The sequence below is a fragment of the Xiphophorus hellerii genome, chromosome 11, assembly GCF_003331165.1.
Source record: "Xiphophorus hellerii strain 12219 chromosome 11, Xiphophorus_hellerii-4.1, whole genome shotgun sequence".
Taxonomy (NCBI): domain Eukaryota; kingdom Metazoa; phylum Chordata; class Actinopteri; order Cyprinodontiformes; family Poeciliidae; genus Xiphophorus; species Xiphophorus hellerii.
The window spans coordinates 24,246,346-24,316,353 of record NC_045682.1 but is presented as its reverse complement, the minus strand read 5'-3'; the positions used below and the strand labels follow the sequence as shown (position 1 = coordinate 24,316,353).

At 36.8% G+C, this 70,008-nt stretch overlaps 6 protein-coding genes, 1 long non-coding RNA gene and 2 other non-coding genes across 10 annotated transcripts; 7 read left to right on the top strand and 2 right to left on the bottom strand.

Moving 5' to 3' along the window:
• Positions 1–20,321: 20,321 nt before the first annotated feature.
• LOC116729012 (uncharacterized) lies at positions 20,322–21,355 on the bottom strand. Its single transcript, XR_004341053.1, has 3 exons — positions 21,165–21,355; positions 20,594–20,786; positions 20,322–20,463 (listed from the first exon to the last, which is right to left on the bottom strand). It is a non-coding gene; the product is annotated as an uncharacterized LOC116729012 (long non-coding RNA).
• A 754-nt stretch (positions 21,356–22,109) lies between these two features.
• mrps17 (mitochondrial ribosomal protein S17) lies at positions 22,110–23,543 on the top strand. Its single transcript, XM_032577395.1, has 3 exons — positions 22,110–22,287; positions 22,411–22,546; positions 23,147–23,543. Exons 2-3 carry the CDS (start codon positions 22,424–22,426, stop codon positions 23,462–23,464), a joined length of 441 nt encoding a protein of 146 aa, XP_032433286.1. The 5' UTR covers positions 22,110–22,287; positions 22,411–22,423; the 3' UTR covers positions 23,465–23,543.
• Positions 23,544–24,616: 1,073 nt separating this feature from the next.
• On the top strand, positions 24,617–31,987 carry LOC116729010 (protein NipSnap homolog 2). Its single transcript, XM_032577394.1, has 10 exons — positions 24,617–24,906; positions 26,055–26,164; positions 26,275–26,320; positions 26,403–26,497; positions 27,620–27,690; positions 28,903–29,043; positions 29,142–29,173; positions 29,747–29,841; positions 30,065–30,148; positions 31,039–31,987. Exons 1-10 carry the CDS (start codon positions 24,815–24,817, stop codon positions 31,101–31,103), a joined length of 831 nt encoding a protein of 276 aa, XP_032433285.1. The 5' UTR covers positions 24,617–24,814; the 3' UTR covers positions 31,104–31,987.
• A 540-nt stretch (positions 31,988–32,527) lies between these two features.
• Positions 32,528–40,150, top strand: cct6a (chaperonin containing TCP1, subunit 6A (zeta 1)). The gene is made up of 13 exons (XM_032577389.1): positions 32,528–32,765; positions 33,348–33,411; positions 34,229–34,363; positions 35,352–35,525; positions 35,881–35,984; positions 36,061–36,331; positions 37,082–37,164; positions 37,777–37,873; positions 37,949–38,096; positions 39,169–39,302; positions 39,481–39,583; positions 39,666–39,738; positions 39,814–40,150. The coding sequence occupies exons 1-13, from the start codon at positions 32,629–32,631 to the stop codon at positions 39,884–39,886; spliced, it is 1,596 nt and encodes a 531-aa protein (XP_032433280.1). The 5' UTR covers positions 32,528–32,628; the 3' UTR covers positions 39,887–40,150.
• Positions 33,945–34,081, top strand: LOC116729037 (small nucleolar RNA SNORA22). Its single transcript, XR_004341058.1, has one exon. It is a non-coding gene; the product is annotated as a small nucleolar RNA SNORA22 (small nucleolar RNA).
• On the top strand, positions 38,957–39,092 carry LOC116729038 (small nucleolar RNA SNORA22). The gene has a single exon (XR_004341059.1). It is a non-coding gene; the product is annotated as a small nucleolar RNA SNORA22 (small nucleolar RNA).
• A 1,581-nt stretch (positions 40,151–41,731) lies between the features above and the next one.
• sumf2 (sulfatase modifying factor 2) lies at positions 41,732–46,462 on the top strand. Its single transcript, XM_032576093.1, has 9 exons — positions 41,732–41,979; positions 42,059–42,206; positions 42,303–42,417; positions 43,081–43,125; positions 43,195–43,345; positions 43,691–43,746; positions 44,263–44,347; positions 44,459–44,600; positions 44,946–46,462. The coding sequence occupies exons 1-9, from the start codon at positions 41,880–41,882 to the stop codon at positions 45,031–45,033; spliced, it is 930 nt and encodes a 309-aa protein (XP_032431984.1). The 5' UTR covers positions 41,732–41,879; the 3' UTR covers positions 45,034–46,462.
• Positions 46,463–48,639: 2,177 nt separating this feature from the next.
• bicdl2l (bicaudal-D-related protein 2-like) lies at positions 48,640–57,618 on the top strand. Its single transcript, XM_032576092.1, has 7 exons — positions 48,640–48,922; positions 49,003–49,533; positions 50,776–50,886; positions 50,965–51,123; positions 53,942–54,024; positions 54,159–54,279; positions 56,522–57,618. Exons 1-7 carry the CDS (start codon positions 48,731–48,733, stop codon positions 56,900–56,902), a joined length of 1,578 nt encoding a protein of 525 aa, XP_032431983.1. The 5' UTR covers positions 48,640–48,730; the 3' UTR covers positions 56,903–57,618.
• Positions 57,619–57,728: 110 nt separating this feature from the next.
• Positions 57,729–67,648, bottom strand: abhd11 (abhydrolase domain containing 11). Of its 2 annotated transcripts, none has more exons than XM_032576095.1 (6): positions 67,385–67,648; positions 66,009–66,144; positions 65,539–65,716; positions 63,935–64,105; positions 61,842–62,023; positions 57,729–61,086 (listed from the first exon to the last, which is right to left on the bottom strand). In XM_032576095.1, the coding sequence occupies exons 2-6, from the start codon at positions 66,125–66,127 to the stop codon at positions 60,951–60,953; spliced, it is 786 nt and encodes a 261-aa protein (XP_032431986.1). In that variant the 5' UTR covers positions 66,128–66,144; positions 67,385–67,648; the 3' UTR covers positions 57,729–60,950. The 2 variants fall into 2 exon arrangements, with proteins under 2 accessions (XP_032431986.1, XP_032431985.1); XM_032576094.1 differs by having other exon boundaries at positions 65,539–65,712.
• Positions 67,649–70,008: the final 2,360 nt, after the last annotated feature.

The window sequence follows — 70,008 nt, the reverse complement described above, 5'->3', positions numbered from 1 at the left end:
TTTTGTTCTTAAAATACCAACATTGTCACTTAGCTTTATAATTTGGTCCGTCTGATTATGTATGTTTTAAATATTAAATGATTGATAATTTGATCAGTTACTTAGTACTTGAGTGGACTTGTTATAAAATATGTTTTTACTCTTATTTGAGTAATTTCTTGGATGGCTACTTTTACTTTTATTTGAGTAAAAATATGCTGAAGCAGTGCTACTCTTACTTGAGTACAGTTTTTGGATACTCTACTCACATCCGCAGTCGCAAGCAAACTTTTTTATCTCTAGATAAAATATTTGTTGCACTTAAGCTTAAAAAATTACATATATTTTACTTATTAAACAAAACATCAACAATAAATGTGTTTCTAGTAGAAAATAAAAGTTATTTTATTACGACCTACTTGAGGGGTTTCTAATACATAGAGTTAGTTACAAATCAACCCAAAGCGTCTTAATAAGATGAAATAGGTTTACACCCCGTCCAGATTTTCCATTTCTTAAACCTCAACCACTCCTTGGTTAATTTATTGGTTTGTTTTGAGTCCTTGTCATGTTGGAGGTCCAATTCTGCTTAAGGTCAGGTTTTGCTGCAGCAAACCACCAAACCACGTCACTTCCATCACTATGCTTCACAGTTGGTTTGAGGTTTTCACTTCCTGCTTTATGCCAAACGTGTTGTTTTGTTGTTGCCTCCAAATCGTTCTAATTTAGACTCATTTGTCCAAAAGAACATTATTCCAGAAGTTCTAGTCACCGAATGTTTTTCTAAGAGAGCAAAGTTTTCCTTCTTGCATGTTTTCCATGAATGTTAAACTTGTGCAGCTTCTTTCTGATTGTATGGACATCCAAGCTCCTATCAACAGTAGGAATCTGTTGTGGTTGATGACATTTTCAAGGTTTTCCATCTCAATGAGACACACCTGCATTAAGGACAGGTTACAAACATTTTAGGGTTTTAGAGACATATTTTAGCTTCTTCTGGTCTCATTTCAGGTCATGGACGGTCACATGTTGGCAGTTGTCTTCCGCATAATGATTCAAATGCATGGCTCCTGACCAAAAACAACCAATCAAAGCCAGGAGGAGGGTCTTAGCGCTGTCAATCAAACTCATGAACACGCTTCTAAATGTGCTAATGGCGGAGAAACAATTCGCCGTTACAGGAAACCCATTTATCCGCCATTATGGGTGGTCATGCTAACTGGCTTGAGGTTTTACAACATGCTATGCTAGCTGCAGTGTACTGTGATTGACAGCGCTAAGACCCGCCTCCTGGCTCTTATTGGTTGTTTCTGGGAGAAGGCAGAGGCGCTCAATCTTTTCCACAGATTATCTGTCATCACATACTGTCACGACATAGTGACAGTTTCAACAAATATGTAAAAAAATATATTTTTTATAAAAGAATTTACATACTGCAGCTTTAAATCAGACTCATACGGTACTATAGTGAATAATAAGGCCTCAAAAAGCTCTTTTCATGTCGCCATGGTGTTCACACCAAACTTTAAACAGCATAAAACATCTATGACTCACTAGAATTTTTTATTTTTATTACATTTTACAAAGGCTTTTAAAAATATTCTTGTTTTTCTTTCATTAATTTAAATTAAAAACATACAATTTCACAACTAAATATTCCACAGTTCACCAAAATCATTAAGCGAATTGCCAATAAAAATCTCAACACACACAATCAGTTATATAAACTTTGGTTTGTTCCAACAATAGGCCCCATAACACAATCTGAGATCATTCATCTTCTTGTTTAGGTTAGAATAACCAACCTGAGCAGAATTAGATGAGTACATCTGTCCACATGAGAACCAGATGGAGACAATTATGAGACGGAAATCATCTCGTTTTCCAGCTCAAGTCATGAGAGGAATCAGATTAGACAGCCTCATCTGTCATCTCGCTTATTCATACAACACCAAATTAGAGCACGGATTATTATCCTTCCCTCTTCTGTTTAGATGCTAATCAGATTTTGTCGATTATCCTCAAAAAGTGACATATTAAAAGTAGAACGAGGTGGACACTGACATGATAGCTGGCCATCAGTTGCACTGCGGGTGTCAAAATGATCCATGGTGTCTTGTAATTTGTTAAAGGTTAAAGGCAGGAATGTCAAACTCATTTTTATTTTGGGCCATATCGAGATTATGAATGTCCTTAAAGGGCTGGTTGTGGTAAAATGTGTCGATGAAACTCGTTAATAAACTTCTAAAATATAAATAAATAGTCGCCTCTGCACTCGATGAATCCTTCTTAAAGTTAAACAATACCAAACGTTATTTTACATTGATGTAATTTGGCAGAATACATAAAATCATGGAAGAAGAATATGGCCACCGGAAAAATAAAAGATTTCTGTCTTCAGTCTCGTGAGGTCAAACGTCGGATTTCTGAGAAAAATGTCTGAATTCTTTTTTCTCAGAATTGTGACTTTTTTGTCTCAAATTTTGATTTTTTTTCTATAATTCAGAATTTATTCTCAGAATAAATTTTTTCCCCAGAATTCTTACTTTTTTCTGAGTTTTAACTTCTCAGAATTTTGACTTTTGATTCAAGTCAGGATAATTCTGGTGAGTTCTGAAGGGAAAAAGTTAAAATTCTGAGAAAAATTACAGAATTTTAACTTTTTTCCCCCAGAATTCAAAATTACTTTTCAGAATTATTAATGTTTTTCTCGAAATAGATTTTTTTTTCCCCCTGACTTTTGATTTTAGAAGATTAAAGTCAAAATACTTCTGGTAAACTCTGAGAAAAAACAGCTTTTTTATCATTCATTGCTAAAATATTATTTAAGCATACAACGGTTATAGTCAAGGTTCTATTTACATGTCCCTCTGGGCCACATAAAACTTTGTGGTGGGCCGGATTTGGCCCCTGGGCCTTGAGTTTGACACATGTAGTAAAAGGTATGAACCAGAGTCATAATGGTTTTGAGTAAAGAATGTGTTTTCTAGCTTTTGTTATTTATTATTAGTTAAATATTAATTTTTGTTAGTAGTAGTTTTAGTTTGGTGCAGAATTCAAAAAGGTCAAAGTATTATACTGTGATTGGGTAATGAATACTCAGCAGAAGATACTAATTTCAAAAAATATATTCAGTTGTTGTTGGCATTTTCTCCCAACCTTTGTTGCCGCCATTTTGTGAACTAGAGTAAGCGCCAGTAGTGGGATTATGGCGTACCGTAATTTGCCGAAAGCTGACGTAAGCAGCTTGTGTTATCAATTTCACGTCTGTTAGAAAGACTAATAAATACAGCCATGAACACAAAAACAAAGGCTATTACATCTATGATTTCAGTATGTTATTGTTTTATAAACAGTTAAATACCATTTTTATTTATTTCAACTAATGCAAATGTTTTCTCAGTTTCAGTTTTCTTTGATAAACTTAGACCTGTTGAGAAAGAAAGGCAGAAGTAACCTCTGTATTTAAGAAAGCATCCTAAAAACCGTCACTAATGACTGAGACAATATTAGGTGACATGTCATTTGTTGTTATTTATTTATCTCTTTTTATGATCTAGCTTGGAAAATTATACCTTAAACTCTTTATACTCTTAGAAAAACCTCTCACATCTCACCATACACACACACACACACGCACACACACACACACCCACACCCACACACAGATTTATTCTGCAGTTAGTTTTGTGTCTTAATTGCTCAGCCGCAGTCCAGAGGTGAAATACGTCAGTAATGTTATACGAAACTATTAAACGTTTGTACGTCTTTGATCAGCGTTTTAAGGCTTTACACTGAATATATGTTTCAGCAGAAAAGTGCCAGTCCTCACATCATAAATAATGCATTTTCTAATTCATTACTGAGTTTATAATTTATGTTCCCATTCTTAAACGGTCTGGTAACAACATTGAACTCATTGATTTGGTATGTGCTGTAAAAATACGTTGAAGTTTGTGCTACTGCTTTAAAGTGGATGTAAATGTTGGCCCTCTGCTTGTTCTCAGGACAGAAACAGTTAATTTGTTACAAAAGGATTTTTGTCTTTATTTAAAAGGTTTTTCCAACTTTCTGTATCTTGCTGCAGTATTACAGTTTAGTTTTAGAGAACTGCAATTTTTAAAAGATCAGCAAGCAAAGTGAAATCAAAAGCAAATATTCTAAACATCAGTTGGTTTACTGAAAGAGATTCAGGTTTTACTTATACATCCCTTGGTTTGTTAGATCTGAACATGTGTTACATGTCAACATGTTCACAGAACCACAGAAAGAAAATCTGACTTTTTAATTTGAATTTTGACTTTTTTCTCAGAATGAACCAGAACTGTTCTGGTTTTAACCTTTTAAGATCAAATTCTGAGAAAAAAGTCCGAATTCTGGGGAAAAAATCACTTATGACAAAAAGAATGTAGAATTATTGGGGAAAAAAGTCAGAATTTGATTTTTTTTAAAAGTCAAAAGTTTGACATTTTTCTCACAATTTTGACTTTTGACCTCAGAAAACTGAAGCCAGAATTCCTTTATTTTTCCATGACCATATTCTTCTTTCATATGTATTCTGCCAAATTACATCAATGTGAAATGATGTACGTTATTATTCAACTTTAAGAAGGACTCATCGAGTGCAATAGCAGCTATTTATTCATATTTTAGAGGTTTATTAATGAGATTCATCAATATATTTTAGCACAACCGCCATAATGTTTTTATGGCCCAAAATAAAAATGAGTTTGTCATCCCTGCTGTAGAAACAAGTCAATGATTCCCCAACTGTAGAAACACCTAATGGATGATTGAGCAAAGCTCCATGACATGCTGCTGACCTTTGTTGTTGTTTATAAAAGATACAAGACAACAAACATTTCAATTTGTCTTTAATGTGTGACAAATTATGAGGCAAAAACGGATCAATTGGAATCAGAAAATATTGTTATTGATAGGTTTGGACAGGTTAATGACATCACTGGGCATCAATATTAAGCGTTTCAGCGTTTCAGTATAACTGCTGGCTGCACAAACTCACGCTAACCGCCCTCCATCAGTCAGCTTCTTATCGGTGTGATTAATGTCGGCTACATTCCTCCGCTGTAGAGGACAGGTGGGTCCAAATCCCCAGATGTTAACCAGCAGCGGTCTCTCTCACAGCATATCACACCCAGACAGCTTCATTTTTATTTTGCACATTAAATATGCGCAGCATGTTTTGGTTGGCACATGTTTAGCCATTTCTAACTTCTGTGATGGAGACAAAATCAGAGCTAACTTTGGAAACTGCTGAGACTGCACTGAAAGACTTATGAGACGGACGGAGACATTCTTCGTCCAGGTTGACTGAGCTTGAACTTTTCTGTGAAGAAGAAAAAACACCTTTGCACAACTGGGGGCTGAATGCAAATGGCTGCTTTTATTTTAAAAAATGTAATAAAAGCAACCATTTTGTTCACTTTGTAATTATGCAGTACTTAAAAAATGTGAAAAATGTCCAAGTGGTGTGTAGACTTTATAACACAAATGTCAAACAAATTTTTATTTTGGGCCGTTTTAAGATTATAGATGTCTGGTTGTGGCCAAATGTATTGATGAAACTCATTAATAAACCTCTAAAAAATGAAAAAATAGCCGCTTCTGCACTCGATGAGTCCATCTTAAAGTTAAATATGTTTTTCTCCGAATTTTGACTTTTTTCTCAAAATTCTGACATTTTTCCCCCAGAATTGAGTGTTTTTCCCTCTGAGTTGAATTTTTTTCACAGAATTTTGACTATTTTTTCTTTTAGCATTCTGATTTTTGACCCCCAAGAAGACTGACTTTAGAAAAGTCAGAATAATTCTGGTTAACTCTGAGGGGGGGAATCTAAATTATGAGAAGAAAGTCAGAATTCTGAAAAAAAACTGATTTCTGGGGGAAAAAATGCCAAAATTCTAAGAAAAATTTGAGAATTAGTTTTTTCTGAGGCTCTAATTTTCTTTTGTTGAAAGCTGCTTTCATAGGATTGATAAAATCCTATTTAAGTATACAGTGGTTGAATCTAAAGTCCTTTTCACATGTCCCTTTGGGCCACATAAAACTTCAAGGCGGGCTGGATTTGGCCCCCGGGCCTTGAGTTTGACACAAGCAACAGTGAACACCATTTTGTAATATTTGAGTTCCCAGAACTCTATAATACAATTTTAAGAAACATTAAGATTTTAGATGGAAAACTTGATTTGAAGAAAGATGCTAACATCTGGGCTTGTTGATGTGCATGAACCGTATCGTACCTTTAGAGGAAGGGACTGCAGTTAAAATGAAATTGACTGTCATTAGCTGTAGTGAAAACTACTTGTGAGCATGCAACAATGAAGTGCAGCTCTCTGTGAGGCAGAGCTGTAGATGGAAAACTAATAAAAAATACAGATAGAAAATTTGGACTATTTTTCAACAAGTTGATCAAATGTGTTTTTACTCATGAGACATAAAAACTTATTCCAACGAATAAAACCGATACCTTAATGCCGTAATTACTCTTATCTAATCTCAAAACATTTAAGATCACAGCAAAATTCACTTTTCCTCCATTCACTTCAATCCTGAACTGTGTGCTGCCAGTGCATGCCAGAGCCATGAATGCTAAGAGCTTGAATCGCGTCCAAAACGCAACGGGAGAATTTTATCAGTTTACGAAGGACAGGGAAAACAAAAAAAGAGTCCAGAGGAGATCAGCGGAGGGAAAGGCAATTAGGGCGAGCTGCCACTCAGACTCTGGCAGCTGAGTTTGAGAGCTCTGCTTTCTGTGAATGCTGTTCCTGTGACCATACATAGAATCAGACACAATCCAGCAGCTCTGATATAAACTGTGAGACATCTTGGCAGCTGAAACTGTGACCTAAATGCTAAAACTATGAATAATGCCGTTTCTTAGACATTACACTGTAAAACATGAGAAGGTGGTTTAACTTGACAGTGAAAGTCCACCTGCTGCCTTCAAAATGCTATTTAAAAAGTTATTTTTTATCTTGAATTGTTTTAATTTAACTAAATTAAAAAATGCTGCCTTAATCTAGTGAGTTTATCAGTTAAAATATCTACTTATTTTAACTTGATAATGCAGTTTGAAACGAGATCATTTAAAATTTAAAATTCAAACTGCATTCCTTAATATTTGTTGAAAAAATATTTGTTCCACTGACAGATTGTTTTACTTATAACATGGGAAAATGTCTTGCTATAAGTGAATTTATCTGCCAGAGGAACTAGAACATTTTCATCAATATTAAGGAATTATTTGCTTAAAACAAGCTCCGATATTTTGCTGAAACATTAATTGTAAGTTAGTTTTTTCTTATTTCAAGTGAACCAAGATATCTACACATGAAACTTGACCAAAAAACTCATGGGAAGATTTAGTGTTTTTGCACATTTAGGTTAAAAATTGAAAAACTCACTAAATGTATTTGACTTAAAGAATAGAAGATAGTTGACACAACTAAATGCGACTCAAGTGTTTTACAGTGCAGGAGAGAATCAGGAAAAACATCTGTAATCTTATTACAGATTATCTGCTGAACTGGACCATCATGATTACAGAATCCCTTCAGATGGAGGAAAGCATTACATCTTTATCCAATTAACTGGTTGGAATTCATATTACATTGGTTAACAAATAAATAATAGAAGTTCATACTTTATGGCAAATTTGTAAACTTTACTGCAACTATAACCCACTGGTTTATATATATTTAACCCCCACTGAGCTGAGTTATGCATAATAAACAGTTTAATCAAACCCAGCTGCTGGGCGATGATTAAAACACGTGGGCCTCTGCAGGCCTGACAGGCTTCCTGACTTGTTTTTGTAGGACAGGCACGTCAGTGGAGGTTTGACATTTTCTTTGTGGTTACAGTGATTCGTTACGAGTTTACTGGGGTTCCCATTGAGTCTTAAAGGGACACTGACTTTAAAGACATATGGAGCAGAAATCTGGGATAATGACTCAGATATAATACTGAAATGAAAGGAAACCGCTGTGTTGAGAAGTTCATGTAATCATCAGCTTGTTTGGCCTTTTTGCTAGATCATCATATCCCTAAAACTCTCAACGTCACAATCTCTGATTAGATCTTAATTGCAGACAAATGTAATTAAATTTAACTTTCATAAAGAATATGGTTTTTTTTTTTACATATTTGTTAAATCTGTCAGGAGAGAGATAATCTGTGAAAAGATCGATTTCCTTCACTTCCTACCTCAACTACTATTAGCATCTGAAGAAATGCACGGTTCTTGACCAAAAACAACCAATCAGAGCCAGGAGGAGGGTCTTAACGCTGTCAATCAAACTTGTGAACGCACTTCTAAATATGCTAATAGTGGAGAAGAAACTAATTGTTACAGGAAACACACTAATCCTCCGTTATCGGTGGTCATGCTAACTGGTCTGAGCATTTAAAACATGCTATGCTAGCTGCAGCATACCAGAGAGCAAGGTGGGGAGGGAGACTTTGATTGACAGCGCCAAGACCCGCCTCCTGGCTCTGATTGGTTGTTTCTAGTTAGCACTGGGAGAAAGCAGAGGAGCTTTTTATCTGTTTCACAAACATAGTGACAGTTTGCCACACAATACGATGATCATCCCATAATGTGATCTGTGTTGGACGACCAGAACCTTAAAGACGTACTCATTGGTTCGAACACTGGGTCGCTTTATCCACCACACCATCATGTGACTCCTGTCAAGCCTCCCAGTGTGGCGAATGCTACCTATTGTCCACATCGAGACAATTTTAGGTGTATCTGCAGAAGTTTCCTGTCGTTTAGGCTGTGAATACTCAGGGATCTGGGGAGATCAGAAATGATCATTTTTGAAACTGATAATGATGAGGTTGTAGCTCCTAAGGAGGAATTTTTCTCCCATAATTTGAGAGCATACATTTTCAGTTTGAAAGCAGGACTTCACGTCTTTCTTCTCAAACTTGTAATGCTTGTCCTCAAAACTTCTGCTCTCTTTCAAATATTCACTGTGTTTTCTCCAACCTTTCTCCTCAAAACTGGTCTCTGCTCGGATCAAATCTTCACTCGCAAACCTTTCTGCTCGCTTGGAATCATTATCTGCTCAGGCTTGGAACAGAAAGGTGACAGGCAACCTGTCAGCCAATAGAATGAAAGTGTTATACTGGATGGTGTGTTTCCTTCTAGTAGGTGTGCCTGTGTGGCTACTATTGATTGTAACAACCTGCACTGGATGCAGGGCGAAGCAACGACCTCAAACAAACATACCGCCATTCAATGTTCGTTGCGTTGTTTTCTGGCGGTGCTACAGCGCCACCAACAGCATATATACTACATCATTTTCTGCAACATTGCAACCTGTCAGTATGGATGTATTTTTTCTTAATTGTTTACAAAAATATGTAGTGATCATCTCCGTGTCATTTTCACATCCATCGTTGATCTGCAGGCACCTAATTATGTCCAGATAGGATCGTTTCTTCCAGGCTTTAACTTTTTTGGTGATTCAGTTTGTTTATTAGTTCATATTTTACTGTCTTTATCTTCTTAGTTACTTAACTAAAGTATAGTCACCCTTTCCGGCCAGGGTGACTATACTGTATGCATTGCCAAAAAACAAGATCTTACCAACTAGTTTTGTCTTGTTTCTAGCACAAATATCTTAGTTCACTTGAAATAAGACAAAACTTAACTCAGAAGTAACTTTTCTTAAAGATATAGGAGCTTGTTCTAAGTCAATAACTCCTTAATATTGATGAAAAATCGATAGCTCCATTGGCAGATTATTTAACTTATAACATGGGAAAAGTGTCTTGCTGTAAGTGAATTAATCTGCTTGTGGAACTGTTACTTTTTCATCAATATTAAAGAATTATTTACTTAAAGAAGCTCCTATATCTTATTGACAATTTCTTTGTAAGTTTCTTTTTCTTATTTCAAGTGAACTAAGATATTTGCGCTAGAAGCCTAGAAACTAGACAAATATACTTGGTAATATTTTGTGTTTTTGCAGTGTAGCTGGTAGTTTTGCACAGTTTCTTTTGTTGTTTTTTTTTGGTAAATCATGAAGCTGATGCAAATGGGAGCTTCTGTTCTGTAAATGTTGTCCTGGGTGTTTTATGACTTCCTGGATCAGACTTTGATGCACTCTTGGAGTAAATTTGGTAGTAGGATTGTTGTTGGTAAACTTTACTGCAACCACAACCCATTTGAATTATGCATGAAAAACAGTTTAATCAAACCCAGCTGTTGGGTGTTGATTAAAACATGAGTGTCCAGCCACACCTCTTTACAGTTTTGCTCCATATTAGTCAATTTTCTGACGTGTTTTTGCAGAGCAGACACGTCAGTGGAGAGTTGACATTTCTTTTATGTGTTCAGAGGAAAAGATCCTTTATTTCCAGAGCTCTGAGCTGAGCACAGGACAAAAACCATGATCTCACCGCTGTGTGGGGAGATGTTCATGTGTACCACCTCCAGCACTGCTTGATTTAATCTTGTTATTGTTATCTTGCTGGTGTGGTTACAGTGATTTATGAGGAGCTCCCATTGAGTTTTGAAAGGACACTAACTTTAAAACTGAGACATGTTAAGCACAAACCTGTGATAATCACCCAGGTGGATTATGGGGATGAAAGGAAACTGTAGGTTTTGAGCGTTCATGTAATCATCAGCTTGTTTCTCCAGAAATCTGGATGTCATCACGTCCACTCCACTCCAAATGTTGCCATATCCGATTAGATCTTAATGGGAGACAAGAAGCAGCTGATGCCAACTATTGAGACACTCAGTAAAGAGTCACTAGCTGCGTTTCCATTAGCCACAGAATTACGCAAATTTAAACTAAGAAATTAAATTTGCTTAATGGAAAGCTTTTGCTCTACGATGATTTTTAGTTGTATCGAAATAGATGTATTTCACAAAACTGTAATAGAACAAATTTTTTGCATCAACAGCCGAATGTTACAACTGATGAAAACCATGAAGAAGACAACAGGAAGGAAGTAAAATTTTATATATTCTTTAGCGCCTTTTGCAGATAAAATCGCAAACTGTGTCACAAAACGCATAAGAAAATTTAAGACCATGGTTCTAGGTGCATAACCTTCAGTTTGTTGATTAGCTATTCAGCGTCTGCATTTCTATAAATTATCAAATTTAAAAATAAATAAACTTCCTATTGAAAATGAGAAATTTTTGTGCAACGTTTACAAACTAAAGGGCAAAAAGTCCATTTTCACTGCAAAAACACAAAATCTTACCAAGTATTTTTTGTCTAGTTTCTAGCACAAACGTCTTAGTAAACTTGAAATAAGACTAGAATTTGGCTTTTCTGTGAGATATAGCAGCTTATTTTAAATCAATAATTTCTTAATATTGATGAAAAAGTTCTAGTTCCATTGGCAGATTATTTTACCTATAACCTTAGAAACTGTCATTTTATAAGTGAATTTATCTACCAAAAAAAATAGAACATTTTTATTCAAGGAATCAAGAAATTATTGACTTAAAACAAGCTCCTATGTCTTGCAGAAAAGTTATTTTTCAGTTAGTTTTTCTTATTTCAAGTGAACTAAGACATTTGCGCTGGAAACTAGACAAAAAACAATTGTCAAGATTTAAAGTTTTTGCAGTGTGAAAATTTGTGACGTGTAACATGAAAGCAAAAACGAAGGAAACCCAAACTTTTTCACAGAACTAAATGACTAAATCTGTAGCAGTGTCTTTATTATTTATTAGAAAATACTCTAATTTAAATTTTATTAAAAAATTACATGCTCTGGGGACAAACTGCTCTAAAATTATCTATCCTGCTTTGACTGTGAATCAAAGAAGTTGAAAAGATGAAAGAACAAACAACTGGCTCAGATTTCTGTGATAAAATCTTTATGAACCCAATCAAACTGTTCAGCCACGAGTTTCTACATGTAAATATGAACCACATTGTGGGCTGACATCCTATAGCCGAGGTGTTTACGATAAAATCCCCTCTGCACACGTGAAACACATCTTACGCCTGCGCTAATCCGAAGTTACTGACTAGGATATCACCAACGTCAAACCACAGAGTCCCGTTTCAAAGGCTGCTGCAGTCGGCCAACAGTTTGACCATCTGCTGTCAGCACTGAGCGCTACGGGGTCAGGGGTCGCCATAAGATGGGATGAGATGATGTCATGGACAAGGGAACTTCTTCCCTCGACTGCAGACGTTTAATTTGCAGCGCATTAACCAAAGTGGGTCCAGGTTTTTACCTATGACCTGCTTCGTTGTTTAAACGTTAAAGTTGGAAAGTACATAACCCTGATGACATAATCAGCTGCCTTCTTCCACCGTGTTTCAGGTTTTTTCAAAGTTTTTCCCCTCAAATGTATGAAACCTGCTGCATCTGTGAGTCTTTACTTGTAGCTGAATGTCTGTTGTTTTAAGGGATGTGGAGGGTTTAAACCAGGGGAGTCCAAACTTTTCGCCATGTGGGCCAAAATTGTAAACTCAAAAGTAGCAACAGGACAAAAAATCCCAATGAAAAAATTAATCAAATGAATTATTGTAGATCCAAAACTTGAAAGGGATTTTTACGACTGTTTATTAGGGCCATTGTAGATGGAAAGAAGAGTAAATCTCCACCAAATACTCTGAAATTTTGTGATTAATCTTAGTTTGTTTTTTTAGAAAATTTGAACATGTTCTAGAAATTTTTTTTCAGAAATTTCCAAGTTTTTTTCTATTAATCTAAAATATTTTTGATTTTTAGTAAATGTCTTTGTTTTTTCTAGACAGTTTTTTGCGATTACTCTCAAAATTTCTGTTTTTAGACAGAAATGAATTACTTCTTCTTTCTTTTTTAAACAATGGCAGTGATTCGCTGTAGTAGATTTTGTGCTTTTGTTGTATTAAAATAAAAACATCTAGTTTCAGTTTCTTTTGGACTTGATTTAATAAATGTATCTAGAACTGGATTTGAATCTCTTCCTTTCAAAACACTTGCTACATTTAGTCAATTTAAGGAAGAATAAAAGCTGATTTGGGTGCAGCAAAGTTAGCTTTTCAGTAAAAGTCTCTGGATAAACTTGGTTTTACCTTTTGTTAAAACTTGGTTATAAAACATAAATAATTAATGTTGTAACTTTACATTTTCCTGTGTAATAAAATCATTATGGTAACAATTTTCACCCTGATTACAAATTAAAAGTCTCCATTTGCATCAACCGGCCAAATTTGTGTAATTTTTGAATCACAATCGGGGGCCGCACAAATTTAGTCGATGGGCTCAAATGGCCCCCGGGCCGCACTTTGGATACCCCTGGTTTAAACTCAAACGTCTTTATGACATGCTTTGCAAAATTATTTGCAAAATTATTTTCAAAACAAAATATGAAGAATGTGAAATCTGTAATAACAGTTAAAAAGTCAAACATTTCAGCAAAAGAGATTAAAAAAACCAATAAAGCTGCCAGCAGTGACACCGATCTTACGTGGTTTGCTGAATTTACCTGAAAGCTGAACGATTTTACTAAAAAAGAGGGATCAAACCAGACCCACAAGCTTGGAAAACTCATTACTTTGGCTAAATATCTTTGAGATCTCTGCCGAAAAGGCAAGTTAACCTGCCAGGAAGCACTGTTAAACATCTACACCGCAAATCTCCAGCCGCAGGTATTAAGCCAAGGATTTAAATGTGACAACAGAGAGTAAAACAAAGGAATAAAGAGATCAAACGGATAGAGAGAAAGACGGACCCTAAAGAGCAACCATTTGCCTTTTCGTCACCAGCTTTCTGGATGAAACTGGAACTATTTTAATAACAAAACTGCAAATATCTTTGTCCACTTGAAATAAGACAAAACTAACTAAAAATTCAGACTTAGAAATAAAACTCTGACAAGTTTAGATTATAATTGTTTACAATGTTTTAAGACTTTGAAGTTCAGAAATTAATATTAAAACCTACTTTTGTTAAAATTTAGACGAATAGAAGAGAAATATCCTTTATTGTTCCACCTCTGTAAAATTCAGGTGCACTTGCAGCAAGTTACAGGTAAACAAAAAAAACAGCAGCAAGGATCAATTTACAACATAGAGAAATAATACTGAACATTTTTAAAAGAAAATAGCATATTCAGGTATAAATAAATGTCCAACTGTGTGTATTTGTGTATCAAAAGCAGCAACAAACTATTTACAACAAAGAATACTGTGCAAAAATGAGCAGGAATGCTATTTGAAATGAAACTACAATCAGCAGCAGGGACGTAAACACTAATCGATACGCCATCGTCTGTCAGTGAAGGAGGAATTTAACTATTTAATCAATTTTCTAGCTGCAAAACGATCCCAAATTAAGTTACATCTGAAATAAATACTGATTAAATCATATTTAACCTCCATGAGACGCATAATGTATCTTTATGTGTTAAATCCAGCATGGCTTTAGTCAAACGCTCCGACTAACTGATCTTATCTGTTTCAAAATATATTAAATCTGAAGCCTAATAAGTTAGACTAGAGACAGGAGGCCAACATCATTCCTGCATGTCATTCTGCAAACAGAGAACCTGCTGATTAAGAGGTCAGTGTGTTATCACAGAAAACATTCATGTAAGCCTCTGCGTTGCTTCACAGCAGCAGCGGTTTCACAAAATTCAGAGCTGATAATGAAATCTGCCCATCTGCTCTTATATGCATTTAAATTAAGATATAAATATTATACCATAATGCTGCAGTTTGGTATGGGACTTTAGAAGCACAAAGGATATTTTTCAACACGACAACACGTTTTTCTGGACGATAAATTGTCCCAGAAATTATTGCGATAAACGATAATATTGTTTTGAGACCATTTTTAACTGCAAAATATAAAATCTTGCTAATTGTTTTTCGTCTAGTTTTCAGTGCAAATATCTTAGTTAACTTAAACATACAAGTAACGTTTCAGTAAGATATGTAAAATGTTTTAAGTAAATAAATCGATATTTATGTAAAAGTTCCAGTCACATTGGCAGATAAATCCACTTATAACAAGATTTTTTTTTCCTTTTATAAATGAGATAAGCTAGCACATTTTCACCAATATTAAGGATTTACTGACTTAAAACGAGCTCCAATATCTTGCTGAAAGTTTCTTCTAAGTCTTATTTCAAGTGTACTAAGATATTTGCACTGAAAACTAGACAAAAATACTTGGTAAAATGTTATGTTTTTGCAGTGAAATGCGATATTTTCTAAAGAACACTCCACACAATGGAAGACATTTTAATTATTGTTACGACTGGCTCAAAGTCATAACAAAAACGGGAGATCATGCCGTTTTACTAAAATGAATATTTATTAATAAAAACAACAATGGATTGTGGATGTCGGTATCAGTGGTGTAATGCAAATGCTTGGATGTGGTGCATGAGTGCATATGGAAGTGTTGAAGTGCAAAAACAAAGACAAATGTGCAAAAGGCCTTGAGCTGAGGCGTGGCAACAAAACGCATCAAGCGGCAGAGTGGATGCCAAAGGCGACCCAGAAGGTGGAGACGGCCGGGTTTAAATGCTCTGTGCTCCAAATTAACAAATCAGCAGCACCTGTAAAGGGGAGGGGCACAAAGACAGAGAACAAGACACCTGCAACCCAGCCCATAAGGCTCAGGGCCGAAACAATTATCCAAAATAAAACAAAACAACCCAAAACAACAAATAAAACGGAAGTAAGAACCACACCAAAATGTGCTATGAAGATGCCGTAAAACAGATTTGCCCTTCTAAAAATATTAGTCATCAACTCATTTTAGTTTATCATGCGATTAATTGCTTAATTGCTTGTTTGTTGCTACAGGCTTAGTCACTCATCGCATCGTCTCACACAAACCTCAGCATCAGTTCATCTTCTTGTTTTTCAGAAGAAGCTGAAAACAGTTCGTACACAGAAAGCGCTGTGTGAATTGTCTCAGTGTTCTTGTATGAAGGAAAATAAAGTTGAGCAATGCTGTAATTCTGGCAGAAGTAACCCAAAGCTGCACTGCCTTAAATGGGAAACAGAGCTGGGAGACCTGTGCTTTACTACAGCCTGGTTCTGATTAAGACCAGACTGATCTGCTTGTTCTTGGTGCAGAGCCACAGCCAGTTCCTGTACGGGGACAAGGCTGTTAACATCATGGTGCGAGCGCCTACATTGGATGTTTATATCAGCTCTCAGTTGTATCGGCTCCCCAGGGGCTGATGACCATGCTAACCATAACGTCACAAAAATACCAGGTCACTCATATTGTTGACAGTTTATAAAACTCACAATGGGTATCCATTTGCAGAAATGCACCACTCCCAGTCAAAAACAACCTTGTGTACGCGCTGCTCAGTGTGCTAATGGTGGAGAAAAAACTCACCGTTCAAGGAAAACTGATTATTCACCATCATCCATGCTAACTGACCTAGCATTCAAAGCAGGCTCTGTTATCAGGAAAACACTGAGGTTCTGAGCAGCGCCTATACAAGGGTGATTGACAACATACCGCAGCTTTAAACATTTTTGTATTTTTTAACATTACATTGTATGAACTTTAGTGTATTTTCTGTATTGCAAAGCGGAAGAACAATTACAAATTGTTTAATAATTCTCTACAAATAAAATCTAAAATCCAATCAGCCACATCTTTGAAACGCCTCAGTAAAATGTAGCAATGGATCCATGGTAACTCTGGAGGAGCAACGGAGATCAGGCAGGAGAATCTGTAAGCTTAAAGCTGCAGTATGTAACTTTTATGAAAAATATGTTTTTATATATTTGTTAAAACTGTTGTGACAGTTTGATATGAGACAAATAATCTGTGAAAAGATTAATCTCCCCCACCCTTCTTCTGCGCTACTACTGCTGTCTGAGGAAATGAACCAGTCAGAGCCAGGAGGCGGGGCTTAGCGCTGACAATCAATGCCTATCAATGTGCTAATAGTGGAGAAACAACCAACTGCTACAGGAAAATAGTTATCAGTGGTCATGCTAACTAGCCTAGCATTCACGACAGGCTTTGCGGACTGCTGCATAGCAGATAGCAAAGAGAGGAGGTTGATTGTGATTGACAGCGCTAAGACCCGCCTCTTGGCTCTGATTGGTTGTTTGTAGCTAACACTGGGAAATGCAGACGAGCTAATCTTATTCACAGATTCTTATTCAAACCATCGTGTCACAACATTTATTTATTTTAATTTAAGTTTATTTGATAGGGACAGACACATCGACATAGACAAACTGAACAAAACAGCAGTCCCATGTTTGTGTCATAGTGCAATAGCAACAGCTAATTCGCAGCACTTGTCCCTAGATGGGCTTTTAAAAAATACCTCTAAAAAATTGAAGTGATAATCATTTAAAATAGCACAAAGTAATGTTGACATCTACAAACCAACAGTGGTGACAGTCTCAACAAATATGTAAAAAAATATATATTTTAATGAAAGTTACATGCAGCTTTAGCCAAAACACACAACCCATGGTGGTGGCAGCATCATGCTGCGGGGAGGATTTCCTCCAGAAGGTAAGTGGATTCCTTACTGATGTTATAACATGATCCCAGTCTGTCTGAATCATTGGTTCACTCTGACATTTTTACTACTACAGGAAGAACTTCATGTTTTCACAGCCTGAAATCCGTGATCTTCCTGGCGTTTATTTATTTACCACCATTATCAGCTCAAATTCCCACTTTGTTCACCTCTTTTCTGCTTCACTCCAGCTGGACTGAGTGATGAGTCGCTGAGGTTAGACAAATGTTTTGCTTCTTAAATCATGACCAGGTTTGTGTTGTAATTGTAAAAATGTTTGCTTGGTGGCATTTAACTCAAACAGCAACTTCACTGAAATGAAATGTCGGAGCTGAAATGTTTCCTCCATTGTGATTTATCCTTGTTTGGTTCATCTAACGGGATACGTTGCACTTGTGAGGGATTAGGAAGTAGATTTATCAGATTTAAACACTGCTAGCTCGCCATAGCAAGATTAATGAAAGCCACTCATCTGTGAAGTTGGGTAAAACAGATGTGTCCTGTTTTCAAAAGCATGAAGGAAATCAGCAACAACTGGGCTAAAGCAGTCAGCAATTCCCTCAGATTTAATGTCACCACATTTTATTAGATAACTGAATAGCAGGTTTGCTCTGTGGGACTTTAGGATTACATATAGTAGATGTTTTTTTCTGTATCCATAAAACTTATAAACATTTTAATAATTGTATGTATATTTCCTACTTTTCAGTTTAATTTTTAAGGTTAGTTATTGACACCAGTAACTAGTAGATAACTATTAAAAATGCAATTTTGAGAAAAATTACATTTGTTCCTATAAGAAAGGCTTTGAAATTTGCAATCAAGTTTAGAGAAGCGATGTTTCTCTGCTGCCATCTTCTGGAAAGGCAGCAGATTTTCTAACCAGAAAGCAAACAAAACAGTTTTGTTTTGTTTTGTTTTTGACATTGCACTTTTTAATTATCTGGGTTTTGTGAGGAGTCGTTTAATTAACTTTTGGAATTTGTTAATTAGCAAGGGAAGGTATGAGATTTAATTTAAATTCCTTGGAAAAGAAACAGACTTGTACATATATATTCATACTTCCAAACTTAACACACTTTATACAATAACTCAGATATCTGACAAATTGGAGTCTAGAAAAGTAAAAGTTTTGACATAAAAATTGTTTTGACTCGAGACTATTTAAAAATTCAAAGTAGATATTTCAAGAAGCTCATGGAGAACCAGTAATACCGACTAATAATTAATTATTACATTACGATGTTAATATTTTAAAAGCAGGAAAGTGCAATAAAGTTTAAATATACACAGTTGTTTCGTAAAAGATGTACTTCAGGGTTCTTACAGATTAAATTAATCGCAGAAGAACGTCAATAGGCTGTTTTACTGCTGCACGTCGCCCTTCTTTCCAGCAGGTGGCGGTAGTGCATAAAACCGTCATTTATTAAACCAAGAAGTAAATCGACATTAGAACCGGATAGGGGTGGTATTAACATAGACATAATATATGGATAGACGCCTCATGGGCCGCTCTCGCCTATTGGAGCTGACGAGATTTAGGGCGGCCATCTTGGAGCGGTATACCACTCCACTCAGCCTTATATATTTGGCAGGCACAATAAAGGATCAGCGCATTTAATAGATCATAACACGCTGAATAGTAATCACATTGTCACATAATTAAATTTTAGGCATACAGCTATTAAAATTGCATGTATAGGAACGTATAGTTTAGCATATTTAAATAATTTTGGTGGAATACAATGTTTTAAAGTATGACATGTTTTGCAAGATACAACCAAAGATGCAATTTATTCACACACATTATGTATATATTCCGATAATCTCATATATACACACATACACACATGCATACTTATCTGTTGTGACAGTATTTACATATTCATTACATTTTTACACAATCTAATAGCCTTATACATACACACATATATATATATATATATATATATATATATATATATATATATATATATATATATACACACAAACACATACTTATCTGTTGTGACAACAATATTTACATATTCATTACATTTTTACACAATCTAATAGCCTTGAAATAGGACAGTTTTGCAGAGCTTTTTTCTGGTGTTGCCTTTCTGCAAACCAAGACATGTGACTTTTGCAATGTGGTGCATCCTTATCTTCAGAAACACAGACACAACCAATGACAGCAAGTCAGAATGGTGATTGTCAATGCCAAATTGTGTCTCCTGAGTGTGTTCCCCAAGCTGGAAAACATCTTCTGTTCCAATGTCTTCACGGACTATGTATGTGACGGCGGACAGCTTAGGAGGATGGTTTGGTGAAGCACCACGAATCACCCTCTCTGCAGCTCTCACCACCTTCACTACGCCTTGTGAGGGAATCACTAACCCGCCATTATTTTTCAAAGTGAGAAGATGGTAGTTCTCATCAAATGAAGACGGTGTGGCATCTTGAATCAAACTGACTCGACATGGGTCACAGGTTAGTTTACGCAGAATCTGCCTCACAACAAATCCAGATATGTAAACCAAGGCATTTTCTACCAGACCACCAAACTTGGTCGGAAGATAGCTGTGGTCGTCCAGAATGGCTGAAATCCTAGCAAAATGACAGGGATGCTCTTCATTAGATTCAGGAGAGGACATTTCAACAGCAGACAGGGACACGGTGTTGTCTTGTGCTGCCACATTGCCAGTCTCACTGGGTGTAACCCCACACCGAACCATCAGCCGGCGGAAGATGGCCTGGAACTGGCATGCTGATGGGTTGTTATTCCAGCCACCTTGAATGGAATACAGGGATACAATACATGTGTTAATCATATATACGGACATATATGATATGATATTTACAATAGAAAAAATACTCACATCATTAGACTGAGGTTGCAGGTCTGAACTACAAGTTTCTGGGTCATCTTGAGAGGCCACATACTCACTACTTTGGGCTTTTGTGGAGGTTATTGTAGTTCTGTAGTTTTCAACCTTAAATGTAAAAACCTTATGAATATGGACTTCACAGTATATACTACCTGTACATAAACACACATATATCCCTTAAGGCTAACATTATGCACATTTATGAATGCTAATGAACTTTTAATAATGCACCTACTCTTTGAAGGTGAACTGGGAAGCTGAAAATTGATGGTATCACATCAGCTCTCAGTCTGACAATCTGACCTGTTTTGTCAAAATCCTCCGTTTTGAAATGTTCACTGCATAGTACAGATGAATCACTTGCAGTGAATCCATCCCTCCTCAAAGCTATTTCCCACCTCTTCCTCCTCTCTTTATCTTTTGGAAACCTTTAAAACAAAAACGTGATATCTGGGAGTGTGTACACAAAAACATTGTCCGAATGAGGTCCATGTTATTTGCAACGGTTGAAACTAAGGAGCCTTGTTGCCTGCTTAAGCTGAGCATTCAGAAAAACGTTACACTCACTATTTTTGATCTTCATATTTTAAAGAACATAAAACTCCAAATTTGATTAAAATTTGTTGATAATGATAATTAAACAAAGCTACTGAAATTGTGAGTAGGCCTGTTTGAAACATATTCCTGTCATCAAATCTCCGGCTGAAGACCGATAGCTAACATTTGCTGTCATTTCGCTGGTGGGCATAAATACAGTACAGTAATATTACATTCACAACATACTAACAATAATATGTCATTCTTACTTGTGAAAAGTTATCCCCCGGTCCCTGACATCAACAGTTCGTAGATTTAAACACGAATAAGCCGAGCAGAACTGAGGCATCTTCTGTTGTTTTGGTTCAGCAAAGTACGAGGGTATACCGCTCTAAGATGGCCGCCGTATTTCCTGCGCCGGAGCGGCCAATGCGGCGTCTACCCTTATATTATGTCTATGGGTATTAATATTTGGTTCTGTTGGGTACCAGCACATGAAGGTGTAAAAGGCAATGAAAAGGCAGATAAATTAGCAGAAAGGGCTTTAGAGGGGGCAATAACGATTACAATTCATTTTGGGAAAGGGGAAGGGAAATCACTTATTAAGGGTAAATAAATGGAAAAATGGCAACAACAAAAAAAAAGTGGAATGAAGATAAGAAAGGACGAAGATTATATGAAGTACAAAAGTCAGTATTAATTAGAAATATGAAAGAGACAGAAGGGAAGAAATAATAATGATCAGATTAAGAGTAGGTCATACCTATTTAAATGACCTTTTATATTTAATAGGGAGGAAAATAATGATAAACGTGAAGGATGTGGAGAGAAAGAAAATGAAGAACACATATTGATGAACTGTAAAACATGAACCTGAAGGGGAGAAATTGAGAAGAATGTTTGAAAGGTCCGGTCAAGAATGGAGTCTTAAAGGAATATTTGGAAATGAAGGAAACACGATGGATATTTACAGATTAAGGAAAGCATTATTTATTTATCTTCAGAATACAAAATTAAAAAATAGAATTTGATAGATGTAAAGTTGCTACACACTCGTGTACAGTAGGTGGCGGTATGCACCTTAAAGTTGCTTGCGATCCGCCATAATAGAAAAGAAGAAGAAGACATTAGCAGCATGGAGACTCGCTGCAACTGAGGGATTCTTGACCTTTCCAACTTAATACTTTAATCTGGTTTCAGTGAGTTCATTTTTGTACATTTTAGCCTTTTCGGTCAAACTTAATCATATCAAAGTTTGTTTTTTCCCCATTGACTCTTGATGAATGAACGTATCTGGGATGCTAAAGCTAATATTAAGCCAAGACGGATCCTCTTTTAGGTTATTATTGATTATGTGACAGATTTATGTAAGCCTCCACAGTAGGACGACGGTAAATATTTAATATTTAGAGGTTGCCTTCACATACTCAATGTGTCACTGAATCTGTTTTCACGTCCCTAATGTCTTTTATTTATTTTATACAATTTTCATTTGTTTTTCTTTCCGGGGTCCGGAAAGCTGAGCAGGATGTCAGGGAAAAAGGTTGTAGTCCATGCCAGATGGGTCATCGGTAAAGTAATCGGAACCAAGATGCAGAAAACTGCTAAAGTGAGAGTGACAAGACTGGTGCTGGACCCCTACCTGCTGAAGGTGAATCCGCAGCTAATGTCTGTAGATGATTCCTGTGTGAGAAAAACAAACACTTGTTTGTGTAAACACAAGAACTTTAAATCTAAAACATATTAATTAAATCAGCATACAAATAATGTTAGATCTTGAGTTTTGGATGTATAATTTGTGTTCTCTACTGCATTTCACTTCTGTTTGGAGGAAGTAAACTGAACATGAATCTGTATTGTAGTTATATTGGCCAGAAACATGGCCAAGTCTAAAGAAGCGGTTACATGTTTTACAGTCATCTGAAATTTCTTTACACCTGGATTGATCAGGTTTTCTTACCTGCCAATTTCAGTTTTCACCTAAAAGCTTTTTTTAATTGAAGTACATAAATTGATTTCCTGTATTTTGAATTTTCTTTTTCAAAGTATTTCAACCTGTAGCCAGTATTTGATGGTTAATTATAACTTCCTTCTAAGTTTAATATCAAAATAATACTATTTCATTGAACTCCTTTGCAACTGAAATCTGCATATTGAATATACAGTACTTCATAAATCTTTCTAAACAGAATATGTGTGTATCATTATGCATTTAAAGTTAACTAAGTGCATTTTTTCGCTTCCTTTATAGTACTACAACAAGAGGAAAACCTACTTTGCCCATGATGCTTTGGAGCAGTGCACTGTGGGAGATATCGTCCTCATCAAGGCTCTGCCTGTGGCAAGATCCAAACATGTGAAGCATGAACTTTCTGAGATCGTTTACAAAGTGGGCCGGGTGGTGGATCCGCTGACGGGAAAAAGTGTCGCAGGGACAGAGTTTGTGGAGCCTCTGTCTGACCTGCTTCTAGAAGAGAAGATTTCTCTGTCGGATAAACTCAAAGAGCTGAACATCTCAGCTGCTTCCGCTGCAGCTGATTCTCCGTCTGTACAAACTCCTACTTCATGATAGAAAACTGTTTTCTTACATGCCACTCTGTAATGTTTTTGCTTCAAGAGTTAATAAAAATATAAGTATGTAAACATTATGGGTTCAACAGAAGCATAACTCTAATATTACTTTCAAGAATAGAAATTGGATTATTTTGCCATGAAATGAAAATGGGAACACATACATGCTTTGTGATGTCCTCTGGGTTTCTGGGAGAGATTAAAAATCTAAATTTTAGGACTTAAAAAGCCTTAAATGTGCCAAGATTATAAATAAAACAACAATTGAACTAAAGGCAAAAATGCCTCTTTGGATTGTAAAGGTTGCAGATCTTTGATGTTTTCTAATGCACTGGTTCTCAAAACTTCCAGTTTTCAAAAGAAAATGTCAGTGACTCTTTGTTGAGGAGTTATGAAGTGGTACTGTGGCAACGCAATCAGCAGCAAATATATTGACCAATATGTGGCTTTTATTTATTTAAATCCCTCTTTTAAAAAAAATCTTTTACACTATAAAATGGATGTGCTTTTTAATTTAATTAAGGTTATCTTCTCAAGAGGAACTCAAGACCTTTCACATGTTTGAGATGCCAATTTTTGAACTACTGTAAGGTACTGAAAACTTTTGTGTGGCTGATTCATATAAAATATGCACTATAATATGAATGCATATATTACTGCACTGCAAAAACACAAAATATTATCAAATAATTTTGCTGTAATTTCTCGTGCAAATAATGCACTTGAAATAAGACAAAACTAACTTAACTTACAAGTAACTTTTCAGCAAGAAACGAACATAGTTTGAGTCAATTATTTCTTAATATTGATGAAAAAGTACATATTCAAATGAATTAACCTATAACACATTTTTCCCATGTAATGGTGAAATAATCTGAAAATTGAACAAGTACTTTTTCCATCAATAATAGGGAATTATTTACTTAAAACAAGCTATATCTTGCTGAAAAGTTACTGAAATACGACAAACTAACATATTTGCACAAGAAGCTAGACCAAAATTACTTGGCACGTTTTTGCAGTGTTTTTATAAGTAAGATTTTCAGGTGAATGTTTTGGAAATGAAATAAAAATCAAATAAAAAAATTGTTCAAAGCATAAAAGTCGATAGAAAAGCGCATATGAGGAAATAGAACGTTCACTTTGTCAACCATGAACAGAATGATTGTGCTGTTTAGCAGCTGTAAACCTGGGATTCCTGTGTTTGTGTTTGTAAAGCTCGTTTATCATCCTCCACATTGTTCTCCTGCGTTACGTCGCCCGGTCAGCTGCCCAGTAAACAGCCCGGACTGTGGCTCTGCTGCAGCCGCCTCCATCAGCCTCCGACTCTAACTGCCTTCAGGGCAACATGGCGAGCAGAGTCCTTCAAAGAGTGGCCACCGGCCTTCACTGGAGGAGAGCCGGACTTCAAGCGAACGTCCCGGCAGCCATCACAACCAGGTCAGAGTTAGGCAGATGCTACCTGCTGATTCAGAGAGGTTTCTTCAAAAGTTAGCTCGGTTTTAGGAAAACTTTACACTAATGACAAACTCTGGGATGCTAGGTGGCTAAGCTAACGTAGGGACGTTGGTCCCTACGCAACGTAGCTAGCATTAGCCGCTTAGCATTAGCGCTAAACTTGCTAACTTTCTGCTAACTATGACCCCGTTGAAAAGTTAAAAGTTCGGAACATGGTGCCGTTTGTAATTACATCTGCGAACATGGAGCTGCATTTTATAGCTGATAACACAAAAGAAAGTTAGAAGTGAGGCTGTCACTCCCGAAGTGATTTAACTTCAAGGTCAAAGCAGCGAGAGTGCAGAGCTTTACATTGCTTTCCTCTCTTAAAAAATACATTTCCAGTTGATTTGTTCATGAATATTTACAATAATCTAAATGTTGATTGTCTTTGAAGGAATAACATTATCGAAGACTATCAGTACAATGGTGGTTGTTGGTGGTATTTATATTTAATTTAGGACTTAAAATCCACGTACATTAGTTTTCTAATTAAACTCATTGCAGTGACTATAACGATTGCTGCGGGAGCAAAGTTTTAAACTGTCAGCGGAGTGGTTTAAAATGTGCAGACAAATTAGTTGTTTTTTTTTACCTTGCCAGTTTGTCATGTCACTTTATTTTGTTTTAAATATTGACATGTCAGATCATGTTGAGTTGTCATCCTGAAGCCATTATCAGCAAATATTAAAACCTTGCATTCTTTTCCATAACATAGTGGTTTATCTGACATTTAAAAGTAAACAAAATTCTAAATGTTTGTGATTGCTACATGACAAAAATGTTTTTTAAAAAGTCCAAAGGGTGTAAATACTTTTTTAAGGTGGTACATTTCACCAATTCTTAGCTTATAATAGTGAAACTTGCACAGAATATAATCTTAACTCATTGAAAGACATACTCTTAATTTATATTATTAAAATTAGTTGGATGCTTAGGTTGAAGTAATTAGAGGATAAAAACAGCAAGTCTATTTATGACTTTCAAGGGTCTGATAGGATTCAGTATAAGAGCTTTTTGGTTGTTAAGCTGATTTTTAATACTGTGCAGGAGAAAAATGCTTAATTTTATTTATTTATTTTTCTGTGCAGGGGTTTCTCAGGACTTAAATCTCTTTTTGTGAGAAAAGTTGACCCCAGAAAAGATGCCCACTCTCATCTACTATCCAAGAAAGAAGACAATAATCTCTATAAAATACAATGTACGTATTATGGCATTATTTCCTCTATAGTAATTTCATGAAATGTAAAGTTTTCATGTTGTCATTTTCACTATTTGTCCACTTATCGTTTTATTTTTTTCCCTCAACAGTTCATAATGTTAAACCAGAGTGCCTTGATGCTTACAATGAACTTTGGTAAGAAAAACTAATTTAATCTCTCTCTGTTAATCTCAGGTTTAGTACATTCTTGCACATTTCTGTGTGTTTTTGTCCCCAGTGAAGAAGTATTACCCTCCATCCATGCTGACCCTGAATACCCCTGTGAGCTGGTGGGCACCTGGAACACCTGGTACGGAGAGCAGGATCAGGCAGGTAAGAGGCTGCAGCGTCTCACACAGTTAATCAAGCCTCTACTTTCATTTACTTAGCTGTCTAGATGAACTGTTTTTTAATTAGAAAGCCCAGTGAAAGTAAAACAATGAAGGTAACGTTGATAAATAATGAATCTACACTAATTTCTTACAAAAATTAATGTTTAACTATTAAGCTGTCTGGGTATTGTTAAACATTTGAGGTCTTGAAGTGCTGAGTTAGCTGCATAATCAATCAACCTTGTTGACATCATGTCAAACATTTTTGTAAATATGAGTTTTGTGCATCGACTGCTTTCATAACAAGCCGTTGATAAAATTATGAGTTAGTGTTTACATTTCAGTTAATAGTTGGGTTATGATTATCAATAATTCAGCCAACAGGATCAAAACTGTACAGGAGATGTGAGGGATTGTCATCACAAATCCTCAGTCTGTTGCTGAGTCGTAGATTATAGGACGAGAACAAACAGCAACAATTATTTTATCCTCCATTATTTTAGTTTTTCTGAGATTACGTCAGAAAATGTGCCACTACATGCTTGTTTTACGTTCCGTGAAAGTCCAGATTTTCCAACTCCAGCTTTGGACGCATCAAACGCTCGGGGGAAAAAGAGTGGGAAAATGTTGTTTGTAATGTGACAAACAGAATAAGTTCAACGAGTGTAAATACTTTTGATAGTCAAGGAGTTTCTCTCCTCTGACACAAACCAGCAGAGTCACAGCTCCTATTTTAGTCAACAACCAGCTATGTCTGTCCTGCTGTTTTCCTGGCTGTTGTCCATTTTGTCCTGTGATTATATTTTGTTCCTCCTGAACTTCAATCTGACTCTGCGATGCGAACAGAAGTGGAAAGGATACAGAAGTTAAACATGAACCACATGTGAACATTAAAGTCCCTTAAAGGGGAAAAATAAAGAGAAATAGCAATGACCTTTGGGTTTTTTATGCTTAATATTTATCTGCGTTGTGGTTGTTTTAAATCTGAAGCTGGTGATTTTACAGCTTTATTTTTAAAGATCTGTGTTAATGAGGTGCAACTACAACTGACTGCGGTTTGGCCCAGAGGAAAACATTTTCCAGAGCTGCATTATTTCTGGCTCTTCTGCTCCTTCTATTCTAGTTCACCTTTGGAGATATCGGGGAGGATACCCGGCTCTCACCGAAGTCATGAACAAACTCAGGCAGAATAAGGTAACAGGGATTAGTTCAGCTCTCTGCACACTGCTGACCTGAAGGCCATAAAAACAGCCGCAGACCAGGTTTTAGTGTCTCTGTGGCTCTCCAGCTGTTTCCTGTTTAGCTAAATAAAAAGAATATTTACAGAGTTAGAGAATCAGCTGTATGCTGAATGTTTGGTAAGTATAGTAGAGAGTCAGTTTCTGTGTTATTCATGTTGTTTGTGGTTGCTCTCCAAAAATAGAAACATAGGTATGCACTGATGAAGACCTTTAATATCAGAACTAGGGGTGCACCAATAAGTCAGCTTTGATGTCCTTCATTTTGGGAGTTTGGTGATCAAGTCTAAAAATGAATCACTGTCTTCTTCTGCTCTGCTTTGTTAGAGGTTTATCTAACAGGTCATGTCGGCACGTTTGCAATTAACAATAATCACTGTTGCCAACTTCGCAACCTTCTTGCTATATTTAGCATCATTTCAGACCAAAAGAATCAGAATCGGCCAAAATCGGAATCAGCAGATCCGGCTTTTTAAAGATTGGTAATCGGCAATCGGACAGAAAACTGCAATCGGTGCACCACTACTTATTACTGTTAATAAGTTTATTAAATTGAACCCAAAAGAAACTGAAAACGAGATGCTTTTCTTTTAATACAGCAAACGTGGAAAATCTACTAGAGCGTATTAGGGCCACTGTAGAAAAACAAAAATGTAGTAAATTTCAATTTCTGCCAAAAAACTCAGACATTTTGAGAGTAATCAACATTTCAACCAAAAGTCAGCCAAAATCGGAATTGACCCATGAAGCTTTTTAAAGATCGGTAATCGACCAGAAAACTGCGATAGGTGCACCTCTAATAGGAATATATTAGAATATATATTAGGAATATAATTTATTTGTGATTTTTGTTGAATTGTAATATAATTACTGTTGCTGTTTTTTAATTAAAACATTAGAATTTTTTTTATTTCTGAAATGATTTTAAATAAATTATCCACACATTTTCTAAAATAGATTAATAATGATTTTAAATAATGAATGCAACCCAATTATTATCCAGTTTTCCTCATATTACACCTGCCTTGCTGCTCTTGCCTAAAAATCTCCATTCGCTTAACCTTTAAGCAGTCAGAAATCAGCTCAGTTGACTCTGTTTTGATCATTTCAGATGCTGAGCTGGGGGTTTACTGAGTGACGGTTTTGTCTTTATTTGTCCTGGCTGTAGGGGTTTATGAACTACAGGGATGAGAGGGGAAAGATGCTGCTGTCTCGTAGGAATCAGCTGCTGCTGGAGTTCAGCTTCTGGAACGAACCCGTCCCTCGTCCAGGACCAAACATCTACGAACTCCGGTCATATCAGCTCAGAGTAAGACTCCGTTTTCACCTACGTTCAGCTTTAAAGATCGTTTTCAACCAGAGTGAAAACCTAAATAAATGCTGTCCATTTTCATGCTGTAATTCCAGCCAGGGACAATGATCGAGTGGGGAAATTACTGGTAAGAAAACCTTTTTGTTAATTTTTACTGCACAAATAGTGAGTAACAAACATAATGCATCAGAAAAAGTAGGAGAGACGGGTATTAATTTTAAATATATTTTTTACCTTGATCCTTTTTTTGAGAATTTTTGAGTTATTTTGATTATTTGCTAAACATTTGATTAGGGATGCACGATATATCGGCACCAACATCGATATCGGCCGATGTTAGTAATTTTTTTTAACATATTGGTATCGGTCCTATTAATAATCAATAGTTATTTGTATCTATTTCTGGTTGTTTTTTTCCAAAGGTGTTGAAACGGTAGTGGAATATATATATAATATCGGTAAATATCAATTATGTATCAGAAATATTAACATTGGATATTGATATCGACCCATCTCTATATTAGATATGATAAATCTTGCCTTTTTTAGTGAATGGTTATAATTTAATCATTGAGAGGCATTTGTTTTGCAGTGAATATCAAGTAAAAATATTGCAATGACCTAATCCTCAAACTGCAAATATTTAGTTGACAGTACAGAGTTGCACGGCGCTGTGTTTACGTTTTTTGATGCTCTGCAGGGCTCGGGCGATTGAGATTCGCCAGCAGAACCAGGAGGCCGTGGGAGGCTTTTTCTCACAGATCGGAAGTCTTTACCAAGTTCATCACTTATGGGGTGAGGAGATTTTCCTGCTATTATAAATATGGTTACAAATCTGTTTCTTTTCACCAAGAGCCTGTGATTTTAAGGAATGAACACAATTGTGTTATATAATTGAGAACTTCAGTTTTAAACTTCATGAATGTTTTCTCAGAATAACTTAAGCTTGAAGCTGTGAGTTGATTTAAATACTCACCAAATGAATAAATATGTTTTTGTTTTGTTTTTTATCGACCAGCTTACAAAGATCTTCAGACTAGAGATAAAATTAGAAATGCAGCTTGGCACCGGGAGGGTTGGGATGAGGTCGTTTATTACACAGGTAAGCTTGAATTGGTGTCCAAACATTATTCTAAGTATTGTTAATGTTGTGATTAAATTGAAATTACATTATTTCTGTAGTTATATGTCTTTTAAGACAGATTAAACAAAGCCAGCAACCTTATAGATCAGTGTTTCTAAACTTTTTTAGTCCGAGGGCCACTTACCCCTTTTTAACAGTCACAGACCACCTAACTACAAATTGCCACCAGAATAACAAAACATTGTAATATATACAACTTGAAATTAAAATAGTAGTCTCTTAACTCGTCGTCTTTGTTCGAAATAAAATAAATAAATAAATAGTCTGAATGTGAAAGATGGCACTGTTTTGTAAAAGTAACTGGTCACTTTCTAATTTAGACGCTAAGAAAAGGAAAAACAGACTTGAGTAGTGTTGGCAAAAACAAACATTTTCTTTCAGTCAATAGATTCCCCAACATAGTGTTATTTTAGGTGTTAATATGTAGTTTGACCACCATATCGCATTCAGAACAGCCGCAGACCGAGATCTGTATGCCGGTGGCATGCTATTATGTATCGCAATAATATAAAAAAAGAAAAAAAAAGTTAAAGTCCAACTGCAACTCACCCTGTGAAATTTTCCACCGTTATCTTCAGGTTTTCTTTTTAGTGACCGGTTTTAAGCCATGTGTCCATTATTATTTTATAAACACAATCCTTTGGTAAGCTAACTGTAGCGTCGCACTTTGAGCTACTAACGTAACGGCAAATAAACGGTTGTTTACATGCAGTACCTCACGGACCGCTAGAGGGCGCCCACGGACCACAGTTTGAGAAAGAGTCATATATCTGCATATTGTTGATCAAGAATGCATAGGTTATTGATTTATTAGCCAAATGAAATCTAAACCTTTTTTCTCCTTACAGTCCCTCTTATTCAGCACATGGAGTCCAGAATAATGATTCCCATGAAGACTTCGCCCCTGAAGTAACCGCAGACTGAAGCAGTCAGCACTACAACCACTCAGACCCATGAAGTGCAACCAACCACCAGAATGTACACTGCCAGGAAATTCAACACAACCTAGTTATGATTTTCCTTGTTTTTTTCTGTTTCTTAAATCTCTCTACTTTTCCTTTTTTTGTTGTTTTTAAGAATGTTGGGTCAAAACGATTATCTCCAGAACGTTACTAGTTAATTAATGGGTTGTTAGAGTGTTACAGATCTGGAGTTTATCATGAAAGACAAGATGAATTATAATGGGATTCATTAGCTTTGTGGAAAACTCAAAATATTAAGCCTAAAATTGTACATGTGGTAATTATTTCATTAAGAGAAATGGGGTTCTTCAGATTGTTCTCCCTTTTCTTAGCAAAAGTCTTATGTTTACAAAGCTTCTGACAGGTTGTGAAAAGATTTGGGTCAGAATTATTAAAGTATTCATGATGCTAAAACTATATGAAGATTGTTCACAATGGCGCCAAAAAAACTACTTTTCTTTTCTCCTTTGCCTAACTGATCGCACTTCCAGGTTCTTCAGCATCAACACTCCTGGCTACAGTGAATGGTAATTTAAATGTGTTGTAGTTAAGCAGAGCCAATGACTTTTTGCAGAAGAAGCTACTGTACACTGACTGGTTTGGGTTTATACCAATACAACAGATTAATATCATTAGGGTGACTGTGTGCTCTAACTGAGATTAATTTTTAAGCAATGCCACCATGTTGTTGTTTGGGGGTCTATTAAATAAGCTGCGTCTGTAAACAACTTTGGTCTTTAAAATCACTGTGGCGCCTCAGAGTGGAAAATATAAAATGCAGTGATTTAAGAAGATTAGTTGTACATATTGAATTAAATTTCTGATTAATAGAAGACTTTTTTCCTCTCCTGTTTATTTTTTTAACACATCAGTACATAAAATCTGACTTGCATATTTTTAATGTTCTTGATGCGGATTGCTCCTAAAGGTCAAATGTGCCACTGTTTAACCAATCAGCAAACTCCTTGGGTGTGACTTGAGGTGAGTTTAAAGAAGGTTGGAAATCTCAATATGTAGTGAAATTGGAAATTATTATTCAGTTAATTAAGCTAAAGTTCCGTTAACAATACACACTACGAATTGAATTTTGATCAAGTTAAATTTGATCAAAATAACCTTTCTTTCTACTAAAAAAAGTTAAAAGCTACTTCTTTGTTCAGCAAAGACGTAGCCTTTACGTTGGTCTGTAACATACATATATATATATAAAAAAATTGTTTTAAGATTTTAGCAGAAATGTCAAAGTTGATTGAGTGTAAATTATTTTTCACGAATCACTATGAATACTTAGCCATATGAAACTTAACCGGAATTCGAATGTCATATCCTGCCGTCGGAACGTGAAGGCAACACAGCAACACGTGTTGGAGCTTTCTGGAAGCAGACCCTCCTTTCTGTAGCTATCCGAGCCCGAGCAGTGCTAACTCCCTGCCGGCGAGACTTTTTAACTTTACTCGCTAGCTGTACTGCCTCACCATGGCTGCCGTTAAAGCGCTGAACCCTAAAGCCGAGGTGGCCAGAGCGCAGGCCGCCCTGGCGGTTAACATCAGTGCCGCCCGGGGGCTTCAGGACGTGCTGAGGAGCAATCTGGGACCGAAGGGAACCATGAAAATGTGAGTGCCTTCGGGGCTCTTTGTGCGGTAGCTAACTAGCTAATATTTGCTAGCTACCGGTAAACTGCTTAGACATCAGTTTGTTTCCTTACGACTCTAATTAATGGGTCTACTGAAAGCCTCTACTCGCTTGCATAAAAAGTAACAAACCACATTTACGTTATTTTAACCAAGGCCTCACTTATGTATCCGGGTAACGGGTTTGCTACTGCACGTTGCCATGCCCAGTCATTATCCGCGCTGACACCGCTAAGCTAATGTTAGCATGTTAGCATCAGCCGGCTAGCTCTCCAAGCTGAGGCTAGCAGCTTAAATCGGTTGTTATAAAGTTTACCGGTGTTCATACGAGGGTCATTAGATTAGATTTAGCGCGTTGTTCTTTAATTACACATTTTTAAAAATCCACCATATAATTGTGATTTCCGTTATTGACCCGACTGCACGTTTTTTTTTCTTTAGAATTTATTTTAGACACGACTGCATAAAACAAAGTCTGTTTTTAAAAATAGTATCCAAACCCGGTGCTGGAGGTTGTAGTTATTCACCGTCTGTCATATTAAATGTTTGTTTTGCTACTTGCAGGCTGGTATCTGGTGCAGGAGACATAAAGCTGACCAAAGATGGAAATGTCCTGCTACACGAGATGGTAAGGAAGGAAATGCTTTTTATTCTGCATGTCTAAACCTTCATCCACTTGGTGTCGATCAATCGAGTTTATTTGTATCGCACATTTCAGCAACGATGCAGTTCAAACTGCTTTACATCATAAAAATACAAAGTTAACAATTGAGAAAACCAGTAAACATTAAGTGTCAAAATTACATTTTCATGTGTATTAATATGGCTACTCTTAGTATAAACTGTTTTGTACAAGTAGGGGACCACTCCCGTTCTGCTCCTGCGTCCTACTCAAATCGATGCAATACTTTAAACAATTCATAGTACATGTAGTTTACAGGATCAAATTAATGTTGTAAAACTACTCATTAAAATGCAACGGTATAAAGTTTAACATCTTTAAAAAACAAATTTCATCAAGTTATTGACTTTTAGCTCTCATTAGGGATGATCAAGCTATGCTGCAGTTGTCGTTTTGGGTTAACTTCTTAATACAAGTTGTATTTCTAAATGAATATGAAGCACTTTGAGAAAAACCTGAAGGTTAATTAGATGAATAATGCGCACAGCGAACACCCAGGGATGCTACCGTGGCTCTCCCTGGTCTCCTGTGTCTGTGCTACAGTAACTCTGATTTGTACCTCTGCATCAGGAGAGCCTCCTTCTCTCCTGCATGTATTCAGCGAATCAGAATACCCTTTATCTCTGTAACTATTTATAACTGTAAAGTCTAATTTGCAAGACTTTTAGTAGATATTATGTTAATGTCAACTGGAGTCAAAATAATTCAGATTTATTTTGGTGTTTATAAACTGAATAACTTTCACTTTTTTGTTCGTTTCAAGCAAATTCAACATCCAACAGCGTCACTAATTGCTAAAGTAGCCACGGCGCAGGATGACATCACAGGGGACGGCACCACCTCCAACGTCCTCATCATCGGTGAGCTGCTGAAGCAGGCTGACCTCTACGTCTCAGAGGTAAGAGTTCGATGGACGAGGAGACGATGTCCAGGTTCAACATATGGACCCCCTGCATGTTACTGTTTACATACGGAAATTTTGCGCATGCGCACAACGCGGGAGGGGAAAAAGATTATTGTTTTACATGCCATCCATAGCCGCTCTGCTACGGTAGAACAATTCAGTTAGCGAAATAAAACCTGCAGATGTTGGTATTATTAATTTAGTGCAGTACACCACAGCAAAGGTAAAAATAACAGAAAAACTGTTGAACAACTCAAAACCACTCTTTTTCTCGCTCTCTGTCTCAGCTATGCTACACACACTCATTGCTAGTGAGTGACAACACCACTTTATATTTCAGGATTTACCAAAAACACACTAAAACATTTCCTACACAAAAAACAGAACATTGTGCATCTTTTTTTAGACTTCATGTTTATTTTGCGATTATTAACAAGTAGCTACTGTAGTAAATTAGCTACTGATGCTATTGGCTAAGCTAACACAGCGGTGGTTGATTAGCTAATATAAACATCTGCTGTACAATCTGTTAGAATCGGTGTTTAGGTCGCCTTTTTTAAAAATCTTGTAACTGAACTGAAACACACCAAATTCCACATCACATCTACACTTTAAGGTTTTCAAAGTCAAGCTAGCATAACTGAACTACTTTCCTCTCCTCCACTTTTTTCTTAAAAGTTTTTCCCGGCCTTGTTATCTAGTTGTCATAGTGTTGACAATTAGTATCAAAGACTGCGTTCCTTTTTGTTTCATATGTCAGGCGTGTTTTATATATTAGTGCGTTTATATTGATGACTTAACAGCTAAAACCAATGCTAGTCATTGTTGGCTAGCAGCTTTTTGCCCTCCAGCAGGGAGATGGGGGCAGGATATTTCGTACATGAGTCACGCAGCACAGAATCTACGTTCTCTAAACCTTCCTAACTGTTGTCAGGTTTTAAATTAACACATTTCTTAACTCATTTCCGGTTTGGTTCTGCAGGGCCTTCATCCAAGAATAATCGCAGAAGGCTTCGAGGCAGCCAAAGAGAAAGCCCTGACTGTTCTGGAGGAAGTGAAAGTGACTCGGGAAATGGACAGAGAAACGCTCGTCAATGTCGCCCGGACTTCTCTGAGGACCAAGGTCCACACAGAGCTGGCAGACCTGCTTACTGAGGTGAGGCATTTAGATTGACCTCTGTGTGCTTCACTGAACCAGTTTAATCTAAAACACCTGGTGATTTTCTTTCTGTCTATGTTGGAAACTATTAAAATGTGAATCTTTCTGGTGTTGAGCAGGTTAAACAGTAACTATCAAATGTTAATTTTCTCCTGCTTCAGATGTGAATCTGCTGCTTAACTAGTGCAGGAAGAAGGAATGAGGATTTTCACACATTCAAGTCTTAATGCAGCTTTGGTCCTCCTCATTTTATTTTTTTATATTTCACTGATTGTGTAAATGGCAAAATTTGAGTCTTGAATATTGAAGTTAAATATTTAAAGAAATGCTGATCCAGTTTTTCTCTCCTCAGGCCGTGGTGGACGCCGTGCTCGCCATCTCCAAACCCAACGAACCCATCGACCTGTACATGGTGGAAATCATGGAGATGAAGCACAAGACTGAGAGCGACACACAGTCAGTTTTAACAGAACAGAGACTTTTTGTTATTATTATCTCTGAGAAACCTAAAACCGACCCTGTTTTACTCCAGACTGATCAAAGGTTTGGTTCTGGACCACGGCGCCAGACATCCAGACATGAAGAAGAGGGTGGAGGACGCCTACGTTCTGACCTGCAACGTCTCTCTGGAGTACGAAAAGACGGAGGTCAACTCCGGCTTCTTCTACAAGAGCGCCGGGGAGCGGGAGAAGCTGGTGGCCGCAGAGAGGAAGTTCATCGAGGAGCGCGTGCAGAAGATCATCGCCCTGAAGAAGAAAGTCTGTACCAGCGACGACAAAGGCTTCATCGTCATCAACCAGAAGGTAGACGAGTTTTAACGCCGTTAAATCGCTACATCATAGTGACGATGTTAGGCTGCAGTCTGTTGGTGTTTATCCACTTAGTGTCCAAACTTTTTGCAACATTGACCAAAAAGCCCAAAATCAATTAAATAAATTGGAGCAATGTTGATTGTAGATAGAAAAAAATGAGTAAATTTCTGCCAAAAACTCAGAAATTTTGTGATTAATGTCAAACATTTTCCAGAAAACTTGGAAATTTTCAGCAACAAAAAAAAATCTACATTTTAAATTCAGAAATTTTCATATTTTTGTAAAGAATGTCTGATATCTAAGAACTCTTTGTTGTTTTTCTAGCAAAAGTCCTTGCTAGTTTTTGTAGAAATGTACTACTTTTCTTTATAATAGCCAAAAACCCCAAAATTTTGTGAGAAAAAAATTTCATAGCAAATAAATGCTCTTGTTTTTTCTAGAATTTTTCTGAGATTACTCCCAAAATGTCTGAGTTTTTAGACAGAAATTTACTTTAATTTGTATCATCCTTGAATTGCAGTTGGGGCCACAAATGGCCCCCGAGCCGCACTTTGTCCCCCCTGACTCAGTAGGATTAAATGCGAACAGCTGCCTGGTTTGTTTCTGTGTAACTCTGAGCTGAACCTCTGCGTCAGGAGAGTCGCTCCTCTCCTGCTTGTATTCAGCGGTTCAGAGCAGAACTAATTCATTAATTGGTTTAATTAACGATGGTAAACGGGGCTCGTCTCTCTGCTTGCTCAGGGTATCGATCCGTTCTCCCTGGACGCTCTCGCCAAGGAGGGAATCGTCGCTCTGCGCAGAGCAAAGAGGAGGAACATGGAGAGGTAAGAGAGGAGCAGAAGTAGTAGCCAAAATCATTTGCATTTCTGAAAAAACAACTGTTGGCACTTTTACATGTTAAATTTATAAAGAAAAGCTTTTTTTTCCTGAAATAATTAGTGGTGATCACCTTCAGTCTGTGCAGGTTTGGGGTGTTTGAAGATCCCCCAAATATTTTCCTGTTCTAATCACAAAACATCAAACCTTACATGTTACAGAGTTTCTGAAAAACATGGAACTTGATTTTCCAATTATGAACAGCTGTGTGAAAAATAGAAAATTATCTTTCATCATTTAGATCATGAAAATTACAAGTTTTACTGAGCGAGAATTTTTTCACATGTCCACCATCTTAGATTTAAACTCAGTCCTGGAGCTGGTTTTAGGGAGAAAAATGCACCAATCTGATTTCTGATTTTCCACGAACTCTTAAGTTTTATAAATTTACAAATAAAGCTGAAGCAAGTTGATTTTTTTAATCATTTGTTGAATTTACAGATAATAAAAACCCAAACCAGGTCACTGTTTTACACTCAAAAGTTGAGAATATTAATACAGAGAAAAATTTAAAATATACAAAGTAAAGTTTAAACCTTGATCGTGTTTTTATTTTTCAGGCTCTCTCTCGCCTGCGGCGGCATCGCCATGAACTCAGTGGATGACCTCACACCTGAGTGTTTGGGTCACGCTGGGCTGGTTTATGAACACACACTAGTGAGTACAACAGATTTATTTCTCATTCAATCTTTTTAGACAGGTGTTTTACTATTTTTGATCTGTTTTTTATAGGGGGAGGAGAAGTACACGTTCATTGAGAAGTGTGGGAACCCTCGCTCCGTCACGCTGCTGGTGAAGGGTCCGAACAAACACACCCTGACGCAGATCAAAGACGCCGTGAGGGACGGCCTGCGGGCCGTCAAGAACGCCATCGAAGACGGTAACAAACCAATAAACATAAAATTAAATAAAGTACCCCACTACTTATTGTAGAGCCAAAGCTTGAAAGGGATTTTTACGACGCCGTTTTAAGGCTTTTGTAGACAGAACAAAAGGAGTAAAGGTCTGACAAAAACTCTGAAATTTTGTGGTTAATTTTAGGGAGTTTCTTTTAGAAAAACATTTTCCAAAGAAAAATTTCAACCTTTTTTTTTTCTTTTTCTTTTTTGTAGAAAACTTTTGATATTCATCTGAAAATGTCTTTTTTTTTCCCCCCAGGCAAATAATTGTCCTTGATTTTCTTTTTTTTCTAGAAAAGTTTGAGATTACTCTCAAAATTTGGATTTTTTGGACAGAAATGTACTTCTTTTTTTCTTTTCTTTTTTTTCTGCAACAGCCATAATACGCCGGAACAGATTTTGCAAGTTTGCCGTCTTAATAAAACACACCCAGTTTTCAGTTTCTTTCGGTCTCAATTGAGTAAATTTATTTTCAGTAATGAGAGCAGGATTTTGGTCACTTTGTTTTAAAGCGTTTGCTTTATTTATTTGAGTTTAAGAAAGAATAAAAGCTCATTTGGGTGCGTTAATCTCTGGAAGTCTTTGGGTGAACCTGGTTTTACCGTTTGTTAAAACTGGGTCATAAGAACACGAGTACTTTGTGTTGTACTTTTGGTAATAATTTTTACTCTGATTATAAATTAAGAGTCTCATCTGCATCTACGGCTCAAATTTTTTATCATTTTTGAATTGCAGTTTGTCGCCCCTGACTTACATTTTGTCAAGAGTAGCTTTGGAGGCTCTTCAGTTTGCTGATATTATTTGTAAAATTAATGTTTTAAAATACAAAATTAACTGCCTTTTGCACAGCGAACACCCAGGAACGTTATGGTGGCGCTTCCTGGTCTCCTCTGTCTGTGCCACAGTAACTCTGATCTTTTCCTCTGCATTAGGAGAGTTTTATCTCTCCTACATGTATTCAGCTGATCAGAACAGATTCAATGACTTTATTATTATTATTATTAAGCTGTATAAGATGGAGGATTAATTTTAAATATCGTTTCGTGTGTTCAGGTTGTGTTGTATCCGGCGCCGGCGCGTTTGAAGTCGCTGTGGCGGACGCTCTGGTGAAACACAAGCCCAACGTGAAAGGCCGAGCCCAGCTGGGGGTCCAGGCCTTTGCAGATGCTCTTCTCGTCATCCCCAAGGTGACCCCCGTTGACCTTTTCTCTTACGATAAGATCATTTATTTGCCTGTGTGAATACTGGTACACAATGTTAATGTTTTAAGTGTTTACATTTAGCTGAGCTGCTTGTAGTTTGTTTTTATTTTTTAAGTTCATGATGCTATATAAAGATTTGTTTTTTATTCTTCTTTGTTTGCAGGTTTTGGCCCAGAACTCGGGCTACGACCCTCAGGAGACTCTGCTGAAGCTGCAGACGGAGTACAAAGAGTCCGGTCAGCTGGTCGGAGTCGACCTCAGCACCGGTAATCATCACATTGATTTATGTGCAGCTGTGCTCAGGGTGAAGCTCGTTCTGACCTGAAATCTTGTTTGTTTTATTCTCAGGGGAGCCGATGGTGGCCGGGGAGGCTGGAGTTTGGGACAACTACAGTGTGAAAAAGCAGCTTCTCCATTCCTGGTGAGGATTCACTTCTAAGGTGTCTCAATCCTGAACGAGTTTCCTCCGTCTCTAACGCATCTTTGTGTTTTACAGCACGGTGATCGCCAGCAACATCCTGCTGGTCGATGAGATCATGCGAGCCGGACTCTCTTCTCTGAAAGGTTAAGGAAGAGCGGCGGCGTTTGTCCTCCAGTGATAGCTGTTTACCTGACGGTTCAGTCAACGCCACCCAGCTCTCGGCACTCTGAAGCTCCCCGGTCGATGGCAAACCTGCGGCGGCCATCTTAGCATCAGAAATCGTCGTTCACCTGCTCATGTTTTCATGATTTGTGCCCCTCTCTTCAACGATTGGTTTATTTATGCGATTTTTGTTAAAAGCACTGACCTGCAGTTCTGTTTCTACCCATTAAAAAGTTCTTGGCTTGCAAGATTTGGTTGTTTCTTATTTCAAGACAAAATTGATTTAAAAATGAACCTTATGAATATAAATAAAACGCAGGTCAAAATCGGAGGTTTCTATCTGAACCAGGTCTTTATTTGTTGTGGATAATTGGGGGATCCTGATTCCAAAGGTATCCAAACTTTTTGTGAAGTTAGCCAAAATTGTCACGTTAAAATGGTCGGGCTCCTAAAAGCATAAGATTTTTTTAAAACTGAAGAAATTATGAAACAATCTTTTTTTTCTTTTAACTTGCTGAAAACTTGAACTTGCTGTGCAATATTTTAATGAAAAGGATGAGATAGTTGGAGGGTTGTATGAAATACATGTGCAAGTTATTGTGGATCGAAACACAAGGTTTTGTATGTTTGCCTTGTTAAAAAAATTTTAAAAGATTTTGAAGGTCGACTTTTATTGAATTATTTTTTTTATTTTCTTTTTTCTGTCCATTTCTATAAATTAACAGGATTCGGGTCACTCTCTTTGGAAATGCTTTGAAGACTTAGCAGAATCACAAAAACAATCCAGGGGCTGCAAATGGCCCACAGGCCACACTTTGCACATCCTTGTCATATTTCAAAATTTTAACAACCTGCTAATACCAGATTTATCATAATTTCATGTCATGAGTTAGACTTTCACAAAAATTATCTATGCAATTATTTCTATTATTCCTACAAATCTGTTGGCAAAGTAATGTAAAATATTTACAATCCCATTTTAATTCAATTTAAGAATCCCCCTTAGTTCACACTTTCCATCACTTCCTTTACAAATGAGCAAAATTACATAATTGTACAATATCAGCCAGTAGAAAGATATATTTTACCAGTTTTCTATAAATAAACTCCATGGGCAGCATGAAGAAAATATGTAGCGGCAAGATTGTTTTGTAAACTGTTTCTCCAAAATTGATGAAAAGACGAGACAAAATGTGTAAAGTGATAATGTTTGGGACCGAATCCACATTAAAAGAGAACCTGACTTAGTGAAACATGGCGCTGACTGTTTCATACTGCGAGATTTAAAGTAAAGTTTACAAATGTCCATTTTGACACAAATCTAAAGAAGAAAATGAAAGAACGTCTACAAAAACAGAGTTCAGAGCTATCTGTCAGAAAATCTGTGATCAGAGAGACATAAATGGGAATATCTTGTGATTTATGGTTTTTAAGGCAGAGACATGGCATGTTGAGACTGTTGAATATAAATTAAAGGGATCATCAAATAAATACTGGTTTAAGGGTGTGGGACACTTATGCAAGGTAGAGCAAGATTTTAAGTTGCTTCACATGATTCACCTTTTTTGTATGTCACCATAAACTGGTTATTTAATATTGGTGTGTCTGTAGACTGTCATACAGGGTATCAGTGTTAAATACGTGTTTATGGTCCATATATCAGATTTGGAACAAGGTTTTTAAAAGTATTTATAAAAATTATATATTTTTTGTCATATTAGCCCTTTATAGACATTTATGCATCATTACACCACTAATATCTTATTCTCCTAGGCCTTTACTATAATTAGTGAGATTCCAACAATCTGAAATGGCTTTTTCGTTTTGCTTATCTTAAGCGGAACCTTTGAACACGGAACGTTTCTCACGTCGCACAGAATTTTGTGAGTCGCCAAAAAGAAAAAGGAACAATGCAACAAATTAAAATTTAAAAGCTTTTGAAAATGAAGCCGTGTTTATTAGTTAAATCTTAAACTTTAATGTTAGTTTTTAACTTTAGCCTCAGCTCGCGGACAGAAACTGTAAAAATGGACGTTAGAACCGTTTTCTGGGTATTTGCTGTTTTACTACCAGAGTTCGGTAAGATCTCATTTTACAAAATACGTAAATGTTAAATGAATAAACCTTTATCAGAATGGCACTGATTTCCTTCTGACAGCCGCTGGGGAGATGGTGAACATCTCCGGAGGAAGGCTGGAGATGGGAACCAGAGCCGCGGACAGCAGGGACGGAGAGTCCCCGGTCAGGGAGGTGAAGGTGCTGCCGTTCAGATTAGACAAATATCCGGTCACAAATTCAATTTTCAGGTGATATACCAACAAACCAGACATTCAGCTATTTATAATATATCTATTTAATGCAGTGCTAAGTTAGTTTTTTTTGTTTTTCTTCCCTCTCAACAGAGACTTTGTGCGAGCAGAGAAGTATAAAACCGAGGCTGAGACATTTGGATGGAGTTTTGTGTTTCAGGACTTTGTTTCAGATGAACTGAAGAGCAAAGTGACTCAGAGGATAGAGGTGAGAATGAAAACGTGACCAGAATAATCCAACCAGCGACTCAAAAGCTGAGGTTTGCAAACTTTGCAGCTTCAGTTGTTGTCTTTGGGGTGTCCAACGTGAGGCCCGCGGGCCGTTTGGAGCTCTCTGAATGATTTTTTTGTGAACCCTGCTGAAAAAAAAAGTGGTTCAAATTGTGCCTCAATCAAAGAGCAGCACAGAGACGCAAAGGATCCTATGGGCAAATTCCTAGGTAAAGTAATCATTTAAAATAAAACTGTACAAATAAACTTCTTGTTACATTTTTAAATGTTTTATCTGCTCAGTAATAAACAAGATGGGTCAGATGTTTTTAAAGTTAAGATAATTTTTTTAGTCCAAGCTCAGCAACAAGAACAGAATGGGAGTAACTACTGCTTTTGTTGGTGCATTTATCAAACAAAATAAAATAAAAAAGGGAAACTTAATGAGAAATATGTTATGCAGTAGTTATCATTGTTTTATTTTAAGATTTTTCCTTTGAAAATGTTTCCCTAGAGGATAAAAAAGTCATGTCCATTTGCATTTGGCTTCCAGAGTTGTGGTCTGGGGGCCACACAGAATCATTCAGTGGGCTACAAATGGCCCCAGAACTGCACTTTGGACACCCCAGTTTTAAGATATTTTCATTTCTCTGCTATCTAGTCTGCCCCCTGGTGGCTGCCCGTAGAACGAGCCTTTTGGAGACAGGTAAGTTTTACGTTTTTCTTTCCCGCTGAGGGTATTCCTCAAGCCTCACTCCTCCTTGCCTCTGCTCAGCCCGCAGGGCCCGGTTCAAGTATTCTAGAGCGTTTGGACTTCCCGGTGGTTCATGTGAGCTGGAATGATGCGCAGGAGTTCTGCAAGTGGAAAGGCCACAGACTGCCCACAGAGGAGGAGTGGGAGTGGGCGGCTCGAGGAGGACTGCAGGGTAAACGGCACCGAACATCGACCCTCACAGAATAACAGACCCACATTTGATTGGTTAATCTGCACAGCAAGTCAATAAATAAAACATTATCAGGAGTTTTATCACTATCAAAATTAAAAGTAACATCAACATATAAAGAGTTCATGTTTAGTAAATTAATCAGACATTTAAATCTATATTTATTAACAGTTTTTCTTAGATGGTGACATAAATAAATAATTTCTGTCAAGGAAGACATGCATCACACATAATAAATGTATTTTTTAACAGAAGAAGACAATATTTTTTAATTTGAATTATTTTCTCGTTTTTTAATTTTGTTTCCTTCAATGATTTCTGATCCAGGTCGGACGTATCCGTGGGGAAACAAGTTCCAGCCTAACAGGACCAACCTGTGGCAGGTCAGATTGTTTTCATGGAGTTGATTTCATTTATTTTTTAAATATAATCATTCATGCTAACTTCTCTGCAGTTTTATGTTAACAAGTAAGCCTGTCACAATAAACAATAAATAAATTAATTGCATAATAAATTAAAATGAATGTAAATCTTGTCAGAGATGCTCCCCCTCACTATCGTAGGTATGAAGTAGTGATTCTGCACTACCTGCCTCTTTTGCCTGTTTTCCTTGTCTAAGCTGAATGACTATCATATTTTTGTGATCTGATTTTGTTTACAGAGATTTCATAATTAATTATTGTTATTTTGTGTGTTGTATGTGAATATTTAAAATGTTTCCCGGTACCACTGTTGAATGTTTTTTATTTTTACTTTTGAAAATGGTCTCAAAATGACAATTTTGTCATTTATCGCAATAATTTCTGGGACGATTTATTATTCAGGAAAATGTGTTATAATTGACAGTATTGTCTCTTTAAGACAGAAAACGAAACTGTTTCCTCCTGTGTGTGTTTCAGGGACAGTTTCCAGACGGAGACACTGCAGAGGACGGATATCACGGCATCTCGTCTGTCGCTGCATTTCCTCCTCAGAACAGTTTTGGTAATGGCGCCTTAGCTAACTTAAAATACAAAAACCAAAAGTATTTTTTCTAATTACTGTCAAAAAAGTAAGTTTAATAAGAATTTAGTTTTGCGTTGGCTGCTCCTGCAGGGCTGTACGACATGATGGGAAACACGTGGGAGTGGACGTCCACACGCTTCCCGGCAGCTCAGCCCACCTACGTTTTACGCGGCGCCTCTTGGATCGACACAGTGGACGGCTCGGCCAATCACAAGGCTCGGATCACAACCAGGTGAGTTGCTTTTATTTTTATTCAATAACATTTTATTTAAAGAGGTGTGCATAAGACTGATATAACACCTGTCATAAACATGATGGAGGTTTTGTAAATGTTGTGCAGTTCGGTAAATAACGTCACTTTTAATGAACTTTTAATGTAACTTTGCATTAAAATTGTCATTATTTACCAAATGACACTTCCTGACAACAGTTGTAAACATTTATGAACACTCCATGTTTATGGCTGTTGTCATGAAATGTCATTTGGTAAATAATGACACTTTCAATGCAAAGCTTTAACTGTGATGCTTTAGGGCAGCTGTGAAGACAGACTGATGGTTCTGGTTGTGTGTTTCAGGATGGGCAACACCCCAGACTCCGCCTCCGATAACCTGAGCTTCAGGTGTGCAGCCAGTTTGGGACAGAAAGAGAAAGCTGAACTATAGCAACAAGCTGTTTATTTTTCATTATTTTGATTCAAAGTAAATGGAAGGAAATGATTTAAATTCAGGGCTCTGATAGGGAGGAATTGGATTTCTTTTCACTGTTTCTGGAAGAAGTCCAGTTGTTTTGTGTCGAAGCACCGAGGGCCGCCATGACGGGGCCCCAGGAAGTCTGAACACTTGTGAAGCAACTATGATTTCTCCTATGGAGAAACTTTTTTCTACACTCAAATTCAACAAATAAACACTTAAGAAATAAAACTCACTGCTTCTAATTAAGTTTGTTTGCAACATAGAAACATCTTGTCTCTTGAGTCAAAAACATGAACTTAATTAATTCACTGAACAACAGAAAGCGGACTCTTCCCTCTTCACTCTGAGATTTCTCTTTGTTGAGTTATTTACGTGACAAGAGACCAAATCAGGGCTTTAGCCAAATCCCTCCGTTTGGCTCTTTCCTCACTTTCTCATGTTAATTGATTCATTTTGAGAACTTTGGTCTTGGTTTAAGTATCAAGTCGCTGTTTAAAGTCACTGTGGAGGGAAGTGAGATTTAATTTTCATTATACAAGACAAGCAGAATAAAAGATGATTATGTAAATCAGCTTTTATTTACATAATTTTTTCTGGGATTTCTTGTTAATCCCAGAAAAGCAATCGTGGACATTTGCCAATCACGCCGCCGGTAAACGAAGCAGCCAGGATGTTGCATGTAAGCAGGGTGAGTCTGCACCTCCACAGTTCCTGTCTGAAACTTGTCTGCAGAGTTTCTGCTGAAAGGAGCCACACGCATTTATCTGCATGTGAAACCACCAACCTTATATTCAAGTTTTTATGTACATTAGTGGGAACGCATATGAAAGTTAAACCCTGGTTTTAATGCAGAAACCAAACATGCGTGATTTGATCTTTGTCTTATAACATCTGTGGCTTCTCCGAAACAAAATCCACTGACCCAATAACCCAAATAACTTGAGCCATCTCATTAGTTTCCAAACACCAGTTGAACGTCAAGACAATTTGTGGTTTTATGTCCTAATCAGTTGCTAGGCAACCAGCCGTTTCACCTCCACCCAGCTTCTCGTTAAACTGATGAAAACCTGTTGAATCCTCGTTTCACTGGAGCGGTGGTTGAACCAGATATTTCATCTTTAATGTGTCGGTGAAGTGGTTTTACATGTTGTGGTTGGGTTTCACTCACACAGGGCAGAAACGTGTTTGTTGTCTGTTTCGACACGGAGCAAATAAATACCTGAAGGAGAGGAGAACGCAATGTCCTTGATCCATATGGGTCACTACTCCCAAAGTTTGGTTGAGCTCATGAAAAGTATGCAGTGTTTGTTTTCTTTTATTGATGATTGCAGCTGATCAATTTCTTTCAAAGTTTGATTATTATGGAGGATTTTAATACAGAGGTGTTTGTGTATGTTCAGTAGTCTGCATCAGAGTCTGAGGTTTATGGTATTACTGCATTGGTGCACAGTGGCATGGAGACGGTCCTCTGCATTGTTGGGTCTGACGGGTCTCATCTACTACTAGAAAAAAAGAGTCTGGATTTAGGTCAGGGGAAATTGATAAATTGGTTTTATCAAATTTTTGATTCAATTTGTAGAAAATCTGGATTTGTTTTTTCAGTCTAGAGTGATGTCATCACGCTCCGCCATCTTGTTTGGCAAGCTGCTTTACAGCTTCTACTTATTTGCAGTTTGGAGTCAGGTAAACTCTACGATGAAATGTGTCGTGGAAAAAAACTATTGTAACCCAAATAGCTTTAGCTTGGTGGGAATATACAGGAACTTAGAATAAACATATATCAATACAACTATCTTAACTAACTACAACAATCTTCATAAAGCTTAAAGGAACAACAAGCATGAAATAATCCAAAGTTTCCTAATAAAATAAACAACTCTGACTTGACAAAATACAGCGAATCAATACAGGAAGGTGATATAACGATGAGTAATGATCCCGAATCATTACTCATCGTGGAAACTTCACAACAGACCTCAAGTAACGTGGGCTCAGTTCCTTCCTACTTTGATTTTAATTTCCAAATAAAATTAAACTTCCATATTCAAAAATAAGACTGGACCACTGAGAACAAATCCAGTTTGAGCTGTGAGGTGATTATTGTTAATATTATTATTACTATACCTCCAAAAAATATACCATTTTCCTTCCACTCAACTTTCCAATATTCTGCCTGTGGGCCGCCGTCATCATTAGCAATAAGCTTGCAGGGCTTACCCATATTTTTTATTATTGGTCTTATATACTGAATTTTGGATTTTCATTAGCTATAAGCGATTATTATCAAAATGACCACATATAAACATGTGGTGAGATTTTAAATAAATTACAAAAATAAATTAGATTTTAATGTCTTCAGATGTAGATTTAAACTAGTTTGGCTATCAGAGGAGAAAACAATGGCAATCAAAAAATCTGGTGATCAGAAGGAAATGCTTTCGTTTCACAGTTAAGTGTCCTACTTTACCGCAATTAAAAACAGGCTTAAACACTCAATTACCTGAATAGTGTGTTTAGTAAAAAGAAAGAAAACTTATGTTTTAAGATGAGAATAAAACGGCATCAAAGTTCTCCGTTGGTTGTTGACTCATCTCTGCTGGAGCGTTGTCACCACCATCCTCTATAAGTAATCTGGTGTTTTCCCCAAGAACTTTTCAGACTAAAAATAAACCAGTGACTAATCATGTGTGTAGGTTTATAAAAATAACTCGTTTCCTATGAGCAAATTATTCCAGTCAGAGTCTCTTTTATCAGCATTTTTATCTGCATCGCTGCAAAAACACACAATCTTATCAACTATTTTTAGTCTAGTTTGAAGCACAAATATCTTAGTTCACTCAAAATAAGACAAAACTAACTTAGGAATAAATTTTCACCAAGATGTAGGAGCTTGTTTTAAGTTAGTAATTTCTTAATATTGATTAAAAAGTACTTGTTTCACTTATTACATGAGGAAAGTGTCTTGTTAAAGTGAATTTATCTGCCAATGTAACTAGTAATTTTTCATCAATAATAAATTGTTTACTCAAAACAAGCTCCTATATGTTGCTGAAAAGTTACTTGTAAGTTTGCTTTACTTATTTCCAGTGAAGATCTTTTGCATTAGAAACTAAACCAAAACACACTTGGCAACATTTTGTATTTTAGCAGTGATGTTTGATTCCAGCAGCACTAGTTTCCTTTGAGTAAATTATTCCAGTCAGCGTCTCTTTCTATCAGCCATTTTTATCAGCATCACTGCAAAAACACAAAATCTTACCAAGTATTTTTGTCTAGTTTCTAAAGCAAATATCTTAGCATACATGAAATAAGACAAAACTAACTTAAAAGTAACTTTTTAGTAAGATATGGGAACTATTTTAAGTCAGAAACATCTTAATATTTCTGAAAAAGTACTTGTTTTTTTGGTAAATTGTTTCACTTATAACATGGGGAAAATTTATTTTTATAAGAGAATTTATCCTCCAATGTAACTAGCACTTTTCATCAATATTAAGAAATTATTAACCTAAAATAAACTCCTATATCTTGCTGAAAGTTACTTGTATGTTTACGTGAACTAAGATATTTGCTCTAGAAACCGGACCAAACACCACTTGGCAGGATTTTGTGGTTTTGCAGTGACGTTTGGCTCCAGCAGCAGTCAGGTGTCCTGCGTCAGGATTAGATGATTTCATTGTGTTTAAGCATCAGAAGCCCCGCCCTCTCTGCTTCCCTGCTGCTTTGGTATGTCTCCGCGTCACGAGTTTGTGTAGCAATCGAAAAGAGGAAGAAAGCCCAGACAGGCTGCGTGAAGCCACAGCCTCCTGTGACGTCACATCATGTCATGTTAGATCCTGTAACGACGCGCGGAGATCAGGTAGGACTGGTTCAGTCGCATTCTGACCGCCTTCCTCCCTCCTCCTGGCTTTAAAGTCTTTGTTTTCCACCTGTTTGCAGCTCTTCCTCAGATGGTCTTCCTCTCTCGGAGTCGTCATGGATTACTCCAAACCGTTCTCGGAGCTCAACGAGCGACTGAGGCCTCGGCTGGCCTCCAGCGACCTGCTTCACTCCTCCCTGTGCAGACTGGAGGAGAGGAAAGCCACATCATACACACCGAACGTCCTCCCGGCAGAACCAGAACCACAGATGGACCCAGAGGAACCAGAAGAAGATCTGATCTGCAGCAGGACCGATGAGGGGCTTTGCTCTGATCTGATGCCTTTCATCAACTCCTACTTCAACTTTGACCAGAACGTAAAAGACGAGGATGAGGCCAGCGACAGCCGCAGCATCACTCAGTCCGAGGAGACGGACAGTCCAAGCGAGCTGCCGTCAGAGGAGGCGATGGACTCTTTAAAGGCTGGAACCGGGTCTGGACCAGGAGACAGCCCCTTCCAGAGGTTCTACGCCGACAAAACCTTACCGGACCTGATCAGCACCGGCAGGCCGCTCAGCAGGCGCAGGACGCTGACACACGTCTCCGATACGGTGAGGCATCAAACTCGTCTTCATTTATAGCTTTAGTTTATTTTGTTTGTGTGTATTTGAAATATGCTAATTTTCTTTTTATCAATCAATCATGTTTATTTGTATATTTCAGCAGCAAGTTGGTTCAAGGTGCTTTACAAATAAAATCTCTAAATTACAAAGAAAACACCATGAAGTCGACCTTTGATCAGACATTACGTTTTATGTGAAAGTGGGGCAGATACACTGCAAAAACACAAAATCTTACCAAGTATTTCTGGTCTAGTTTCTAGTGCAAATATCTTATTATAGTTGCACAAAACTAACTTAGAAGTAACTTTTCAGCAAGAAACAGGAGCTTGTTTAAATAAATTATTTCTCAATATTGATGATGAAGTACTAGCTCCATTGGCAGATTATTTAAAATATCTTGTTATACATATTAATCTTCTATAATTAGTACTTTTTAATCATTATTAAGGAATAATTTGCTTAAACCAAGCTCTTGCATATTGCTGAAAAGTTACTTGTAAGTTATTTTTTATCTTATGTTAACTGTACTAAGATATTTGCAGTAGAAACTAGACAGAAATACTCATTAATATTTGAAGATTTTGCAGTGCAGACGCTGGAATAAACTCAGATTTATTCCTGCGCCTCTTCAATTAAGACTCAAGACATTTATGTTAAATCTCAGTAGTTTTTTAAATTATCTTTTTACTTTATTCTACTATCTATTGTGTTTTATTGCTTGTTTAATCTTATGTAAAGAGCTGCAAATGTTCTATAATAACAATTATTATTAATATTGGAAAGGGATACCTGCTGCTGGAGGCTACTTGCTGCTACAGCCCTTTCATATTTTTCAGGAGTTTCACAAAATATTTAGAAAGTAAAAAAAAAAACAGTGGTAAAACTCTGCAGTAAATATGATTTATTTTTGCATACAAGCAGGTTTCTAGAGATAAATCTGTAAAAAAAAACCCCATTTCTGTTGAAAAATTGTTTTGTTCTTTATAAATCTATTTGCATATTGGTGTGTCTTCAGTGTATTACGGTACTAGTTCTTGTTAGTGTTTATGAGCCAGTACAACTGCATTTTTCCACCCATAGTTTCACTCAGGCATCTAGATTAGCAGTTTCTGTTTACATATCGAGTTAAAATGTCAAGAAGTTGTATTTTTTTTTCTATCCTCTTAGGCAATAATTGCCTGCATTCCTGACTAACATGCTTAAATTGAGTGTTGTTGTGTTGCTTGGTAGCTCAAAGAGGTCCGCAGGGAAGTGGAGCTGTCCCGCAGGAGGAGCATCAAGCTAAAGGCTCAGGTGGACAAACTGCAGGGAAGCTCCGGCTGGAGCCAGCACCGAGAGAGGGTGAGGCCCGTAGCCAAAGTCGGGACACGGCATACCTCTGCAAAGCTCTTTATAACGTCAGTTTGATCTTTATCGCAGGTCACAGACGAGGTTCTGTCGGTTCTAAGGCTGCTGCAGCCGCTGATAGCGTCAGAGTCCGGCCGACCCGAGCCGCGAGGCGGGGAGAACCGCCTGGACTCTGCCCTGGCGGAGCTGAAGAATGTGGCTCGACAGCTGGCAATCAGCCATACCGAGCAAGTAAGAGCCACACCCTGCGAACTTCTTCCTCTTGCTGGATTTATTCATTCTACTTAAAGTTTTCCATCACTAGAGTCAGTTTTTAAGCAATGTATAAATATACCGACAATTATTGTATTTTTGAAAGGGAAACTCCTAAGGATAATTTCACACAATTCCGACTTTTTTGTTAAATTGTATTCAGTTTTTGCCCTGGTTGATCCCACTTCCAAATACATGCGACATGTATGATCTCCCGAGTGAACATGCGCAGTAGAGGGCGCAATAACCACGTCGCGAGCTCAGTGTTTTCACCAACCGCCATTAAAAAGAAGAAGAAGAAGAAGCGCTCAGTGTTTGCGGAAGTAAAGGTGTATGCTAATGGCAGAGCTTATCTTACAGTTTTGAACTTGATGTCCGACTGGATCCAGCACATTAACAACTTAATCCTCATTATTGTCCGCCATGGTTGTTGTTTTTCTTTCCGCTTGCGCGTATCAGGACGCAGAATAGTGACGTTTTGTCCAGTATCAATGATCAGATTCAGGTCACATTAAGAGGGAAAAAAACCCGGATTTGGGTCACTTCAGACTGCAGTGTGAACATAACCTAATATACCGTATTTTTCAGAATATAAGCCGCTACTTTTTTCCCCACACATTGAACCATACGGTTTATTGGCCGGTGCGGCTTTTCTGTGGATTTTTCTTCAACCGCCAGGGGGCTCTTTAGCAGAAAGTGAATCAATGGAAGTCAAAATTGGAAATCAAAGAAGAAAGTGTGCTAGCAGCAGGCACGACGGAGAAATGTTTTCAAACTCATACCCCCTCATCATGGAAACAACACGGAAGAAGTTCATATGATGCCGCTTTTAAGTTGAGGGCTATCGATCTGGCAGTACCGATCGAAGGAATCCATGGTTCGGGGTTGGAGACGGAGGGCTGCGTCCTTAATAGTAGATATATCGGTTTGTGGAAAACCGAGAGCGGCGGAGATGCCAGCGGCTTATAGCTCGGTGCGGCTTATATATGTACGTTCCCATTAAAAAAAACAAAAAAAAAAAAACCTTTGTGGGTGCGGCTTAAAGCGTAGAGGTGCGCTCTATAGGCCGGAAAATACGGTAATCTTAAATCATTTGCAGCCTGTAACATATTTTCATCATTCAGCTCTATCCTTCTTTCTGTTAATTCAGTTTCCATGTATCTGTTAGGAAAAGCTTCCCCACAGGATGACGCTGCTGCTACCATGTTTCATATTTGGGGGTGGTCTGTATAGGTTATACAATACTGTTTATATTTTCCAAAAAGTTACTTTGTAGTCTACTGCTTCCTTTCCCCCCTTGAAGACTAGCATTCCCACAGCACTATGGTGCTATTGTGGGCTTGGTGCTCAGGATTAATTGTTTATTTTTTGCTACACAAAGGGTTTTACATTAAGGTGAAAATGTTTATTTTTGGTCCAACCTGACTTTCTTGGTCCCCTCACAAGACCCTCAAATTGACTACACAGATGTTTGTGTTTGCAACATGACAAAATGTGAAACGAATTAATACTTTTGCTAGTTTCACCTGCATTCCTTTAGTTTCAGTTGATTTCAGTCGGCGTGTCGCTCACAAGAGTTTTGTCTCAGCTCATTCCTGAGAAACGAATGAGCTGAGACAAAAGTGGAGACTTGTTTACGCAGAAAACTGCTTTTTTTTTGTATATTTCTTAAAACATCAATGGTGGAACCAACAGAATAAAAAAATAGGAGCTCAGAAGAGATTTTGTGTAAAAAAACAAAAAACAAAACAACCATAAGAAATCTTTGGCTCTTATTCCTTTAAATAAGTGATTAAGATCCAACTTATTTAAGGATGGTTTCACTTTTATAAAGATAAAAGATAATGAAGCGTTTTGGCAGGGCACCAAAGTCGTCATATCCTCAAAATTATCCCTGAAGCTTCTTCTGTCATTTGAGAGGGCCGCGTGATCTGGTGAAGCATTGTTCACTGAAAAATGCATCGCTGAGATGAGGACTCCACCCAGGGGCGCTCAGCTATGTGGTCTGACAAGTTCACGTCTAAAAGTATCTGAGATTCTTGTTTCTCTGCGTCAATTATTAAAGAGAAAGTTATAAACTGGGTTATCATTTCACTCCCAACTAGTGATGCAAGTTGTCGACAATCTAAAGTCAATTGCTCTTATCAATCAACTAACAAATAACTGATAAGCGGCCATTTTCTTAAAAACCCAGTTTTCTTTTTTTTGACAAGAGTTGATTGTCTTTCTATGACGCCGTATTATTTAGGGGCGTTGTACAGAAAAACAAGGAAGAGTTCATTTACGCCAAAAATCTCAGAAATGTTTTGGAAAAAACAAGGACATGTCTGAGATGAAACAGAAATTTTGAGCGTAATCTCAGAAATTTTCTAGAATACAGATAGGTATTTTCAACATCAAAAATGTTTGCCTTTGGAAACTCAAATATTTCGAAATGTTTTTTCGAGAACATTTCTGAGATTAATCTCAGAATTGTTGAGATTTTTCTTTTTAATTTTTACATTTTTGGAGCTTAGAAATTTTCTTGTTCTGGAAAATGTAGAATTTTTTTTGGCGGTAATGTACACTTCTTTTTTTTTTCTTGTATTCACAATGATCCTTATACGTTGTCATCTTTCCATAACATAAAGGGCTATTTGATTCAAATAAAGTGTTACCATGTGATCTATGTATGTTATGTGTTTTTTGTTGAATGTGTGAACTGCAGGAGGAATAGATGCAACTAATCCAAATAAGAAACAAATAATTTAAACTGAACTGAGTTTATAATGCCTCTTGTGGTTGATTCTCCGTTCAGGATTCAAAACCTGGAGTAAGTGGAGCAGAGGAGAGTGCTGTCCTGCAGCAGGCTCTGAGGGACAGAGACGAGGCCATAGAGAAGTGAGTTCTCACACAAACTGTCGCACTACTTTTTGTTGTTTTTCCACAAATCAATACTTCTGGCAGAAAAGGGAAGCTGAAAGCTGTAAATCTATTCTAAGGAGTGATTCACTTCTTCTGCTTTTGCTGCACAGGAAGAAGGCGATGGAGGGCGAGGTGCTGCGGAGTAAGACCGAGATGATGGTGCTGAACAACCAGCTGCTGGAGGCGGCACAGAAACGTCTGGAGCTGTCGCTGGAGCTGGAGGCCTGGAAGGTAAACCGGAGGCAGGTTCAATGTTCAGCAGAAGCAGAGGAAGGGTGTGTTCTTTGGCTAAACACAGAACTAAAGTCAACAGAGAGTAAAATGTGAAACTCGCCAAGAAAAGCTTGGAAATGTTGAACAGAAACAAACAGTGACGCAGAAGATTTTAACCAAGGCCAGGTTAGGAGATGAATGACGCAGGCAGAAACTCCTATTAAAACTAATTTACATTGCAATGAGCATCTGTAACTCGTTAACAGCAGCTGGTATTTGGCCTCAGGGTTTTGTTCTCCCTGTTTGCACTGAGCTTCCTGCACCATGTAGTAAAAACACACGACACTGAGCTGGGTCCGCAGCTTAAGCAAATTTACACCAAGAGATATTTTATGGACAGCTGTTATATGAAATTAGGTATGGATTCATTTTTAATACCAAATAATGATATGAAATCATTACAACAGGACATTTTAACAAGACTCTGAGATGCATTTCCAACTGATGGAACAGTATGGAGCTAAACTGAGGCCATAAAGTTTGTTCAAAAGAAAAAAAAACTGAAATTGACAAAAAAAATGTTGAATCTGTTTAACATTTTTACAGTTTAAAAATCTTTTTTTTTTCAGTGTCAAACTTTGAGTTTCAAAACTTTTTTCAGTTTCAATTTTTTTTATTTCAGCTTTTTTTTGTTTTGAACAAACTTTATGGCCCCGATTTAGCTCCGTATAGCAGCTGTTAAACCCTTTTAGATTTTGTCATGTTATAGCTCAAAACTTCTGTGTTTTTTATGGGATAGATCAAAATAAAGCAGAGTAAAATAGGACAGCACATTTATGGGAGTCAACTATTTAAAAAAAGGCTAATTAAATGTCAAGGATTAGATTTGCTTGGATTCTAAGCTTCTCTTTTTGCTCTTTGAGGCGTAAAACATTTACAGGTTTGTCCATTTTTCTAATATCAGTGAGTCAATCTGCTGCTGGACCAGTTTAACATTCATGCAGACTGTGTTTCAGTGAGAAAAACTTCACCAACATGCTCCCAAAACAGCATGAATAATTCAGATTTAATGGTATAAATGTGTAAATATTTTTTCTTTCAATACTTTTTAAATTAACATTAGTAATATGAGAATCTTGTCACTTATAAATAAGTTTTTATTCATCTTCTGCATGGTAGTTTGAGAAGAATCAAGAATATGTTTAGTCATTGTTTTTCATGTAGGTGTGTCTGAGTACACCCAGTTTGTTATTCATACACTAAAGAGCACAGCATTATCATTTGTTATTGATTATTGCCTTTACACTCATGCACTGAAAAAATATTTAACATAAAAAAACATTAAATGAGAAGATCGTCAATTTATATTTTACTTTCAAAAGCAAGGTAGACAAAAGAAAGAGTTATTTTAAACGTTTAACAAAATTTACCCCTCACAAAAAAAACTACATCAATATGGGATTATGATATTAATTTATAATTTAACATGGAAAATTTGAAACAGTGTTTTTCACTGTAATAAACGCGGTACTGTGCTTGACTTTGACGACCTTAACGTGTAGATGTGACTGTATTCATGTCTATGGATGTGATGTGGAATTCGGTATGTTTCGGTTCGGTCATAAAAATAACAAGAGGCGAAATAAACACCTCTACTATCTGACAGATGTTAGAGCAGTTGTTTAAGTTGGCTAACCAACCACCGCTGTGTTAGCTTAGCTAATAGCAGCGGTCGCTAATCTACCACAGCGATCACTTATTAATAATTGCAAAATATACATCAAGCCTAAAAACATGAAACTGTAACGGACTGAATGTTCTGTTCTTTGTGTTGGAAATGTTTAAGTGGTTTTTTTTTTAGTGTTGAATCTAGAAACTTAAAGCATCGTTGTTGTCAGTTGCTATGGCAACGAGTCTGCGCGTAATGTAGCCGACACAGGAAGTGAGGAGAAAAAAGTGGTTTTGAGTTTTGAGTTGTTCTTTAACGGTTTTTTTGCGCTATTTTTTTGTAACCTGTGCTGTGGTATACTGCACTAAATTCATACCAACATCTTCAGGTTTTATTTAGTTAACTGAATTGCTACGGATAGCGTCTCAAAGGATAATCTTTTTGCCCTCTGCCGTTGTGCGCATGCGCAAAATTTCCGGCCAATAGAATCAACGTTTCTTATTAAAGTCTTACAGAAGCAAACGACCTCTTTATACAAGAGGCACGTATATGATTGGCTCTTAACCATTTTTTTCTCCCGGCTCTCCTCAGGAGGACTTCCAGCGTCTCCTCCAGCAGCAGGTGCTGAGCCAGCAGCTGGCAGAGCAGCAGGCCCAGAATAAGTCTCGCAAGGGCCTGCTGCGGAGAAACAAGCAGCCTCCCCTCCAGCGGCCGGTCAACTTCTTGTACACGTCACCTGCACCTCCCACCATCAACTCCAACCAGATCTTTGTGAACAAATCTGCCAGTTCTCCTCCTCTAACTCCCAGCATCAATGCTTCTCCGCTCGCTTCTTCTCCCAACGGCGGGACGCGCACCTGGCGGGACAAGCTGAGGAAGAGCAGGCCTCGCCTCGGGTATCAGGACGCAGCCGAGCAGGAGAAGGAGTGGGGCAGGGCAGACGATGGCTTCCAGGCGGTTTCGCTCGACTGAAGCCGTCAGGACATTTAATAGACTGGATCTTCCTAAAGACTCATGAATTAAAAACATGCTGCTTATTGTTCGTTTGACTGCTCACAGTGATGGGAGTCCCGTTTCACACCAGAAAGTCGGTCTCACATGAATCTGCTGAGCTTTTAGTTTGGATGTGACTCAGGTTTGAAGAGGAGACATTCTCCAGTCCAGCAATAGAGAAATATTTAGTAAGTAGTTATATTTACTCGGTCTTGCTCTAGTTGCATGTCGGGATTCTTGAATTGTTGTGAGCAGAAACCAAGTTAACTATTATGAGAAAAACAAGGACATATTTTTCTCCAGTCCTGTTTATCAAACAGTAAAGGAATATATTCACAACGTGCTACAACCTATTAGAAATGCTAACAACGTCTGATACTTTTCACAGAGTTTTAGTTGCACAATTAATCTGAATTAATTTTTTTCCAACTCAAAATCACAAAAACAACAAACCATGTAAACTACAAACTAAAGCATTCAGGATGTTGTTTCAGCCTTCGTTATTTATTGATAATGTAAGTAGAGGTTGTGCTACGCCGTGTTGGTGTGTTTGTAAAAAAGGGTTTCGCTATTATGACCATTTTATGGTTTCTGAATAAAAGGAACTATTCTTCTATTTTACTAACAAATGTGTATTTTCCTAATGATGTAATTTTGATCAAAATTACAGAACTAAATAAAAATGCTTAAAAATACTTTCATACTTTGTGGTTTAAGCAATAAAAAGTTATATTTATTGCTTGTCAAGTCCAATGAAATGGCCAATTGTGACCCGTGTTTTAAATAACTCAGAGCCACCTGGTGCTCAAATATAATTTTTATTAGAAGATCACATTTCAGTGAAGCAGACTATTAGCAGATTTGATAAATTATTGCTTATTGAAGCAAGTAAAGTTGGAAATGAAAGACGAAAATCAGTTTTCATGAAACGGCTTCTAACATCTCTGTGCTTCTTCTGACTTCATTTAAAAAAATTAATGATGCTGAAAATTACCAAGTCTTCCCTCTGCAATAGCATACACACTGAAGGGTGTTGCTAGCTTCAAGTATGGTGTGTTCACAGACCAGAAGAGAATTGGATTCCTAAGTGTCTGACTTTTCTGTCAAACTGAAGTAAAAAAAAACACCTAAATTTTAATTTCCAGATATTTTTGTCAAAACCAATAGTATTTAAAAAGATTTAAGCAGCTCAATAATGAATTTTCTGTTGGAAAACATGTTTTGCACCTTGGATCTGTTGCTATTTAAAACATTACTGAATACTGCAACATGTAAAGAACCTAAAAGTACAGTTACAACTTGGTGTAAATAAATACATTTTTACTGAAAAGCTCAACATTTTTACAGGTTTTAGACATTTTATTGTATAATATCTCCAGCAACTTATATATATTTATATATAATCCACTTCTATATGGATCTAGTGAACATTTAAAATTTATATATTTCCATTATTTAGAATAAGTGCCTCCACTGTGCGAACATGTTGAACGAACAAAGATGTACACAGCACAGAAAGGTAACAGCTGAAAAGGCATGCTCATAGTGTCAGAATACAATCCTGACCAAATCATTACAGTCTTCAAACATGTTGGCGGACAGCTCTCCTTTTAAATGTTTTTTTAAACTACAAAATCTGCATTCAAATGTCCCCCTGTCTCTTAAATTGTGCCACAACACAAATCCATCCTGTGGGAGGAGGATTTTATCGTTGCGGTTTATAAAAATAATTTAAATCAGTATAATTTAATTTAATCTGAGTTTTTTTTAGTCTTTTTCTCTATTCAAACAAACATAAAACACTGATTGTAGTAAACATTTAGTGCTTTAAATGTTAATTCATACAGACCTGGCAACCCAGCTGCCAATCTAAAAGTCTACTGAACATCGTTATAGAATCTTATTAAAGTTTTACAGAAGCAAACGACCTCTTGCCAAAAGAGGCTCATACAAATAAATGAACAACACCCTGCTTATTCTCACATGTGGCAGTTTCACTACTGGAGCAAACTCATCGACCCCGAGGAGACTGAAATTAAATCAAAACCACTATGATTGCGAACCTACATACGTCGCTGCAGCATATATACTCGGTGATATACTCTCTTAGCCTTGTGCCTTATTCATAACGATAACTGGAATATACGGGCAGTAAACAGGGAAAACACTGACCAACTACAGAGACACAACAATGTCACCACGGCTTGTCGCCAGACACAAAGGAAAAATGAAGACCGAGCGTTTGGAGTTGCAGCCTGAGAGAATCAGGAAAGAGTTTGTGTTAATACTGCATTGAAAAAGTTTCAGCTTGAATCCAGTAGATAATAAATATGTTGGCATAAAAATATAACCAGCGCTCTCAAAGGGGTTGTTTTTATAACGACTTAACCGACTAGCATCGGACATTCCTAATGAACCACAAAGTTACAGTACTGACCAGTTTGGTCCAAAACCTCCTCAGATACAGTTTTTATTTTACCGCAGTGCTACTTTAACTCACATCCGCAAACACAGAAACACTTCCTTCACAATCCTGACATAAATACAGCGGCTCTCACAAATCTGCACATAACCAACTCATTTTGAATTTTAATGCAACTTTTGTTTGATGTAATAATCAAGTGTGCATACGTGAATCACTTTTTGACTGAATTTCAGCGTTTAGCTTTCTATCAATTATAGTAAAACTGGTGAACCTGAAGTCAAGTTAAGCTAATTTTTAGTTAAGCAAATTTTTATCCATTAGCCTAAAAAGGTTCTTATATGAAGGTGGTGGTCAGAGAAAAATCCACATTATATGAAAAGCATGGCACTAGGAAGACAGTCTGAAATAATCAGAAAATTTTGCAAAGATAAAAGCCAGGCTGATAAGACAGAAATGAAGGACCAGTAGAGGCATCCGACAAGAACTGGGAGTTTTCTACGATTCGCTGCATCCTCTGTTTGTTTGAGTTAAAGATAAAATTAAAAAAAGAAAGAAAGGAAGGTGCATTTTATTAATAAAACTTTGGTTTAAAGAAATAAAAATTTAATTTCAGGGCTATGATTTCATAAGGTAGGTTTGGCACAAAGCAACACTATAACTATAGTGAAACATGGCAGTGGCAGCATCATGGCATGGGGTTACTTCTCTTCATGTTAAAGAAATTTTGAACATCAGTGAGTTTTGGGCTGTGGAGGAGCGATGTCAAATATGGTTAAGTCAAGACGAGGTGAGTCTTTCTAACGCAGACTAAAAGCTGAAATTAAATCAAAAAGTGCTTCAATATGTTTTAATTTTTTGACTTTCATTTGTATCCCGATAAATGTTTAAAATGATTTATTACTCTGTAAAAACAAAATTTTGCCAAGTATGTTTGGTCTAGTTCCTAGTGAAAATATCATAGTTCAATTGAAATAAGACAAAACTGACTTAGAAGTAACTTAGCAAGATATAGGAGCTCGTTTTAAGTCAATTATTTCATAACAACGATGAAAAATGTTAAGGAATAATTTCACTTATAATAAGATATTTTTCCCACAATCTACAAGTATAGATAGTACTTTTTCCATCAATATTTAAATCATTTTTAACTTAAAACAAGCTAACTTAGTTAGTTTTGTTTTATTTCAAGTGTAGAAACGAGACCAAACATACTTGGTAAGATTTTGTGTTTTTGCAGTGCATCCTTTCATGGCTTTCTAAATAAGGTGCGTAAACTTTTGCGATTCACTGTATATGAACATAAAGACAGTACAGTGCAAATGACAGTTTCTTTGGATTAGTACATTACTTCCAAAAACAGCCCCATGATGTTAAACGGATCTATAAACGGGTCAACTGAAACGTATCTACAAGCTGGATAATCTACAACCACTAATAAATTAAAATCCTCTACACCAGAACGACTAATGGCTTTAAAAGTAAGAACTGACTGCTGCAAAAGAGAGCGGGTTTGGTCCTGTTATCTCGAATATTAGGATCGTTATCGACTCCGCTCCACGCTCAGAGGCGCTGTAGAAAGTCCGCAGGCGCGGCCGCAGGCGGCTAAGACTGGAGGAAGGAGATGATGGAGCTGATGAAGTCCAGAGGCTTGTCAGCGTGAATCCAGTGGCTCGCGTCTGGGATGTACTGGATGTCGGCGTTGGGGAACAGCCGTTGGATCTCTGGGTAATCGTCGGAGCTGCAAACAGCAGCGGAAAGAAAAGCACAAAGATGGTCGTAAATTAGGAGCAATTAATTTGACTAACAACTTTAGTTTCACAGTATTTAAAGTTTAGCAGAGTTAAAGTGTTACAGTTTGAAAACTACAAAAATGTTCAATTATTAGTGTAAATAACCCCAAATTATGCTCCTTATTTGTTTGTATCCCCTTTTTAGTGCTTATTGTTGCTACTTTGTTTTATTTATATAATATATGGTTAATTTTATTGATTTGATGCTTTTATTTTGATAGGACAACTTCTGTATTTTTTTATCGCAGCTGTAACAGTGTTGATAAAATGCATCTTATTAGCAGCCCCCTTGATAAAGGCACAAGATATTTTGTAAAATATTTATTTTTATGAAATATTTATTTACTTTATAAAATAAAAATACATATTTTTTATTTTAAATTGATTAATTATTATTTTTTCTTACTTTTATGGCTTGTCTTAGTTTATAATCAGATATAATAGCAAAAAAAATTATCCTGACTAAATTCAAATTATATCTATAACGTTATTACATTTAGAAATGAGCTAAAATTACCAAAGTTTGGAAATGCAGAACAGATTTTTCCAACTCCTGTGCAATGGCTCCAATCAAAAGAAAATTTCTTTAAAAATAACGAACCAGAGCAAAATGCTAACAGCATATTATGAAAGTATAAGATCAAATGTTTATTTTCAAGCCTCATCACCACTGGAAGATGAATGTTTCTGTGATGTTTTCTACCTGATATAAGCAGAACTGGCTCCGCCCAGAAACAGCGTTGGCCCCTCGTAGACGGTGTCCAGTCTGGGGAAACTCATGATTTCCTCCAGGTGAGCTGCGATGGCCTCCAGGTTGACCCTCCAGGAGTAATGTCCGTTCTCCTCCACCAGGTTGGTCAGCAGGAACTGGCGCACAGAGTGCTCCTGTGCAGGGACGAAGGGAGGAAATTACATTTTGTTATTAGAGGGGACAAAGTAAAGTACAACACAAAGTTTTAACAAAACATAAAACTGAGTTTGTCCAGAGACTTTTACTCACCCAAATCAGCTTTCATTCTTTCTTAAACTTGGCTTAATACAGCGAATGTTTTGAAAGAAAGTGACCCAAATCCTGTTCTAATTACTGAAAATAAATGTATTCAGTCGAGCCCAAAAGAAGCTGAAAACTAAATCTATTTCTTTTAAACATGCAAAATCTACTACGGCGTATTAGGATAATTGTAGGGGGAAAAGTGGTACATTTCTGCCAAAAACCTCTGAAGTTTTGAGAGTAAGCTCAGACATTTTCTAGAAAAAACAAGGACATTATTTACTGGGAACAAAAAATTTATTTTTAGATTAGTATCAGAAATTTTCTACAAAAAAACACTAGGAAATGTCTGAATTTCAAACGTCAAACATTTTATTTTTAAATAAAATTTTCAAATTTTTAAAAAAAAATCCTGAGATTAATTACAAAACTTCTGAGATTTTGGCAGAAATGTACAAATTTTCTCCATCTACAATGACCCCGATATATTGAGAAAAGTAAATAAAAAAGCGCTAAATTTCTGCCAGAAAACTCGCAAACTTTGAGAGTAATCTCAGGAATTTTCAAGAAAAAATTAAACTCAGTTTAAACGAGTAATACAATTCCTCATAAATATTGATTTACTGTAGTCTCCCACAAGTTATACATCCTTTAGATATTTTGTATGCACAGATGAAAATCAATAAACAAATATTGACTGAACTGCACAAAATAATAATAAATAACGGCGACAGTGTGGTTGTCGCTTAACTGCACGTCTAAATGGAGGAGATTTTTCTCAATAATAAAATACTGAAGTTCATCAAACTAACACATAACCAAAACAAGGTTTTAAAAAAGCAACTGGACTTCAGTTCTTGTATTTAAGTTGCTTTGTTTTTAAACCTTTTTTGGTTTTTCCTTCATCTGTGTGAAACTTACCTGAGACTCGTGCAACCTGCCTGACTCTCCCTCTCTCTCTGCTTCCAGCTCTGTTCTCTGTTCGTTTGCCTAACAACAGTATGACGAAACAACTTCATAAAAACTTTAGCCATTTGTGTTTTAGAAAACGGTATTCACTTCCCTTTCAAATACAAATTTCTTCTTGCATACTTGCCCTTTTCCTGCACTGAAAAATTATCAGTTTTATTGTTTTTTTTCTGCTGCATTTATTGTCATGGCAGGCTAATAAAAAATACAAACACACTGCATGTTACAAGCACAGTAGGAGAGAAGAAGCATGAAGTACTTAAATTGAAGTTATTACTCATAGCAGTATTAAATTAATTATATTAGTTAGTTTAAAGGGGGAGTATTATGTAAACTCAAATGTTAAAATGTTGGGTAACACTTTATTTGAAGGAGTGTGAATGAGACTGACATGAAGTGCCATTAAGTAAATAATTCATAAAAAGGCTCAACTTTGATTTATTTGGTGAATAAAGATATTTTAACGTAAAGTTTGATGAACATTTCCATTAAAATTCAATTAAAAGTGTCATTATTTACCAAATGACACTTAATAAACAGTCATGAGGACTCCTTCATGTTTGACAGCATCATGTCTGTTTTATGCACACGCCTTCAAATAAAGTGTTACCAAATGTTGTAAACCTAAAAGTTTTACAAAAAAAAAAATAAATTAACCAAAACAGTCATATTAAATAAATTAGAATATAACAAAACTTAAGCAGGTATTAAACACTCTTATGAATGAAACAAATCTACACTTTTTCCAGGGTTTTCGCCTGTGGGATGAACATGTTCAATGATGAATACTGAACGGTGTTAGAGTGAAATGAACGTAAAGAAGCGGCGGCTCTAACCTTCACTAAGCTCCGCAGCTGATCCTCAGCCATCCGCCTGGCGGTGGAGCGAGGGATGTCGGTGGAGATCTTCATCTCCTGCATGGCCTGGATGTAGAAGCGGAAGTTGGTGCGTGTGGTGGTTTGGGCCGGGCTGATGTCCACCACCACCAGCCGCTCCACCAAACTGGGCTGCAAACAACAACAAAGAAAGGCTGAGCTGTGGACAAGCCTGTCGCAATTAAAATAAACTTGATCATTTCCTTTCTGATTACTAATGTTCTTTTAGACATTATAATCCATTGTATTTGTGGTTTCGGTTGTGTCTTTAATTTATTGTTTTATTCTAACATGAATTGTTTGCTGCAAAATTCTAATTTATTGGTCTTTCAAAAGGCAAACTTGAATTATTTTCAAGATAACATCGATATAATACCTGAAAATGGTCTCAAAACAACAATATTACTGTTTATCGCAAAAATTACTGGGAAAAAATTTGTTATTGTGACAGGCGTGGCCGGGATGAAAAACAAGAATCTCAGCTTTGAAGGACTTGATTAGAAGTTTAAAATACCAACGTCTAAGTTTTAGGAAGTTAGGACTGATTAACCTAGTGAGTAAATAAGTTAATAAGCAAATAAGTAAAGCAAATGTAATTAAGTGAGCAAGTCAGTAAAGTAGGTTAAGTAAGGAAAGTAATTAACTTCATTTATTATGTTTAACAAATTGAACTAGGAAGTCTTTACAGTATAAGAAACTTTAAAACAAGTAAGTTCTAAATAAAAATATGAAGATTAAAAGTGATAGCAGAATCCTCTACAACACACATGTCAAACTGAAGGCCCGGGGGCCAAATCTGGCCCGCCATGTCGTCTATGTGGCCCAGAGGGACATGAAAATAGAACGTTGAAAATAACCGTTGTATGCTTAAATAATATTTTATCAATGAAATGAAAGCAGTTTTCAATGGAAGAGAATTTGGGCCACAGAAAAAAAAATCAGAATTTCTTCTCAGAATTCTGTCTTTTTTTCCTCAGAATATTATTTTGATTTTAGTTTTTTAAGATGAAAAGCCAGAATTGTGAGAAAAAAGTCAAAATTCTGAGTTAAAATTCTCAGAATTCTGACTTTTGACCTCACAAGATAAAAGTCAGAATTCTTGGATTTTTCCGTGGCCATAATCTTGTTCTGTTGTTTTCTCAGGTCTTCTGCCAAATTACAGCAATGTTTGGTTTTATTTAACTTTAAGGACTCATCAAGTGCAGAGGTGGATATTTATTCATATTTTAGAGGTTTATTAATGAGTTTTAAGGACATTCATAATCTTGATATGGCCCAAAATAAAAATGAGTTTGACATCCTTGCCTTACAAACTCATTTATAAGCTAAAACTGTTCACACTGTTAGCAGATGTGATTCTGATAGGAGACACCCCTGAAGTAATGAATAAAAAAAAGATACCAGATAATTCAAGTGTTGTAACCCAAATTAAATATTCAATTTCATTTACATGTGAACTTTGCTGTGTCATTATCTCATGTTAAAAATGAGCCAGTGCCTGAATCCTCCCTGATCTAAAAGGTCAGCGTCGCCTCGTCACACGCTGACATTTAGGGGTCGCCCACCTGTGTCAGAGCGGTTGTCATGGCGGTCTTCCCGCCCATGCTGTGGCCGATGAGGACGCACTTCTCGATGTGCAGCTGGCTGAGGAGATGTTTCAAATCGGCGGCCATCGCTTCATAGGTCAGCTCCGGGATGTGAGGGCTGTTACCGTGGTTACGGGCATCTACAGTCAACACCTGACTGGACAAAGGACAGGTAAGACACTTGGAATGGGGGAAAAGGAGGCAACAGAGCGAATTTTCTCAGCCCTGACGTCACCAACAAAAGAGGTGTTGTGGCAAACGTATTCAAGTTGAGCCAAGCAGGTGTCATTTATCAGCCGAGAGGCGGTATCAAATGACTGCTGCCAGCACACGTCCAATTTCTCTAAAAAGAGCTATTGACGAGCGGCTGCGGACAAACGCAAGCGCACAATGACTAACTGTTCCAGACGTAACAACAGACGGGTGTGAAGTCTTCATCGATGCGTTACCTTTCGGCCTGTGCGCTGCACCAAGGACTTGGCGATTGAGTGGAAGTTGGATTTACTGCCGAAGAGGCCGTGGAGAAACACCAGGGGAGTGCTCTCTCCCTTACCGTCGAACACGTCATAAGTCAAGCTGACAGGACTGAGGGGGAGAAAAACACATTCAAGTTGAGGAGGGTTGATAAATTATCAATAGTCACAGATTCTGATGACAAAAACAATCTGAGTATCTTTGTTTTCTCCATGGTACAACGGAGAATGTACCATTTAAACAGAGCGCCACAGGATGTTGTGCAATACTACTTTCAAATCAATAGATAATCTTTGAGTAAATTACTTTGCTTCCATCTGCTGGTGCAGCACAGATATTCACATCATTAACCTTCATTGTTAAAATTACTGTTATGACGATCAAATATCACAAGATCAGAGGATTTCTACATGAGAGTAGCAAATTTATTTTAAAAGTTAAGGACGTTATTACTACCCCAGCCTAATTTTCTTTTTATAATATAGAAGAACTCAAGTTTTTGTCATACATTCAGTAATAATAAATGATCTATCTATCTATCTATCTATCTATCTATCTATCTATCTATCTATCTATGTGAAACAATATTATTTTTACTCAGAATCTCCCAGCATGTCTAACAGGAACCCTGCTGTTACTTAAAACAAATATCTGCAAGAATGCAACTTAAAAAAAAAAAGGTCAGTGCTGATTTTTTTTTTTTAGTTCTAGTCAATGTTTAAAAAGGAGCTTTTCATATATTTTTTTAATATTTAACCTTAGGAGTTAGCTTGGTCACATATTTTCTTTCTACAACCAAGAGATAATTGATAAACGTATAATATGAAAATCACACAGATCATCCACAGGCCAAAACATGCAGATATAGCAAGAATCTTAAAATGTATTCAAAATCTTTCAGACAAATGAACAAAATATTTGCAACCGATTTCTAAGGCACAAATTCTAAGAGTATGGAGGTTAAAATTAAAATCTTTATAACAAAAGTATTTGAAATCCTGTAATGTAGCTGAGATGCTAACTTGGTGTTCATGTACATTAGCATTTAGATTTCAGGACATATCTTCAGAAATTCTGATTTAATTTAGTTTTGCCACTAGCTTTAGATTTGAAGCTGCTATATAAAAAACGATTCTTGTTAAATTTGCTAAAATGTATGAATGATATTTATAACTGTTAATGCTTTAAAGACATCACAAGGTGACAGACGGTACCGGTTAAATAATGGAGTGGTTTAAATCAACAGCAACACCAACATCGCGCCATAATTTCCACTCAGAAACACGGCGGTACCAGCACCGAGCCCGGGCTGGTGGAGGACACCTGTTAGCCGGGAAGCTAGCGGGGATACCTGGATGAGCTGGCTGTCCGGACCGGGGGACCCGCATCCACCTGTCCGGCGAACAAACGGCAAGACGGCCGGATGCTCAGCAGTCCTCTGTGAACCAGGCGACACAAAGCAATCATGGCAGCATAGGTTCGGTTACTGAACGGTCCACAAACAACATGTGCCTTTGAGAGCGGCCGCAGTGACAGCACAGAGCCGGGGAGAGAGCATTCAGAGCGGCCCCGGAGGTCGACAACAGAGAGAACCCCCCCAGTCCGTCAACAGCTGACAGTGCGTGATGACGTAGGAGGGGGAACGTTTTACCCTGGGCTCAGTCTGTCAGGCACGGAGTTCGTTCCATTGAGATATACTGTACAACGATGGTTTCTTCATTTCAAATTCAGTTCAATTAAATTTAAAAATACTTTATTGATCCCAAACGCAGATTAAATGTTGTTGTAAGTCATATTATTTGTCAAGCTTCTTTAAAGTATTGTTGTAGAGGCTGACAGCTGTGAGCAGGCAGGAGCTCCTGTAGCAGTCTGTATTACATTACAATTTGAAGAAGCCTCCGACAGAGGGCAGTGTTTTACGATGAAAGTCTCATGAAGACAGAGCTCTGGGTGGCTGATTTATGTAAAATCAGTCTGTTGTCCAGATGAAGATGGAGGTATTAATTTACTGCAAATAAATAAATAAATAAATAAATAAATAAATAAATAAATAAATAAATAAATAAATCTTACCAAGTATGTTTGTTTTATTTAGTGCAAATATATTAGTACAATTGAAAGAAGGCAAAACTAATTTACAAGTAAGTTTTCTGCTGTGAATTTCTGTTTTCTCAAAAAACAGAAGAAAATTTTGGTTTTGGCCCTTCTCCAAAACCAGAAATTCACCTCCATGTCCCAAGTACCTAGATGTGTATTGTAATCTATGGAAAACCTATCTACAAACTGTTAAAACGCTGGTTCAATCAGCAGCTTGGACTCTCATCTTTGCTTTTGTCAATAGCTCAGTAATTGTTGTTGTTAATTATAATCATATTTTATATCGTAATAATATATTTCATATATATTAAGTTTAGAAGTTATCTTTCCATTAAGATATCTTATGTATAAATAAATGTTAAATTAAATATAGTGAAATTATGCTGGGAAAGGTGGGAATTTATATCTCTGAAACAAAAAATGTCGATGAACCGTAGTTATGATTTGAATTGTTAATCTTAAGTTGAATTTATGTCATATTAAGAAGTGTTTAATTTTCAAAATATTTAAAAACTGCCTGGTTTTTCCTTGACATTAGTTTACCATGGAGCTCGTTGGCGTATTTAAACCACTTGGTGTCACTATAGTTTTATATTAATCTGCTGCACCAGAGCCAGGGCCTCACTGCAAGAAAAGATTTTAAGATTCAGATTCATTTAAGTCATCCGTGAAGCGTGTTTCTTTATTCTGCAAGCCTGGTTGTCACATTAAGTCCATAATAAACAAAATGATCAGTCTAAAATGACTGAGAGGATGGCCTGTGCTGCCAGTAAACATTTGTTGCTATAGGCGACGTGTCTTCAGGGATGAAGCATGCTGTAAATCGTCACCATGGTGATGATATGGGCCCGAACAAGGTGTCAAATCTCACCGAGGGACGAAAAAGGAAGGGCAACATCCTGCTTATCGCTCAAAAGTTTACTATTAAAAAGAGTTTCAAGACAAAATAAATAAAGGGCGCCTGTCCGATCAGTAGTAAATACAAACATTTTCCTGTATCTGAGATAGCTTAGCAATCTGATTCCCTTGGAGTTAAGAAAAAGTTGCCAAATTTAGTGCTTAACAAAAAACAACTAAAAGCTTTGTGAAACACTGAATATGACTTTAAAAAAGGTTTGTTTGTTGGAATCTCCCCCCAGTAGGAACCGTTTTGATCAATGAATATCAGGACCCTGCAAAGCTATTTTCTGTGATGCTAGTTTTTTTTTTGTCATATTCATTAAAAAAAAAGAAAATATTTGAATGAATCCTCTCTGCATTTGATCATATCGAGTTGTAAATCTTAACTACTTTAATTCAACAAGCCTGAACTGGATACTTGTGTCCTGAACAGATTATTTAAAACCCAATTTGAGATTTATTAAACCTTTACTCCAGTAGTGAAAACACAGAAAATGGAGCATTTCTAATACTTTTTGGCCTCAATGCCGCCTTCTCTAAGCAACAGGCTGATCGAACGTTGACTAAACTGTTCTGAAAAATAACAGGGATTTCTGAAATCTTTATGGAAACCAGAACTTGGGGCTGAAATCTCATCTTGTTTTTCTGAACCCATCATTGCTTATTGTCTTGTCTTGTAAGTTGATCTTATGGTTTTTAATAAATAAAATGAGATTGACTTGCAAAACTCCTGAAAAAGACACTTTAATGTTTACTTTTTACATTTTGAATTCACGATTTTCTGTCCAGTACATTTGTAAGCAAACATATTATTTCAAATTAAAGTGGTTAGATATAATTGTTGATTCTAATTTTATTTAGCTTAGTTTATCAGTTAAATCTGAAGCAAAAATTTCAAGCAGACATGCACTTTATGACTCTTTCTTCCTATTTGATCAAAATTAAGTACATTAATTGTGTCTCATATGTTAGCGCTTA

Excerpts from the sequence above, each read along its gene's own strand:
- mrps17 (XM_032577395.1), top strand. The coding sequence starts at position 22,424 with ATGTCAGGGAAAAAGGTTGTAGTCCATGCCAGATGGGTCATCGGTAAA. Across the intron at positions 22,547-23,146 it reads TGGACCCCTACCTGCTGAAG|TACTACAACAAGAGGAAAAC; the intron begins GTGAATCCGCAG and ends CTTCCTTTATAG.
- LOC116729010 (XM_032577394.1), top strand. The coding sequence starts at position 24,815 with ATGGCGAGCAGAGTCCTTCAAAGAGTGGCCACCGGCCTTCACTGGAGG. Across the intron at positions 24,907-26,054 it reads CCGGCAGCCATCACAACCAG|GGGTTTCTCAGGACTTAAAT; the intron begins GTCAGAGTTAGG and ends TTTTCTGTGCAG. Across the intron at positions 29,044-29,141 it reads TCCGGTCATATCAGCTCAGA|CCAGGGACAATGATCGAGTG; the intron begins GTAAGACTCCGT and ends CTGTAATTCCAG.
- cct6a (XM_032577389.1), top strand. The coding sequence starts at position 32,629 with ATGGCTGCCGTTAAAGCGCTGAACCCTAAAGCCGAGGTGGCCAGAGCG. Across the intron at positions 38,097-39,168 it reads CAAGAACGCCATCGAAGACG|GTTGTGTTGTATCCGGCGCC; the intron begins GTAACAAACCAA and ends TCGTGTGTTCAG. Across the intron at positions 39,739-39,813 it reads AAGCAGCTTCTCCATTCCTG|CACGGTGATCGCCAGCAACA; the intron begins GTGAGGATTCAC and ends TGTGTTTTACAG.
- sumf2 (XM_032576093.1), top strand. The coding sequence starts at position 41,880 with ATGTTAGTTTTTAACTTTAGCCTCAGCTCGCGGACAGAAACTGTAAAA. Across the intron at positions 41,980-42,058 it reads TGTTTTACTACCAGAGTTCG|CCGCTGGGGAGATGGTGAAC; the intron begins GTAAGATCTCAT and ends TCCTTCTGACAG. Across the intron at positions 44,348-44,458 it reads TCCTCCTCAGAACAGTTTTG|GGCTGTACGACATGATGGGA; the intron begins GTAATGGCGCCT and ends CTGCTCCTGCAG.
- bicdl2l (XM_032576092.1), top strand. The coding sequence starts at position 48,731 with ATGATTTCATTGTGTTTAAGCATCAGAAGCCCCGCCCTCTCTGCTTCC. Across the intron at positions 51,124-53,941 it reads CAATCAGCCATACCGAGCAA|GATTCAAAACCTGGAGTAAG; the intron begins GTAAGAGCCACA and ends TTCTCCGTTCAG. Across the intron at positions 54,025-54,158 it reads AGAGACGAGGCCATAGAGAA|GAAGAAGGCGATGGAGGGCG; the intron begins GTGAGTTCTCAC and ends TTTGCTGCACAG.
- abhd11 (XM_032576094.1), bottom strand. The coding sequence starts at position 67,500 with ATGATTGCTTTGTGTCGCCTGGTTCACAGAGGACTGCTGAGCATCCGG. Across the intron at positions 66,145-67,384 it reads CGGACAGCCAGCTCATCCAG|TCCTGTCAGCTTGACTTATG; the intron begins GTATCCCCGCTA and ends TCTCCCCCTCAG. Across the intron at positions 61,087-61,841 it reads GCCAGTTCTGCTTATATCAG|CTCCGACGATTACCCAGAGA; the intron begins GTAGAAAACATC and ends TGCTGTTTGCAG.